Source organism: Rana temporaria, chromosome 4 (assembly GCF_905171775.1).
Source record: "Rana temporaria chromosome 4, aRanTem1.1, whole genome shotgun sequence".
In the NCBI taxonomy this organism is placed as follows: Eukaryota; Metazoa; Chordata; class Amphibia; order Anura; family Ranidae; genus Rana; species Rana temporaria.
In genome coordinates, this window is record NC_053492.1 from 39,034,442 (window position 1) to 39,099,238 (window position 64,797).

Here is a 64,797-nt window from a genome sequence, read left to right on the forward strand (position 1 = left end):
ACCTATGCAGACATCCTGTGTGCTGCCTCCTTCTCACATAATTTTCTATGTATTTTTTAGACAAGTAAGTCCTTCAACTAGCGGGATACTATTACAGTATATAATTAGGTGACTATTGTGATTAATTGTTTATTTGTCTTATTTCCCTACATATAGGGCTTTATTTGTGCATGCTATTCTACTGCCCCACACAACATAATTCATCTGCATTATATGATCCACCATCCTTGTGCAACATTCCTGTGACAATACATAAGTAGACACACGAGATACAGCAAGCTGTATGGATTTTCTGACATACCGGTATGTTAAGTATTGATTATTGTATATTTTTCTTTTGTATCGGCCAGTTTATTTGCTGCCAAGTTAATAAGGTCCTGAGGAAGCGATTATGTGAAATGCGTCAACCTCTTGGAACATTTAGCAAAGACACCTTGGCTTTCTAATACATGGAGTATATTGTTCTATGTAAAAGGAAAAAAATCTGCGCTAAACCCTATGAAACTAAATAAATAAATGAACAAGTGAACAAATGTGTTGCAAATTAATTATGATCAAGATGGTATCAAAAAAAAAAACATAAGTGAAGTGGTGCAGCAACTAAAAAACCTTAAATATTCAGTCCATAAAAGTGTAAAACAAAAATAGTGCGCTACCACATAAATGAGGTGAAAATGTGTTATTGAGTGAAAAACCTTAAATGAGAGAATATCTAGAAAAATAGATACAATGGGCCAGATTCTGGTACAATTGCGGCGGCGCAACGTAACCCGTTTACGTTACACCGCCGCAAGTTTTCAGTGTAAGTGCCTGATCCACAAAGCACTTACCTGTAAACTTGCGGTGGTATATCGTAAACACGTCCGGCGCAAGCCCGCCCAATTCAAATGGGGCGTGTACAATTTAAATTAGGCGCGCTCCCGTGCCGGACGTACTGCGCATGCTCAGTTTTGAAATTCCCGCTGTGCTTTGCGCGATGTGACGTCATTTTTTTGAACGGCGACGTGAGTTACGGTGTTTCGTATTCCCGGACGTCTTACGCAAAAACAAAATAAAAAATTTAAATTTCGAAGCGGGAACGACGGCCATACTTTAACATGGCTCGTGTAAAGTTAAGGCATATAAAATCATGACTAACTTTGCGACGGGAAAAATTGACTAGCGACGACGTAACGAACGCGAAAACCGTCGTGGATCGCCGTAAATGCTCATTAGCATACCCGACGCAGGAAAACGACGCAAACGCCACCCAGCGACGGCCGACGTATTGCATCCTAAGATCCGACGGTGTAAGTCAATTACACCTGTCGGATCTTAGGGCTATCTATGCGGAACTGATTCTATGAATCAGCCGCATAGATACGACAAGAGATACGACGGTGTATCAGGAGATACGCCGTCGTATCTATTCTGTGAAGCTAGCCCATAGTCCTAAACAAGCAATTAGAGATCCAAAAAATTATCGAAGTAGCGTCACAATTCCCGGTATCCACAATTACAGCAGAATGACAACTTGTCTGCAGGTAAGATTTTCTGTTCATCAAAGAAAATAAGGCAATCACTGAGGCTTACCAAATTTATTGGATCTCAGGTAATAGAGATCAAATGGGCATGTCAGAACACCATCAGCCAGATAGGGATCAGCCCTACCCCCTGATCTCTATTACCTGAGATCCAACAGATTTGGTAAGCAGCAGTGATTGCCTTATTTTCTTTGATGAACAGAAAATCTTACCTGCAGACAAGTTGTCATTCTGTTGTAATTGTGGATACCGGGAATTGTGAAGCTACTTCGATCATTTTTTTGCATCCCCAATTGCTTGTTTAGGACATTGTATCTATTTTTCTAGATATTCTCTCATTTAAGGTTTTTCACTTATTAACACATTTTCACCTAATTTTTGTGGTAGCGCACTATTTTACACGTTTTACACGTATATTGTTCTATATCACATGAATGCATGGTTTTAACAACCTTTTATCGTAATAATTTGCAATATAATTTGTTATTTTACTATACCGTATATACTCAAGTATAAGCCGACTTTTCAGCACATTTTTTTGAGCTGAAAAATCACCCCTCGGCTCATACTCAAGTCTCTCACTGCGCCATGCAGTCACTCGGCGGCCGTCTAGTATAACAAAGGCCCGCCTCCTCCTCGTCCTTATCCATGATAGACAGAACACTGACTCACTGCTGGGAAACTGAATCAGTGTTCCATCTATCACAGGGCTTTGTCACACTGGACGGCCACTGACTGCAGTTAAGACTGCACGACACAGTGGACACAGCGGGAGATCAGGTACATGAGGCATGCAGGTGGGCACAGTAAGGCATGCAGATGGGCACAGCGGGTCTGCAAATGGGCACAGTGAAGCTGAAAATGGGCACAGTAAGGCTGCAAATGGGCACCGTGAAGCTGCAGATGGGCACAGTGAGGCTGCAAATGGGCACATTGAGGCTGCAGATGGGCATTGTTGACCCTTTTTTCCATTTACAGTAGCTTCTGCATTTCCCACCCTAGGCTTATACTCAATTTAATACGTTTTCCCATTTTTTTGTGGTAAAATTAGGTGCCTTGGCTTATATTCGGGTCGGCTTAAACTCGAGGATATAACTTGTTGGCTCAGTGGTTATTAACTCCAAAAAAGTACATAAAAAGTCCCAAACCTTACTCAGATTTCTATAATTACTTCCTGTCCCAGGGTGACATTGCTTCTCTTCCATAGATACAGTACAGGGAGTGAGTTTTGTCACCCTAGGACAGAAAGTATGTTTCTGGCAGGATCACCAGGGAAAATAAAGGAAAAAAACTGAAAATAGAAAACAGCCACCACATCAAAGAATCAGTAAGTTGCCATAAATAATTTCTGTTCTTGTTCTTAGATATACTTTAATTTATAAATTTAGTAGTGTTGCTCACGAATATTCGCATTGCGAATATTCGACTCGAATATAGCATATTCGAGAAATCGCGCTATATTTCGAATTTCGCGGTGAATATTCGCAATTCCGAATATTCGCATTTTTTCAATTTGATTTTTAAAACAGATCACATCCTATCGACGTCTAAAAGCATTGCTGGTATGATTAGAGACCCTGGGCCGAGTAGCTAAGCTGAGGCGATCCTTTTATGTTGCCAAATTGAAAAAAAAAAAATTGCGATTTTTCGCTATTGCGAATGCGAAAATTATTGCGAATTTTCGATAACTGTGGTAGGAGAACTCTGATTGTCTCTGATGCAAAAGGGGGGGGCTTTGTGTATGTTTCTGTTATGAATATTTGTATGTTTGATATTATTTTTTTTTGTAAGAAGGAAAAAATTGCGCATACCTTAAAAAAAGGGGAGAATACAGCAGCAACTCAAAAATGTTATACAACATAATTTAATACAAGACGGAAAATGGAGTCGCTCTACAAGAATAAAAAATATGTCTAGTGACAAGACATGTGGGCAAATTATAAAATAAGCAAGCGCAAATAACTTGTGAAATACACAGTGAAACAAATATATAAAGAAATATAGTCCCAATAATAGAAAAATAATCTTTCATAAAAATGTCTTTGATATGTGAAGTGAAAAAAAGTCCAAAGCATGCAGCATGAACGTGTTCAATCTTCAAGGTGTTTGATTGACAAACGGCTGTGACAGATGGATAGAGTAAAGAATCACCACCAATGCAAAACACTTTTTATTTTCTATTGTAAAATATCAAGAATATTCTGAGCCAATCAGAGTGCTCCTTCTGCATTTGCCGAATATTCGCAATTATTTTGTATTGTAAAATATCAAGAATATTCTGAGCCAATCAGAGTGCTCCTTCCGCATTTGCCGAATATTCGCAATTATTTTGTATTGTAAAATATCAAGAATATTCTGAGCCAATCAGAGTGCTCCTTCCGCTTTTGCCGAATATTCGCAATTATTTTGTATTGTAAAATATCACGAATATTCTGAGCCAATCAGAGTGCTCCTACAGCATTTGTCGAAATTGCGCAGTAAATATCGCATTCGCATGTTGCGATATTTCGATAAAATATCACGAATATTCTGAGCCAATCAGAGCGCTCCTCCAGCATTTCTCGAAATTGCGCAATAAATATCGCATTCGCATGTTGCGATATTTCGATAAAATATCACGAATATTCTGAGCCAATCAGAGTGCTCCTACCGCAGTTATCAAAAAATCGCAATTATTTTCGCATTCGCAATAGCGAAAAATCGCAATCATTTAATTTCGATAAAATATCACGAATATTCGAATTTAGCGAATATATCTCGAATATTCGAATATATATTCGAGATATATCGCAAAATCGAATATGGCATATTCTGCTCAACACTAAAATTTAGTAATCATGTAAATATACTCTTAATTGTGCACAGACTGGGTTAACATGTTGGTTTATCTTCATATCATGAATAGTCTGGTGATTCCAGATACTGTAAATATAAAGTCATTTGTTTCTCATGTTCATGATCCATTATCACACGCGGGGCACAGCACAAATTTTATGATTCGTAGGAGACCGCGTGAACCCAACTCCTGATTTCAGGTCCAACTTTGTCCCAGGAGGAGCCTGGAAAGTGAAGTTTTGTAGAAGCTGCACAAAGAACATAAACAATTCCATTTTGGCCAATGTCTCACCAGCACAGCTTCTTTTACCTAGTAAATATAAGAGATAAATTATCAGGTTATTAGAATTGAGATTCTGTACCTGCTGTTGTAAAGGACACAAATATTGGGGTTTACGGAGGAGTTCAGAAGCCACATAAACCTCATCCAAGTTGAATTATAATATCCCTAATGGCTACAGGTGATACATTATTCCTTACAGTATAGAAAAACAAACACAATATGGATTGACTTTGAAGACTGTATAGACAGACAAAGAGACATCACTACAGAATTATCTGGTCATATTCCTGATATAGAGTAATCCCCGGCCATTCCTGTTTCAAGATACACCCAACTTGACTAATGTATAATCCCTATTCATTGGACATATCAATATATTATCTATAATTATTGGACATATCAATGTATGATCTATATTCATTGAACATATCAATGTATGATCTTTATTCATTGGTAGGGATGAGCTTTGTGTTCGAGTCAAACCCATGTTCGACTCGAACATCGTATGTTCGATCGTTCGTCGAAATACGAAAGTTACGGGCCGTTCGCCCGTAACTTTTCCTGACTCATATTCCTGATATAGAGTAATCCCCGGCCATTCCTGTTTCAAGATACACCCAACTTGACTAATGTATAATCCCTATTCATTGGACATATCAATATATTATCTATAATTATTGGACATATCAATGTATGATCTATATTCATTGAACATATCAATGTATGATCTTTATTCATTGGTAGGGATGAGCTTTGTGTTCGAGTCAAGCCCATGTTCGACTTGAACATCGTATGTTCGATCGTTCGTCGAAATACGAAAGTTACGGGCCGTTCGCGCCAAATTCGAGTGGCGCGTCACGGCCCATAATACACTGCGGCATTGCTGGCTGATGATTGGCCAAGCATGCACTATGACCCGCATGCTTGGCCAATCACAGCGCGCAAAAAACGGAGAACCATAATTGGCCAAAGCCAAGGTGACTTTGGCCAATTATGGTTCAGGGGGTTTAGTACACGCCCCACACTATAAAAGGCCTGCCTGCATGAGGTACTGCACACCCCATTATTCTGCTCGTTTTGCGAGACAACACTCGCAAACCGAGTCAGGATTTAAAAAAAAAAAGTTGCTCGTCTTTCAAAACGCTTGTTAACCCGCGTTACTCATAAACCAAGGTTCCACTGTATAGTGCCTGTGGGCTGTCCCTTAAATTCACTGGATTTTAGCTGTGTGAAGTACATAGTGTGGTCTGGATGCAAACTCCAATGTTGATGGGGGAGAGGGGAGCCAGGAAAATAAAAACGAAAATAAACATTAGCTTTTTCTTACCAGCTGAAAATGGCATGAAGGCTTCTTTCTTCAAAAAACTTCCACTAGCATCCAGAAAATGTTCAGGATAAAACTCTTTTGGTTTTTTAAAGTGGGCCTCGTCAAACAGCACGGATGTTAGCAATGGAAGTACATATGTCCCCTGAAAAATATTAGCATTTAATTAAATAGTATTATAATACTACACAAAGTAGTCCAACAAAGTCGATTTTCGTATGGATATGTCTTAAGCCTCGTACACACGATCAGATTTTCTGACGGGAATTGTGTGATGGCAGGATGTTGTCAGATAATCCGACCGTTTGTATGCTCCATCAGACAATTATTGTCGGAATCTCCGACAACAAATATGGCATAGCATGATTATCCGATCGTGTGTGGAAAAAAATCCAAAGTACAAACATGCATGCTCAGAAGCAATGCTAACCATAACACAACATGAACTTTCACCATAACACAACATTAGCAGAAGTTGCCCAAAGGGTGGCGCTAAAGAGCTGAAAAAACCACGTAATTTCCTGTTTGTTGGCCAACAATTCTTTGCCATTTGTATGCGATACAAATTCATGGCCAATGCCCTTCGGACAAAGGTCCTACGCTTTGTCCGATGGAAATCCGATTGTGTGTACAAGGCTTAAGTTGATTGCCTCAGTAGACTAATGTTGGCCATCTGTTTTTGATTTATTCTTTTATTTTATCCTTTGTTTTAGTCAAAAACTATTGTCTTGTGGAACAATATAATTGCCTACAACAATCTGACTCTTCATGTTGAAAAAAGTCAATCAGGATGTGTTGGCTATTCCTGTGAAAATGATTGATATTTTGGACACCATACAATTTCACCTATCTATTGCATACAATTCATTGAAAATTGTTAATCAACACTCCACCATTTGTGTAGTACAGTCCACTATCCTCCAGCTATCCTCACATCATACTCCTAGTTCCAACCTACATATCTGATGCGTGTCTACAGCCCCAGAGATCCTGGCTCAAAGCTAGAAGATGTATCTTCATTCCATTTCCTGTAAAGAATGAAATAACGAGGTGCAGAAACAATTTGCTGCTTACTTTTGGAAGAAAGTAACCCCTGAAGTTGACATCTTGAGTAGTAGCATGTGGGAGGTTGGTTGGAACAATATTTGCATATCTTTGAATTTCATGAATAACGGCATCTGTGTACGGCATGTTCTTACGGTGACCAATATGTGGCACAGATGATCCAATCACTTTTTCAATCTCATTTTGAACTTTCCCTAATTAAAAGAAAAAAAAATAATAATATTACCCTGTAAAAGGAAGAATCTTTTTTTATTACATATATCCATTTATTGCAGGGTGTTTTCATCTCTCGTCCCCCCTCTTTTCCTGTGGCCTGCCAGGTTGTGTGCTTGGATAAAGGGTCTGGAATGGATTTTTGAGGGGAACTCCACACCATTTTTTTTTAATTTGGGGTGGAGTTCCTCTTAAAATCCATACCAGACCTGAAGGGTCTGGTATGGATATTTGGGGGGAACCCCACCTTTTTTTTGGGGTGGAGCTCCCCTTAAAATCCATACCAGACCTGAAGGGTCTGGTATGGATATTTGGGGGGAACCACACATATTTTTTTTATTTGGGGTGGAGTTCTGTTTTTTTTTTGTTTTGTTTTGTTTGTTTGTTTGTTTGTTTGTTTGTTTGTTTGGGTTAGGGGAGGGGAAGGCAGGGGTATATAAGGACAAGGGATTCAGGGAACAGAGAGGCTTTTCGTGTATGAGAACAATAAATTTAAGTTAGAGTCTCGGATGAGAAGGTTTAAGAAGCTTTGTTCATTAGGATAATATTACGAAAGGAGAGTTATGGACATCTCTTTATTGGTTGTTTTTTTTTTTTGTTTCTTCGCTGGTTGGAACGACAACATGTATATGTACTCTTCTTTCTTTTTTTCTGTTATGATAATACCTCTTTGTGGTCTTGAATAGAAAATAAAAATAAATGATATTAAAAAAAAAAAAAAAAATCCATACCAGACCAGACGGGCCTGGTACTTGAATTTGGGGGGACCCCCACACATTTTTTATTTTTTTATCAATGACTTGTCTCTGTATTTGCGGGAGCCGACAATTCATTATAGCTGCGAGTGGTTTTAAATTACTTTGTTTCCTTCATAAATGACACTTTGTGCAGGGACAGTTATAAGCCCGGGAAACAAGCGCTACTTCAAAGGCATACTATACACCCCCCCCCCCCCCCCCAGGTACGAAATTTAAAGGAATATTTCACTTTTATTGTTTCACTTTAAACATTATTAAATTCACTGCTCCCGAAAAAAATGCAGTTTAAAAAAAAACGAAATTTGCATTGATACATGTCCATGGAGCAGGACCCAGGTCCCCACTTTTTATGACAACAACTTGCATATAAGCCTTTAAAATTAACACTTTAAATTTCTCCCGTATACTTTTACAGGGTGTTCCGCGGCTTTTCGAATAAGCCGCGCACACCCAAAATAGTTTGCTGTTCAGCGGACAGGCAATGTTCGAGTCAAACATGAGTTCGACTCGAACTCGAAGCTCATTCTACTCAGGAAGGGCCTGGTGACTCAATTGGAGGACGCATTCCCAACCACTCTACCTCACAGTACTGCCGTATGGCTTAACTGCTTGCCAACCAGCCGCCGCAGGTCGGCTCGGCTGCGCGAGATCACGTAGCTATACGTCATCTCGCGCTTCAGCCAATCGGGGCGCATGCGCGCCGCCGGAGGCGCGCGCCCCCGCTCGCTCCTGGTGCTGATGCGCGTGCCCGGCGGGTGCGATCACCGCCGGGCACCCGCGATCACTCGTTATGGAGCGAGAACCGGGAGCTGTGTGTTTAAACACACAGCTCCCGGTCCTGTCAGGGGGAGAAATGCCTGATCGTCTGTTCATACAATGTATGAACAGCGATCTGTCATTTCCCCTAGTCAGTCCCACCCCCCTTTCAGTTAGAACACACACAGGGAACATAATTAACCCCTTCCTCTCCCCCTAGTGTTAACCCCTTCCCTGCCAGTGGCATTTTTATAGTAAGCAATGCATTTTTATAGCACTGATCGCTATAAAAATGCCAATGGTCCCAAAAATGTGTCAAAAGTCCCCGCCATAAGGTCGCAGTACCGATAAAAATCGCTAATCGCCGCCATTACTAGTAAAAAAAATATATTAATAAAAATGCCATAAAACTATCCCCTATTTTGTAGACGCTATAACTTTTGCGCAAACCAATCAATAAACGCTTATTGCAATATTTTTTTATGAAAAATATGTAGAAGAATACGTATCGGCCTAAACTGAGGAAAAAAAATGTTTTTTATATATATTTTTGGGGATATTTATTATAGCAAAAAGTAAAAAATATTTTTTTTTTCAAAATTGTCATTCTATTTTTGCTTATAGCTCAAAAAATAAAAACTGCAGAGGTGATCAAATACCACCAAAAGAAAACTCTATTTGTGGGGAAAAAAAGGATGCCAATATTGTTTGGGAGCCACGTCGCACAACCGCGCAATTGTCAGTTAAAGCGACGCAGTGCCGACGCAGTGGCCCGGTCATTGACCAGCAATATGGTCCGGGGCTAAAGTGGTTGAATCTGGTAATGTGTAGCTGTTCTTGAACTTTACAAAACTGTTCGTTTACACAATCTGGTGGCAGAGGATTGTGCAACAACCCCATTGTATTTATTAAATCTGTAGCAGAGACTTTGTCCGTCCATCACACCGGCTGCTAGGTCGGTGAGAGAGGCCTATCTGGTGGTTGCGAGATCCAGTGCTGGAAAGCTGTTTGTCCTCTGAATCCTAGAAAGTGCCCGTGATCTGCAAACAAGGTATCTGAATCTCCCCTCCATTCCTCTACTGCTACCAAGTTGTTTAATAAAAGCATTGGAAAAAGAGACTAAGTGATTGGTGAATACATCTGTGGACATATTTTTTCCAATATAGACCCCTAGTTCTGGTACGGTGAATGGTGAGGTAACGGCAGACCCGAAATTCTAATCCAGCAGCTCCTACGGGGGTATCGCTACACAAGTAACCGACACCTTTGTACAGTTGAGTTCACTAAGGTACTTTGGGATATCAAGACACCAGTAGTGGTTACCAAGGTTAACGGAAGTTCACCAAGCAGAATGTCATTAAGTGTGTGCCGGAGACAGGTGGGATGGCTTCTTGCAGGAGGTAGTTGTTGTTGGCACTCTCAGTGAATTGTCCAGCCTGTGCACAGGTACAGAAGAATTAAATGAAGTTAAGTGCACGCATGGAATCTGTGCAAGGTGCACAGCGGAGCCCCATACTGTTACTGGGAATGAGGTAGCGGTGATACGCTGGATGGGTGGATGTGGACAAGGCTCAGCATGTCCCTCCTAAATGCAAGTTACAGAGAAAATATGCAATGTCACGGGGAACCAAAATGTTACTGGAGAACAGTTGTGGTGCAAGCATACGGAGTGTATGTTCATCTCTAAAAGAGGTGGCTGAGGTCCCCACGGTGGTTCATCAAGGCTGAGGTCCCCATGGTGGCCTCAGCCTTGTCCTGGGGCATTGATGAATATGGCACAAAAGTAAAGGTACCCCATGTGTAATAAAGTGATCCTGTCACAAGTGCCAGAACTCACCCCCGGGGTATGCCTTTGGCACCCAACGAGGAGGCGAACATGGAGGAGATACCATCCGCCTACCCTTATACATCTGTAGGACATACTACACTATGAACTTGCACACTAATATCATGTACTACAGCAAAAGTGATATTTAGGCTGAAAATTGATGAAATTCGAGTCATGGGTGGCTTCACTGTGTTTAGGCAACCACAGATGCCGTGGCTGCTGAACACAATAGCCGCCAGTGGAGATTCCCGAATCCATGTATGAATAATGTTAATTTTTGCTTGTCTTATTAAAAGTTGGGGTCCTAGCTTGTTGAAAGTCTATGGTCCTTCTAATTTCAATGAGATTCACTGATTCCACTTGGAAAATTATAACCTTTCCAAAATCATGCAGACCCTGATTAGTTCATTTTGTAATACATTTCTCAGGTTTAGTTTCACCAACTCCATTGTCTGACATACAGAGAGCTGCACCTGCTAGTGGTTATAACTTATAAGTCAATACATGAATTTATCATCATAAATATGGTCCAAGCATGGGAAATATAAAACAGTAAATCACCCATATATTCAGATAGATGTTACATAAAAAAAACAGCTGCATGGCAATTCATGATGGCTGTACAAGAACATGGCTTCACTCTTACTTTGGATGTCTGGGTGTTTTATCATCAACAGAATTCCCCAGCGAAGTGTGGTCGAGGTCGTCTCCATCCCAGCAGAAAAGAGATCAGTTACAAGCACTGTTAGGTTTTCATTGGTGAAAAATAACTCGTGACTGGGCTTCTCCTGTAAAATGTAGTTATATAAAACAAATAAAAAAATGTAGTTTTATAAACTTAGTGATAAAGGCTATGTGGCCATTGTTATTACAAAAAAACATACTTCATATTAACACAGAAATTGGATAATCCCAACTCCAGCTTCAGTCACATTAAATTCCAAAAGTGCTTGTGTAGTATTTATAGGGATTTTTTTGTTGTTGTTTTTTTCTGACAAATGTGAAGTTAACGCGTTTGTTACCCCAACACTTCATATTCCTGTCACATGCCTGCTGTACCATGTACAGTGGGGGAAATAATTATTTGATTCACTGCAGATTTTGTAAGTTTGCACACCTACAAACAAATTAAGGGTCTATATTTTTTATCATAGGTGTATTTTAAATGTTAGAGGCAGAATATCAACCAAAAATCTAGAAAAAAACACATCAAACAAATGCTATAAATGAAGTTGCAGTTCAGTGAGTATAATAAGTATTTGATTACGAAGCAAAACATGACTTAATACTTGGTGCAGAAACCCTTTTTGGGAAGCACAGAGGTAAAACGTTTCTTGTAGTTGGTGATCAGGTTTGCACACATCTCAGGAGGGATTTTGGCCCACTCTTCTTTACAGATCTTCTCTAAATCCTTAAGGTTTCTTGGCTGTCTCCTGGCAACTTGAAGTTTCAGCTCCCTCCATACATGTTTTATAGAATTAAGGTCTGGAGACTGACTAGGCCACTCCATGACCTTAATGTGCTTCTTCTTGAGACACTTTGTTGCCTTGGCTGTATGTTTTGGGTCATTGTTATGCTGGACCAAGACCCATCTTCAGTGTTCTGGCTGAGGAAAGAAGGTTCTCATTCAAGATTTTACAATACATGGCCCCATCAATTGGCCCCTTAATGTGGTAAAGTTGGCTTTGTACCTTCAGAAGAGCAACAGCTCTCCACATCCATGCTTGACTGTAGGGATGGTGTTCTTAGGGTCAAAATCAGCATTTTTCTTCCTCCAAACACAGTAAGTCGAGTTAATGCCAAAGAGCTACATTTTGATCTCATCTGACCACGGCACTTTCTCCCAATCCTTCTCTGAATCATTTAGTTGTTCATTGGCTGTACATGTGCCATCTTGAGGAGGGAGACTTGCCATGTTTGAAGGAAGAAAAATGCTGACTATGACCCTAAGAACACGATCTGTAAAGAAGAGTGGACCAAAATCCCCTCTGAGATATGCGCAAACCTAATAACCAACTATAAGAAACGTCTAAGGCCTCGTACACACGACCGGGTTTCTCGGCAAAAACCAGCAAGAAAACTGCTTCTTGCCGAGATTCCCATTCGTGTGTACAAGGCATTCAGGTTTCTCGTCTGGAAATCTGGCCAGAATCTCGACAAGAAAAAAAGGGGAACCTGCTCTCTTTTTTCTCGTTGAGATTCTTGTCGGCCTGTTTCCCGACAAGAAACTCAAGAGTGTGTACACTTACCTGTCGCCGTGGAAACCCGCGCATGCTCAAAATGACTTTGACGCATGCGCGGTAGCTTCCGCGGCATAGGTAGGGTGAAGCAAGCTGGCGGCGACGGCATCGAATGTGACGAGTGCATGCTCGTCATACGCGATGATGTCACCGTGTTCTTTCCTTTCAAGAGAACCATGGTTCTTTTGAAATAAAAGTCAGTACACTCAGGTGGCAAGAGTTTCTTGCCAAGAATCTCGTCAGGGAAAACGACAAGTTTTTCCTGACGAGATTCTCAGACGTGTGTACGAGGCCTTACTACTGTGCTTCCCAACAAGGGTTTCTCCACCAAGTACTAAGTCATGTTTTGCTTGGGAATCAAATATGTATTCTACTCACTGAACTGCAACTTAATTTATAGCATTTATTTTGTGTTTCTGGATTTTTGGTTGATATTCTGCCTCTAACATATAAAATACACATATGATAAAAAATAAAGACCCTTAATTTGTTTGTAAGTGGGCAAATTTACATAATCTGAAACTTCAAGTTGTCAAGCGACAGCAAAGAAACTTTAAGGCACCTTTCACATGGGGCTGTCTGTTTTTACTTATCCACTTGCTCAGCGGGGATCACTCCGTTGATCCCCGCTGAGCCGGCAGATGACCCTCTAGTTTCCTATTAAAAACTGACCAGACTAAGCAGGAAAGCACACTGTGGTCAGTTCTCTAGCAATGATGGGAACTCAGTGTACTCTCCTCCAATGATCAGACTTCTCCTAACATATCCCCCTTTCCCCCCTGCACAGCCAATTCACTGGGAAGCTCAGTGTGCTGCTGCTGCTGCTTCTCCTCTCCCCAGCTCATATGCCACTGAGAACAGAGGGAATGTAATTATTTATAAAAAAAAAGTGAAAAAAGGTATTTAGAATTTTTTGATTATATCTATACAAAAATCTTTTGCTTTTCATTTCTATTTTAAACTGAATGTTTTTTTTTTTACAAGATGATCAAGATGATAATTTACAACCACTTCAACATTTAAGTTGTATTAGGCTCCATGCACACTGGACACTAAAATAATGTTATAAAAACGCCAGTAGCTTTGCAGTGAGTCTTTTAACGTTTTTTAAAGTTGATTATTAGCGTTTTTCTTTTTTTATTTCTTTATCTCTTTTTTTCAATGCATCAAAAATGATAAAAAACGCTGGTGAGCCACGTTTTTGAGCGTTTATCAAAGTTTATCAGCGTTTATAAGCATTTGGTGTTTTTTGTGGTCAGAAAAACGACTCCTGAACGCGATTTTAGGGCGTTCAGAAAACAGCCCATAAACCCCACTGCTGATAAACGTTCAAAAACTTCCATGTGTGCATGCCACATAGGATAACATAGAGTGGAGTTTATTGGCTTTTTTAAAAAAAACACCCAAACTCCAAAAAACAGTCGTTTATGAGCATGGAGCCTTAAGCCCTGTACACACGCTCGGTTTTCTCGGCGATAAAAAGTCCGCCGAGAAAACCGAGGAGAAAGCCGAGAACCCGGTAGGAAAACTGCCATGGAGCTTTGGCCGGGAATCGCGGCCGTGTGTATCCTCTATCGGCACTGCCTCACAGTGTTTCCCATAGGAAAGTAGTAGATTTTTTGCCGAGGAAAAAAAAACGCAGAGAATCCTGATGGGAAAATAGAGAGCAGGTTCTCTATTTCCCGCCTGTATTCCCGGCTGTTTTCCTGATGGGAAAACTGCGAGGAAGCATACACACGACCGGTTCTTCCCGGCCAAAAGCTCTCTTGACAGTTTTCCTGGCAGGAAAACTGGTGGTGTGTATGGGGCTTTAGTGGCTTCTTCTCGTTTCTGGATGTGTTGCCTTACCTCTTGCTGTTTCACTAGAAATGCATCAACAAGGTTCCTCTGGTCATTGACATCCAGTTGTTTCCGTTGGGTGGTAAAGGTTTCCTTAACAAATCTATGCATTTCATCCACATTTTTCATGGCAGTTTTGTGTGTTCCAGGCAACCAGCGGATCATTGATGGAAATGCATTATAAAGCTGCCCCAAAAACATAAAAGAAACTTAGAAACAATAACATACTGTCTATTTAGACATTTAAGCATGAATGTGTATTTAGTTTTACATTTTAAACTTCCTGCACTAAACAAATGGTTATGTGACTTTTTTTTGTTATATATCTGTAGCGCCTGGTTACTTCAAAGTACTGGTGCTATTTAAATTTAGAGGGAGATCAGAGTGTTAGTTAAACTCTGATCTGGTTAATGTGTTCTAATTTGGGTCTCTGTCTCAGCTTGGCTGGGCTGTGGGCTCATTCTGTTATTGCTGGGGTGCTCTTCCCACCCAGGACAGTAGGTGGCAGCAGTGGAGTCAAGGTTTGGGTGCTCTTCCCCAGCAGCCAATCAGGAAGGTTGGGCCTCGCTGTGGGGAGGGTATTTATGGGGCAGACGCCATTAGTTCTGGGTCTTCTTCTTCGGGTGCAGCATCCACCTTTAGGGTGTCTGCGCCACGGCGCCCCGGTGTTATGACCTACAGGGCGGGGGCATGCGTGCCACCATGTCGGTCCGAAACAATTGAGCTGTGGCGGGGAGCCCAGTGGTCGACTGGGTTCCCAATCCTAAAGATCCCAAGCGGTATAGCTGTTTGGTGGGGAGTCCATCTGAGGAGAGTCAATGAGAGGCTGGCAATCCAATAGGGTCTCGACAAACCACTGGGGATCGAGGTATCTGGACACTGGGAGGCTGGTCACCTGTCAGTCGGTACCTGAAAACAACTTGAAGGAGATTCAGGCGTTATTCTACTAAGCAGGTTCATCTCCGTAACCACAATCAGGAGGTTTCTCTCTGAGTCCATTCCAGGAGGGTCTGTGGCAGAGACTTTTCCCTAAAAGTTTGAGCGAAACTCTGGCTGCCAGGTCAGTGAGAGAGGCCTGTCCAGGTACGCTATTCCCACTCAAGCAGGAGTGGCGCAAGAAGTGTTACACGTGGGAGCAGGACTGTTTCCCTATTGCTACGCCTGAATTTGCTATTCTCCTTCTCCTTTCAACACCTTCTTCACCACAAGTTGTATTGTTTTTACCCAGCTGGGTAATAAAGAGCACAGCAAAAGACACCTATCGTGGACATTCCGTTACTACTGCTATATGCACCATACACCCTTAAGACGGCGGAGGAGCCATGAGGTAACATGCCACCCAAAACAAACCAGCAGCTCCTTCGGGGGTAGTGATACATATCATTAACCACTTCCAGTCCAGGCCAATTCTGACATTCCTGACATGTAAAAAAAATCTGCATTTTGATATTCAATTCAATGACATTCAATTCTGACATGTAAAAAATCATCATTTAGAATCCACACATACTATGTATATATTTTTAAACAGAGGTCCCAGAAAGTAAAATGATGGGTTTTGCATATTTTTTATGGGACATGATATTTGTGCAGCGTTTTTTTAAATGCTAATTCCTGTGAAAAAAATACCCTTTAGTGAATTTTTAATGCACAAAAACACAATATATTACCCAAATGTTTGGTAAACTACAACAAATGATGTTGCACTGAATAAATATATATCAAACATGTCACACTTTAAAATTGTGTACACCTGTGGAACAGCGTCAAACTAGAGTACCTACAAATCTCCATAGGTGATGCCTTAAAAGCCTTTCCAGGCTACCAGTTTAGAATTACACAGGAGGTCTGCTGCTAGAATTATTGCTCTCACTCATATTTGCAGCGATACCTCACATGTGTGGCGGGATCGCCACTGACATATGCGTGCGGGACCAACGTGCATGTTCGCCTTTGCGCATGAGCATGGGGGAACGGGTTCTTTAAAATGTATTTATTTATTTATTTAATTTCATGCGCAGTTCCGAGCCAAGCGTCACAGCCATATTTTTTTACTGGCATTTACTGGCAGCAGAAAAGTGCCTATTTTTTACTGGCTGCCAGTAAAAATACTGACAGTTGGCAACACTGCGCTACCCCAACAGGGGATGTTGGTGACTGATTCCCCTATCCCTGCACAACCAGGCAACAAGCATTTATCACTTCCATCTGGACACAAGAAAACAGTCTATGAGCTTTGTTTTGTTGTTTTATTGGGGGTAATCATTTGAATGGGGTGTAGGGTTTATGAGATGCCCAACTTGACCAGAACTATTTATAGGGACAACGTCCTTCTGATGTACTAAATACTGAACTATCCTTTGTCCTGGACACCAAAAGTCTTTAGTGATCAAAAGCAAAAGTCCCTTGAGGACTAGGAGCTCTCAGTCCCCTTTAACAATAGCACAGTATATTGTAATCTGCATACAGGAGTATTGTCAGGTACGTACTCACCGAGACCGAGATGCTGAGGGCGGCTCACCTTTGCGACCTGGCGCACTCCGCCCCCTGGAGTTGAGACAGAGGGGGGAAGGTGCAAGGAGGCACCGGTACCAGAGGAGCAGCTGAAGCTTGATAGGAGGTGCCGGACAGGAAGCTAGCAGGTAGTAATTCACTGGAGACAGGCTGCGGATCAGGTAGTAAGACAGTTCAGGTACACAGAGCATGTTTCAAGGGCTAGGACTGAAGGTGGATCCGGGGTGCAAGCAGAAGGTCAAGGGCTGGAGAAGGTAGCAAGTCCAAGGTTCAGGCCAGAGGTCAGGGGTTGGAGACAGAGCAGAGTTGTGAGGAAATCCGGGTCAAACGAGGTTAGGTACAACAACAGGAAGTTCAAGGCAGGAGCTGACGACAAACCAGCAACCTTTCATGAGACAGAGGCTAGTTTAAATAGGCCGGTCAGGCCTCTGATTGGCTCAGGGGTGTGCGCATGTGTGCGCGCCCGCACGCGGGCTGTGCCGCCAGACCGGGCATGCGCCGAAAATCTGTTCCTCCGCGCATGTGCGCCATTTGGTGACTGGTCAGGCTGGCTCCCTGACAAGTATATCCTCTCCTCTATAGAAACTGCTCCCAGCTCTACTGCCTGCAGGAACTACTAGTCATCCTGGCTGCTTGTCCACCAGTCTACCTTGCTGCTCCAAAGATCTGCCAGGGCAAGGGATAAGAGGGTTGAGCACAATTCTGTCCTCCTGAAAGCTTGCCACATGTGGCAGTGTCTCCCCTTGCAAATCCCTGGGTGTTCTGATGTACTTACTTCGTCCTCTTTGCTCCTTGCTGCTCCTAAGGCATTCCCCCTCAAACTGAAACCCTGATAGGATCTTCCCAAGCTAGCCAGAACCCTCCTAGCCTGGAGGAAGAGCCCCTCCAGACCCAGGGGTCCCCACCTAGGCCACTGACAGCCTCCTCTGCACTCCATCTTCCACCCGAATCCCCTGCTGGCCAGGCTCCACCATATTTAAGGGCTGACTCAGCCAACCTGTCAGGCCCTCTGTCTGGGGATTGGACAAGTTCCCTCAAGTATGCAGATCAGCCCTCCTGGTCTCCACCCAAAAGTTTCTCCAAACTTCCACATCCAGGCGGAGGTACCAGGGACTTGCCTCTGTGGAGCCACCCAGCCTGACCTGCAGTAACCCTGACCCAGTTTCTGACTAACCATTAATCATAACTTAAATTTACCTGCACTAACACTAGTAGCACACTAGAAGGTGCTACGTATAAACACAGAATGATTACATTTGCTTGGGACACAATGGGCCGGATTCACAAAGAGTTACACCGGCGTATTAGTAGATACGCCGACGTAACTCGGAATCTAAGCCCGTCGTATGTTTAAGTGTATGCTCAAACTGAGATACACTTAAACCTGCCTAAGATACGATGGCCTGCGCCATCATATCTTAGGGTGCAATATTTACGCTGGCCGCTAGGTGGCGCTTCCATTGAGTTCGGCGTAGAATATGCAAATGAGTAGATACGCCGATTCACGAACGTACGCTTGCCCGTCGCAGTAAAGATACACCGTTTCCGTAAGAGATACGCCGCGTAAAGATAAACATGCCCCCTAGGTGGCGTATCCAATGTTGTATGGCCGTCGTTAACGCGTTGTAATTTGAAATTTTTACGTTGTTTGCGTAACTCGTCCGTGAATGGGGCTGGACGTCAATTACGTTCACGTCGAAACCAATGACGTCCTTGCGACGTAATTTGGAGCAATGCACACTGGGATATTTTACGGACGACGCATGCGCAGTTGTTTGGCACGGGGACGCGCTTAATTTAAATGATACACGCCCCCTACCCGCCCAATTTAAATTCCACTGCGTGATTTATGCTACGCCGCCACAACTTTACAGGCAAGTGCTTTGTGAATAAAGCACTTGCCTGAAAAACTTGCGGCGGCGTAACGTAAATCGGATACGTTACGCCACCGTAAAGATATTCCATTCTACGAGAATCTGGCCCAATGGAGTTAATTTATTAAAACTGGAGGGTGCAAAATATGGTGCAGCTCTGCATAGAAACCAATCTGTTTCAATTTTTTTTTTCAATGCTTAATTGAACAAGCTGAAGTTGGAAGCTGATTGAGCTGTACTAGAGTGGTGCAGCAAATTCTGATTCTGATGACCTAGTCAGATTACACATCATCAGAACTTGCCTCAGCCCAAGTTCACAGCCAAGCCAATGTATTGTAATAAATCAGTAGAAAAAAAAAGTGAACTTTAATATAGTAAATGCATAATACCGACATTTACTGTATTGGCTTATTAGCTTACCATTGCGGTTGGGCTACCAATGATGTGGGTATTTTCATTAACTATTTTCAAAAGCCTCAAAAGTGTCGGATCTTCATAATCAAATCGATGACTCAGCAATATGGAAACGATTATGTTGGCTACTGCAGCATTTATGACCATATGGTTATCAAAAGGTTCCCCTACAATAAAGAGGGAAAAAAATAATATTAACCACTTGACCTCCAGAAGGTTTTATCTCCTTCATGGCCAGGGCATTTTTGCTATTGAGCACTTCGCTACTTTAACTAGCAATTGAGCGGTCATGCAACACTGCACACAAATAGATCTTTCTTTTTTGTTTTTTATTATAAAAATTAAAAAAGTTATTTTCTACTTTCTGTTATAAAACATATCCAGTAAAATCAAATTGCTTCATACATTTAGGCCAAAATGTATTCTGCCACATGTCTTTGGTAAAGTGAAATCCCAATAAGTTTATATTAATTGGTGTGTGTGTGTGTGTGTGTGTGAAAGTTATACTGTCTACAAACTGTAGTATACAGTGGTGGTGATCAGCGACTTCTAGTGTGACTGTGATAGTGTGGCAGACAATCTGGAGGGGCATGAACTGAGACAGACATAGCATGTGACACATATACAGTGATCAGTAATAAATCTGTACTGTTGACCAAAGGTTCTAATTACAATATAACCTTAGTGAATACCAAAGTTGCCAATATATTAGTAGATTTCCGAACAAACCTTTGTATGAACATTCACATTAGTACATTTGATGACTTGACAAATGTTAAAGTACAACTAAAGGCAAAACGTTTTTTTTTAATTGATAGAGTGAAGATGGATTAGAACATCTGTCAGTTTGTATTACTGTCTGTGCCCCCATTAGGGAGATATCTATTTGTTTACCATTATTATTAGGAGTGAAAGTAAAAGAAAATCTCAAATTTGGGTTGCTTCCAGAAAAGTAACAGAGAGGAAATCTTCCAATGGGGACGCTAGTTATGGTGACCTGGGGGTCCCCAAGGGCTTCCCTTAATTTGCAGGTATTTCCTCTCACTTCCTGTATTGGCTATGGGACAAGAAGTGAAGGGAAACTTCCCTCTTGCTAACCAAACTGGAAGTGCTATGCACTGCAATTTAAATTTGTTTCTTATATCTGGCATTGAACTTTGAAAATCCTGAAGATTTGCTGCAAACCTATGGTTTCTGCTAGGGATGAGCCAAACACCCCCCAGTTTGGTTCGCACCAGAAGTTGCGAATAGGCAAAACATTTGGACAAATAAGAAGGCCAGTATGGTGGCCTGAGTTTATGGGAGGAGCCCGGATAGGGTTGCCACCTCATCCCTTTAAAACAGAACACATATTAATTACACAGGTTCTCTGGCTGATTAAGGTGCTGCTAATTAAACTCACTTGGTGCCGTATCGACAGTAAATTAGCCCCAGAACCTGTGTAATTACTATGTGTTCTGTTTTAAAGGGATGAGGTGGCAACTCTAAGCCCGGAGGGTATTTAAGCAGACCACACACACATGCTCTTTGTCGGTTCAGTGTGCGGTACTACACGTCACTGGGCCGACTCTTCCCAGCTCACCTCATGTCCGTGAGTCTGTGCATTCAATCGCATTTGACATTGCGGCTTCTCCGTTCATGGTCTTCGTCGGCGGTTCCCGCTTACTGTCGCAGGTAGTATTCAAACCTTTTCGTATCATGTGCAATCTTGCAATTCGTTATGCTTCCTATCCTGCATCCCTTTTGTTAAAAACCTATTGTTGCTCATGTTCCAACATCATTCGGCACAGGCTTGGTACATTTGTAACTTCCTCCTGCCAAACATACGATTCATTTGTAAATCAACGCCTCAGAGCCACTGTCAGTCGTTGTCTGATATCACTCGCCATAGGCTTCACTGGTTATAAAATTCACTGCCCATGGGGTTGCTGTCTTATCCATTTGGAGATTAGCATGTATTGTTTGTATGGGTTCTTTGGCAGATTGAGGTGGTAATTGGACTCACCTGGTGCCTTGTCTGCACTTGATTAGCCTGGGGGATGGGTGGTTGGTAGGTGTTTGGTTTCAAAGCAAAGGGTAGCATACACTCTACAACCAATTCATATCAGATTTGTTCAATACTCCTTACTACCAAATCGTATCGGATTTGTTTCGTGCATTTTACAATCGTTTTGTATCAGTCATTTCTCTTTATAACCGATTTGTATCAGATACATTGCATACTTTCTACCGTTGCCATTCGCTGTTTCCCCCATGCCGTGTGTTTTAGTTCCCGCAGCGGAACTTACGAATTGGTTGTACACGGTTCTTCTCTCTAATTTATTTACCAAAGTTATTGCCTGTGCGTCATGCATGGCGCCACACCACACTCTTCGGATGTGTTGCACACCCACTCCAGTCCAAAGCAAACCCAGTCGCACGTTCACTGTCCCAGGTAGGATTCGTTAGCTTGTCTGTCATGTCAAATTCGTGGCCACTCGTGGTGTCACCCATATTATATAGTCGGTTCACGCAGTGGAGCTTACAAACTATTCGGACGCACTTCTCGCGTTCTATTTTCTACACCAAACCTCATTGTTTTGCCCCATGCACGGCATCACGCTACACCTTCCCGATATGTTTCACTGCAGCCACAGTCTGCCACAAACTCACTCGCATGGCCCACTGTCCCAAGTAAGATTTCTTATTATATTCTTTATGTCCTATCAATTTGCTACTATTTGTTGTCTCCCATATCATTCGTTAGTGGCCCCTACGGAACCTACGAATCAAACGGACGTTGTCCTCCTACCTTATACTGCTCGCTTAAAGGTACAAACAAACCAGGTGTTTCTATCCTTTTTCAGTAACCCAATTCTTATTGATTGAGACCTTGCAACCATGCAAATAATCTCAGCAGCCTGACACCCATGTTAAGACCCTTGCAACACATGACCCTTACAAAACGCAAAAATAAAATAAAAAATATATAAAAACGCAAAAAAAAAACTTTGCCACCACGCAATCTCGGCACAGCAACCTGCCACCTGTTAAGACCATTGCAACCATGCAAAATCGTCTCAGCAGCCTGACACCCTTGTTGAGACCCTTGCAAACGCAATACCGTCTCAGCAGCCCCACACTCATCAAGACCCTTGCAACCACGCAATACCGTTGCGAGCAACCTCCCACTCGTCAAAGACCTTTGTGACCACGCAGTCTGGCCCCAGCAACCTGGTATTCATTGAGACCCTTGCAGCCAGACAAATCGTCTTAGGCCTCATGTACACTGCTGTTGGTAAACAGACGTTTAGGAACAGTTGGGTGTTTTTCAGCCGCCCCTGATCTCTCCTCTATGTTATCTTATCAGTACATCTACACAGGATCCCCAATCTCTCCTCTATGTTTTCTTATCAGTACATGTACACAGGATCATTTATAGTTGTTTCTAGGCAGTTGAGTTTAGAAACCTTCCTGAAAAAAAAAATGGGTTCAGATGGATGTTCAGAGGCATTTGAAACGCCCATGCCTGTAACAGCTTATAAACACTGCCAGACGTGGTAACTCATGTTTACCAGCGTTTCATTCACAGTCATTTTCATAAATAAAAGGTAATATTGTCTCAGCAACTTGACACTCATTTGAGACCCTTGCAAAATGTAATATCATCTCAGCTACCTCACACTCGTCTAGACCTTTGCAACCACACAATCTCATCTCAGCAACCTGACACCCGTTCAGACCTTTGCAGCCATACAAAGTCGTCTCAGCAGCCCGACACTCATTTGAGACCATTTCAAAACGCAATACCGTCTCAGCAACCTGACACCAGTTCAGACCCTTGCAGCCATACAAAGTCGTCTCAGCAGCCCGACACTCATTTGAGACCATTGCAAAACACAATATCGTCTCAGCAACCTGACACCCGTTCAGACCCTTGCAGCCATACAAAGTCGTCTCAGCGGCCTGATATTCATTTGAGACCATTGCAAACGCAACATCGTCTCAGCAACCCCTCACTTGTTGAGACCCGTGCAACCACACAATGCCATCTCAAACAAACCTCATAATCATCGAGACCTTTGCAACCACGCAATATCGTCTCAGCAAACCAGACTGAGACCCTTGCAACCACGCAATGCCATCTTAAAACAAACCTTCATACTCATCAAGGCCCCTGCAACCACACAATATCGTCCCAGCAACCTGACACTCACTGACACCCTTGCAACCACACAATATTGTCTACAGTAGTATTAAACACTTTGCAGCACGCACCTACGTGCAAACCTGAATACAAACTAAACTTGAAAACACACCTCACACAAACGCACAGTGGCACCCAGTTGGCCATTCATCTTCAGTGGCACGTGGGCCACTCATCTTTTCTCTGTCTTTTTCCCTGCGGTTAGTTCTGGCTTCCATCCAGCACCAGCGAGTGCACGTTGGTCTGCAAATGCACATTGGTCTGCGAGTGCACGTTGGTCTGTGGGCACACGTTGGTCTGTGGGCACACGTTGGTCTGCGAGCGCATTTTGGTCTTTAAGTGCACGTTGGTCAGCGAGTGCATGTATATCGTCTTGTTGACCACCTGTGTATTGTCTTGATTTTCTCACACCAATGCAAGATCCAGTCCAAGTTCTCAAACTAGACCAAGCATCAGTAGCAGACTTAGCTATGTGGGACAACTTCCCCACCTGATAGAACAGCATTTCAATCTTCAGCCCTGCAGTGCCAGCCGAGCCACCACTGGTTCTCCAAACCTGCCCAGGTCTGGGGCCACACTTGAACAGGACAGACAGTGTTCTTCACCACAGACAATAAGGACACAGCCGACATCATCAATTAAGGTAGATTTAAGTCACTCCCCATCACATCCTTCCTGCGCAGGCTCGAGCAGCTGTCACTCCGTCACCAGTTAATAACTTATGTAGACATATTCCAGGCAAATGCAAAATCGCAGCTGATGTGCTTTACCATTCCAACCTTGGAATGGTTGTTTTTTCCAGCAAGCGCCTGGAATCGACCCAACAACTATCCCTGTCCCTCCCTGGTCATTGCTGACGATGGACTGAAGTCGCATCTAACCAACGCAACCCAGCTTATTAACCACTCCTTGACACGGAATACACTGAAGGCCTATCGCACTGCTTGGAACACTAACCGCAAATTTTTGGCCCCTTGCCCCGGAGCAGCAATAGGCAATGTTGGACACGTCCTAGCCTTCATATCGTATTGCCACACACAGCTGACCCTTTCTCACAAAACTATCACGCCATATCTCGATGGCGTCCAGCATTTCCTGTCCCTGCAGGACCCCGGTAAACCGTCAGTATTCTCGAGCCCATGCGGTCAAGTCCCTCCTACAGGGCATACAGAAGCACCAACCTGTAGTCAGTGGCAAGCGCCTACCTTTCAAGAGTGCCCTCTTTAGGGACATTTTTTAAATCTTTACTTGTTCCCTGTTTAGGGCTTTGCCCAGCCTAGTCACCAAAACAGCCATCTACCAGGCCTTCTACGGTTCCCTACGACCTAGTAAATTTACAGTCAGCGGCTCCGGCAGTCAGACACTGCTCCGACGCCACCCGATTCGCTTTCGAACCGCTACACTCTCACAGTCTGCAAATGCAACAAACCAGCCCCGGGTGTTGACATCAACCTGTTTCAGACTAACAACTCCTGACGCCCAGTGACGGTGCTCGACCAACTACTGCTCCATCTCTCCAGCCAATCTGATGGTAGCTCGTTGCTACCCTTTCTAAACCAGCTCCCTGAGTGGCAGCCAGTGTGTCAGGCATGTCAGAATCCTCCCAAGTAACTTGGGTTTCAAACCGCAGTCAGTTCTCTGGACGTTCTTTCTGAATTAGAGCAGCCTCAGCTGCCTCCCAACAGGGAGTACCAGACCACATAATCACGATACCAGGCTGATGGAAGTCTCCTTGTTTTGTCACATGCATACCAAATCCTCAGGAAGGAATGGCACACGCCTTTACCAAGCTGGCTCAATAGATACACAAAATCAATAAAAGCTATTTCCCTATCTGAGTCTTTTGCCCCCTTTTCTTGGCATACTGACCAGACCACCAAGGCACACTTCAGGTCTATTTATGTTGTAAGTCTTGTCGCGTGTTTATGTGATCCACATCACTCTCGGTCAGAGGGTAATGAACATAAATAAGAAGGCCAGTATGGTGGGCTGACTTTATGGGAGGAGCCCGGAGGGTATTTAAGCAGCCCACTCACACATGCTCTTTGTCAGTTCAGTTTGTGGTACTACACGTCACTGGGCCGACTTTTCCCAGCTCACCTCATGTTCGTGAGTCTGCGCATTCAATCGCATTCGACACCCTCCCACCCTTCCCTTTTTCAGGGCACTTCTCAGCATATCCTTCTTCAATTAACTACCCATTACTTACCTTGGGTATGGCCCCTTTTCTTGGCATACTGACCAGACCACCAAGGCACACTTCAGGTCTATTTATGTTGTAAGTCTTGTCACGTGTTTATGTGATCCACATCACTCTCGGTCAGAGGGTAACGACCATAAACACGCTTTAAAGTCTATGGGACACGAACATGAAAAATCAAAAGTGCTAATTTTAAAGACTTATACGCAAGTTATTGCCATAAATTTTTTTTTTCGGGAGCAGTGATTTTAATAATGCTTAAAGTTAAACAATAAAAGTGAAATATTCCTTTAAGTATCATGCCAGGGGGTGTCCTTAGTATGCCTGTAAAGTAGCATATCATGTTTATAACAGTACCACAGCAAAATTACATTTATAGAGGGAAAGATTTCATTTAATAGTACTCGCGGCTGTAATGTATTGTCAGATCCTGGCAGTATAGATACAAATCATTGAAAAAAAAAATTATTGACGATGGAGTTACATCGCGGGACACTTTTATTTAAATTTTTTTTTTTAATAAAGAGCTTGTCCCAAACTGTCTCTTGTCATTTTTACTTTTTTCGGTGAATGAGTAGGGGTAAAATGTAACTGATACCCATTCACATAGGGGGGCTGGGATCAAGGTGCATTGGGAGGGACCCCAAAGCACCCTCCCCATGTTGAGGGCATGTAGCGTGGTACAGTTCAGGAAAGGGGGGCGCTCTCAGATAAGGGTCTGGTATGGATTTTGGGGGACCCCCACGCCATTTTTTTATTTTGACGCGGGGTTCCCATTAAAATCCATACCAGGCCTGGTATTGATTTCGGGGAGGAACCCCTGTGCATTTTTATTTTTTATTTTGGTGCAGGGTTTTTTCCAAGTTTTTCTATTGCCGGGACCCGACAATACCTTACATTAAATTACATTTTTTCCTTTAGAAATTTCATTTTGCTGTGGTACTGTTCTAAATACGGGAAAGATGTGCTACTTTACAGGCATAGTAAGGACACCCTCAGGCACGATATTTAAAGGAATATTTCATTTTTATTGTTTCACTTTAAGCATTATTAAAATCACTACTCTGTTTTTAAAACTTTTTTTTTGCATTGATACATGCCCCCTGGGGCAGGACCCGGGTCCCCAAACACTTTTTATGGCAATAACTTGCATATAAACCTTTAAAATTAGCACTTTTGTTTTTTCTTGTTAGTGTCCCATAGACTGTAATGTCGTTCCGCGGCTTTCGATTTTGCCGCAAACGCCACACAATGTTCGCTGTTCGGCGAATAGGCAAACACTCGATGCTCGAGTCGAGCTAATGTTTCACTCGAACATCGGGCTCGTCCCTAGTTTTCAGCAAGTGTCTAAGGTGTTGGACGAGAGGAAAATGTGCTAAAGAAAGCTCTGCCTAAGAAGCCCTATGAGGGTAGAGAGCTACACTGTGGGTCCATCCAAGACGCTTAATTATATTACGCCAAAACTGGATGGTGCCCAGACCTCATGGATGAGGTGTCGGCTGTAATGTCTCTCTCCGGAGGACTGGGCACTGGGGTCCAGCACTTTCGCTCTATACGCTAAAAGTCCTGGTAAGAGTGTTTTACAAGGCCCTGGGAAGAGGCCTCCTTTAAGTAGGAACTCATACCCCTGAAGGTTGGCACGCAGACCCCGCAGAGATGGGGGAAGATTGGGATCTGCCTGGCAGAGAACCTGTGGCGGGGACAAGGTGAGTTAGGAAAAAGTCCTAGGTTTTAAACTTAGTGGGGTAGATTCAGATAGATTAGCGGATCTTTAGATCCGCATTATCTATCTGATTTACGATCCGCCGGCGCAAGTTTTTGAGGCAAGTGCTGTATTCAGAAAGCACTTGCCTCTAAAGTTGCGCCGGCGGATCGTAAATCCCCTGGCGGAATTCAAATTCCGCGGCTAGGGGGAGTTTACTATTTAAATCAGGCACGACTACGTGCCGATCGAACTGCGCATGTGCCGCCGGCAAATTTTCCCAGCGTGCATTGCTCCAATGACGTCGCTAGGACGTCATTGGTTTCGGCGTGAGCGTAACTTGCATCCAGCTCTTTTCTGAATCGACGTACGCAAACGACGTAAAAATGTAAAACTCGGCGCGGGAACAACGGCCATACTTAACATAGGATACCCCTCACATAGCAGGGGTAACTATACACCGGAAAAAGCCGAACGCAAGTGACGTAAAAAAAAAACGATGGGCGTTCGTTTCTGAATCGGCGGAAATCCTCATTTGCATATTTGTCGCGTGTAAAAAATGAAACGCCACCTATCGGTCGGCCTGGAATTGCAGCCTAAGGTCACTTACACCTGTCGGATTTTAGGGAGATCTATGCGGAACCTGATTCTATCCATCGTATCTATATCTGAATCCGGGCCAGTGACTTTTTCTATTTTAGAGTGGGTGTAAATTTTTAAGATGTCACTGGAGGGAGTAAAGAGCTGAGTTTTCACTCACCAAAGCTCCAAAGCAGTGTCAGTCCAAACGACAAGCACACTCCTTTTGCTGCAAGTTCTGTATTGCCCTCCTCCCTCTTCCACAGAAAGCTGAAGGATCTCCAAACACAGGAGAACGCCATGAACTGCACAGGGGTGCAGAGGATTCCCGTAGGATGCACGCGCACGGGGGCATGCTTTATGATGATCTCAGTAGGAGGGGGAGGGACGGGCCTGAATGGCACGCTTTTAAAGGGGTGGTTCACCCTAAAAACTACTTTTTTTATTACACTGGCCCCCCACATTACAATACGATTAAGGCTATTATTATTTTTTTGATGCTGTACATACCTTTGTACAGCATATTCACCCGTGGCATCCGGGTTGCGAGTCCCGCGGGAGTGGGCATTCCTAACATGTCTGTGATTGACGTTTTGCCCAAAAACGAGCTCCCCCCGTCGCGTAAGCCGCGTCACAGTTGGCGAAAGGAGCCGAACGGCGAGTCGGCGCTATACTGCACATCGCCGTTCGGCTCCTTTCGCCAATCGTGACGCGGCTTACGCGACGGGGAGCTCGTTTTTGGGCAAAACGTCAATCACAGACATGTTAGGAATGCCCACTCCCGCGGGACTCGCAACCCGGATGCCACGGGTGAATATGCTGTACAAAGGTATGTACAGCATCAAAAAAATAATAATAGCCTTAATCGTATTGTAATGTGGGGGGCCAGTGTAATACGAAAAAGTAGTTTTTAGGGTGAACCACCCCTTTAATGACGGTCAGACAGGAAGGAACAAACCTCACATCTGGAGCTTCACTGCAAGGGACACAGCAGCGTTTAAAGGCACATAAGCTCTCCATGTGGTTGGCTGAGCACTCCCCTAGGATAAGACACCCACTCTGGCATGAAACTGTGTATTATTAGTTGCATACTTATATGTAGATTGCTAAACTAGCACAGTAGTATATGCATTTGTTGGTACCTTGGCTTTGCTTAGCATTATGTCTTCCCAAAGAAGAGGCTCTGGGAGAAGCAAAAAAGCATCTCCGCCAGAGACAGGAGGCTCTAATCGTGCCTGCTCGGTACCCTCATCTCCTGTAATACCTGAAGTATTTATACAGGATGAGCCATTACCTCTATCAGGAGTTGCAGCCTCTCCTGTTGTGCCTGTGCCTGCATATGTCACTGAAGACACTTTGGCAACAGCCCTAAGCAATTTAGAAGGGAGAATCGCTGTGTAAATCGCAAAGTCCTCTTAAAAGGACAAAAAGTGAAGCAGATCTCCTCCTGTTGTATTAGATCTCCTTACAAAAAGATCTGAGAAAGATGAGGCCCCATTAAGGGATGAGGACTCAGAGGGATCAGAGCTATCAGAGGAACCTTTTTCTGCATCTCAGATGCTAAAATTACAGGTGCAATATTATACTGAAGCAGTGCACTCCACATTCAGATTACCCTCTAAGGAGTTAACTGAATCACCTGTCTCCTCTCTGGGCTCATTAAAATCCCCACAGGCTGCTTGTGCCTTTCCGATTGAGGCTGGGTTCACACTACTACACTACTTTCATCCTACTTTGCTCTGCTACATTGGTCCTACATTTATCCTACATTTGTCCTACATCCATCCTACTTTCATGAACAGGATACTACTTTGGTCCGACTTCAATGATATTCAATGGGCCTGAAGTAGGATCAATGTAGGACCAAAAGTAGTACAGGGAGCATTTTCAAAGTCGGACCGACTTGTGTAGGACGCTACAAGACGCTCTCATAGGGAAACATTGAACACAGAGCAAAGTAGGATGAAAGTAGTGTAGTAGTGTGAACCCAGCCTTATTGGAGAATCTGATTTACGCAGGCTGAAAAAGCCCAGATAAGCGTTTTGCTCCTCCTAGGAAGTTTGAAGTTCTTTATCCTATGGAGGAGAAGTTTACCAAGAAGTGGAGTCTGCCTTCTGTGGATGCAGCGATTTCTTCTGTAAACAAAAGCCTAACTTGTCCAGTAGACAATGCCCAGGTATTTAAAGATCCTTCTGAAAAAAGGTTGGAATCTTTACTAAAATCATCCTTCCTCCTGACAGGCGCAGTAACCCAACCTGCTGTAGCAGCGGTGGGTATGTGTCAGGTCTTAAAGGGTCAGGTGAAACAGGCGATGAAAGATCTGACTGCTGAACAAATCAAATTTTGGGAGAATATGCCTAGGGGCTTATATTTTACAGTGGATGCCATTAGAGATTCTATCCAACAGGCATCCCGCCTCACGCTGCAGCTGGTGCTTATGCACAGAATTCTTTGGCTAAAGCATTGGTCAGCAGAAGCTCCATGCAAAAAGCTTTTGGCCAGCTTCCCCTTCCATGGTGAACACCTCTTTGGGGAAGATTTGGAGAAATATATCCAAAAGAGATTGACTACCCTTTTACCAGAGAAAAAGAAAAACTAGTGTCCTTGTTTTAAGCATTCTCTCTCCCCCCGACTCCTGGTAGATCTAGCTCCAGCCAGTGGCGACAGAATTTTCAGCCAGCCACAAAAGCTAAGGAAGACCAAGCTCAGAAAAACAAGAAGCAGTGGGGTTCAAAACCCCAAAACCTCTTCATGAAGGGGCGCCCCCGCTCTGCCGAGTGGGGGGGCGACTTTGGCAGTTTTCAGCGGTATGGCTGACAGAAATCCAGGACAAGTGGGTAATATCCACAGTATCCCTAGGATACAAACTGGATTTTTGAGAAATTCCAGCTTCTCAATTCCGAAGCTCAAGGCTCTCCAAAGATCCTCAAAGGATTGGATCACTTGCTGTCCCAAGGGGTGATCACAGAAGTACCCCTAAGGGAGCAAGGGTCAGATTTTTATTCAAACCTCTTTGTGATTCCAAAACCAAACCGAGACGTCAGACCCATCCTGGATCTAAGATCTCTAAATCAGTTTCTGAACATTCGCCATTTCCGAATGGAAACTATTCGATCAGGGGTCACCTCCCTACAAGGCGGAGAATTCATGGCGTGGATAGACTTCAAGGACAGATATTTACATGTGCCTATCCATCCCGCGCACCAAAGAATTTTAAGGTTCGCGGTAGAACATCGGCACTTCCAGTTTGTGGCTCTGCCATTTGGGGTGTATACCGCCCCCTGGGTATTTACAAAGGTATTAGCCCCTCTGTTGGTAAATCTGAGGGTACAGGGCATAGCAGTAATGGCCTATCTAGACGATCTACTTGTGATAGATCAGTCAGTGGCAGGATTACGCTGTGCTCACCACAATAAAATACCTGGAACAGTTTTGTAAACCTACAAAAATCCTCTCTACAAGCCCAAAGAAGGGTAGAATATGTGGGCATGATCATAGACACAGCTCAAGGCAGGGTATTCCTGCCAGAACCAAAGATCAAGTCGCTAAAGGACCTGATCCACAAGGTCAAGGCAAAGAAAAAGCCATCTATTCGCCTTTGCATAAGGCTACTAGGGAAGATTGTAGCCTCCTTTGAGGCTGTCCCTTACGCCCAGTTTCATTCGAGACTACTTCAAGGCAGCATCTTAGCTGCCTGGAACAGGAAGATCCAAGCTCTGGATCTACCCATGTGCCAGTCGCCACAAGTGCGCCAAAGCTTCAGTTGGTGGTTAAAAACCAAGAACTTGCAGAAAGGAAAATTCTTTTTCCCAGTCACCTGGAAGATGGTGTCTATGGATGCCAGCCTAAGGGGCTGGGGAGCGGTGTTAGAAGAGGCTTCAGCCCAGGGAACCTGGGCCAAGACCAAAAGGAACCTGCCCATCAATATACTGGAGATGCGGGCAGTATACTTAGCCCTCAGAACCTGGACACACAGGTTACAGGGCCACCTGGTGCGGATTCAACCCGACAATGCTACTGCAGTAGCTTACATCAATCACCAGGGAGGCACCCGCAGTCAGGGCGCCCAGAAAGAGGTGAATCGGATTTTGGCATGGGCAGAAGAACATGTTCCTTGTCTCTCTGCAATGTTTATTCCAGGGGTAGAAAACTGGCAAACGGACTATCTGAGTCGCCAGCAACTATTATCAGGAGAGTGGTCTCTCCACCCCGATATCTTTCAGGCTATATGCCAGAGATTGTGGACCCCGGATGTAGACCTGCTAGCTTCCAGGTTCAACAGGAAGTTGGACAACTTTGTATCCAGGATGAGAGATCCTCTGGCCTACGGTTCGGATGCTCTAATAATTCAGTGGAATCAGTTTTCACTGATCTATGCGTTTCCGCCGATCGCTCTCTTACAAAACTTACTTTGCAGGATCAAGAAGGAAAAAAAAATTCCTGTAATCTTAGTGTCCCCAAATTGGCCCAGAAGATCCTGGTATGCCAAAATCATAAAGATGGCGGTAGGAAAACCTTGGAAGCTTCGGCTTCGTCACAACCTGCTATCGCAGGGTCCAGTGTTCCATCCTTCCTTACAAGAGCAAAATTTGACAGCTTGGCTGCTGAGACCCACAATCTGAGGAAACGAGGGATCTCGGGTCCATTGTTTTCTACACTTATTAATGCCAGAAAGCCATCTTCCAGGCTTATCTACTATAGAGTTTGGAAAACATATGTTTCATGGTGTGAAACAAACAAATGGAATCCTCAAAGATATGATATAAGTAGGATTCTCGGCTTTTGCCAGCTAGAAGTGGATATGAAATTAGCCCTTAGTACCATTAAGGCCTCGTACACACGACCAAACATGTCTGCTGAAACTGGTCCGCTGACCAGTTTCAGCAGACATGTTCGGTCGTGTGTACGGCCGACCGGACAATAGTCCGGCGGATCGGACAGGTTTCCAGCGAACAAATGTTTCTTAGCATGCTAAGAAACATGTCCGCTGGAAGCCTGTCCGTCGGACATGTTCGGTCGTCTGTACGACTTACCGGACATGTCCGCTGGGCCGCCATCCCTCGCATGCGTCGAAGTGATTCGATGCATGTGTGGAAGCATTGACCTTCCAGGGGCGCGGCCACGTCACCGCGCTGTCTGTGCGGATTTCGGTTTGATGGTGTGTACAACCATCAGACCGAAATCTCAGAGCGGACATGTCCGCTGAAAACGGTCCGGCGGACCGTTTTCAGCGGACAGTCCGTCCGTGTGTACAAGGCCTAAGGGTCAAATATCGGCTCTATCAGGCCTCGTACACACGACAGAGATTCTCGGCAGAATTCGCCGAGAAACTCGGTCAAAACCCGGATTCTGCCGAGAATCTCTGTCGTCTGTACAGTTTTGGCTCGATGGAGCCGCCGAGGAGCTCGACGAGAAAATAGAGAACATGTTCTCTATTTTCTCGTTGGCCGCGTTGTTCTATAGGAGAAGGCGGCCCGCCGAGCTCTTCGGCGGCTTCATCCCAAAACGAGACGAGGAACTCGACGTGCCAAGCACGTCGAGTTTCTCTGTCGTGTGTACGAGGCCTCAGTCTTTTTTCAAAGACCGCTGGCATCTCATTCCCTAGTTCAGGCTTTCATTCAGGGGGTACTGCGGATCAATACGCCAGTCAAATCTCCCTTATACCCATGGGATCTGAATCTAGTATTGTCAGGCCTTGTACTCACGACCGGATCTGTGCGCTGGAAACTGTCTGCCCGACAGTTTCCGGCGTACAAGGCTGATTTGTGTTTTGTTCCGCTGGCGTGTACACACCAGCGGACCAAATTCCCGTCGTACCGGAACGCGTGCACGTAAACTACGTACGACGTCACTATAAAGGGGAAGACCAAAGTTAATGGCGCCGCCCTCTGTTCCTCTTTTGCTAGTTACGGGTTTGCTCGTGTTAGTGAAGGTTTGGTTAGAGCTGATTCGCGCTTCTCGGTCTCCAGGCTTTGACAGCGTGTATTCACGGGTTCAGTGCGTGTGCTTGCGGTAACGTAGTTGTCATTCGGCTATAGGCAAGCAGGTTGTTTCTGCTTTAGCAGTTGCATCCTGTGCGCTCGTATCTGTTTGTCACGCGTTTGTCGCAGGTAGTGCTGGATTTGCGAGTGCTTTCTGTTTCAGTGTGTTCTTGACTGACCAGCCGGCCGGTTTGAAGCCATGATGGAGCAGCAGCGTCAATTTTCGCGAGTTGGTGCTGTTTATGGGATGGCTGCTGGATATGTTCATTTGTCCAGTACTTTGGCCAGAAACAGGGGGCGGAGGCGTTTCTGGACCAAGAATTGGTTGCGCCAGCGTGACCAGTTCTCACATATGCCTCTGCTTAGGGAACTCCAGGAGAATAATCCTAATGACTTTAGGAATTTTCTCCGCATGACGGACCCCGTATTCAACCGTCTGCTGGATCTTCTGTCCCCCTATATCACGAGGCAGGACACTGTGATGCGCCAAGCCATCACGGCCGAGCAGAGGCTTATTGCCACGTTGCGGTACCTGGCGACTGGGAGGAGCCTGCAGGACCTCAAGTTCTCGACAGGCATCTCTCCGCAGGCGCTTGGGGTCATCATACCGGACACGTGTGCTGCCATCATCAAAGTTATGCATGAGGAGTATATTAAGGTAAGTTTCCTGGCTCTAATAATGTGGCCAACTAACTTTATTTTTATTTTCCCAGATATGCTGTGTGTTTAACTAACGTTACCTTTTCTCCCTATGCATGTTGATATCAGCTTTACATGTTTTATTCTTGGCCTACCTGCATATTTGTCCCTTACCCAATATTAACCTGTCCAGCATGCTATCCTAGGGACAAACCCACCTTGCCATTTTTTCAAACAGGACTTTTTGGTTTTTGTGTCCCCCCCCCCCCCCCCCCCCCCTTCAAACTTTTATTGTCCCCATCAGAGGGCTGTGGAGTCTCTTAATGAAGTGGCCCTATATATTTCATTTCCCAAATTCTCCATGCACATTTTTCTAATGCAATTTTAATACTGTGAACTGTCACAAGGATGCTTGTAGGATGTTTTTGTTACAAAGTACTAAATCTCTTTTTTTGTTTGTCCCCACAGCTACCCTCCACACCACAGGAATGGCAGTCTGTGGCTTCCCAATTTGCCCAGCGGTGTGATTTTCCAAACTGCGGTGGAGCAATAGATGGGAAACACGTCCGCATTGTGCCCCCACCCCGCTCGGGGTCCTACTATTATAATTACAAGGGTTATCATAGTATTGTGTTGATGGCGGTGGTGTCGGCACAGTATGAGTTTCTATATGTGGACGTGGGGAAGAACGGCCGGATGTCTGATGGGGGAGTGTTCGCACGGACTGATTTCTATGATCGTCTCCAAGCTGGTGGTCTGGCATTGCCACCAGATGAAGATAATGTGGAAGGACTTCCGTTTGTGTTCCTAGCGGACGAGGCTTTCGGGCTTGGTCCTCACCTCATGCGGCCTTTTCCCCAGAGGACCCTCACCTCAGAGAGGAGTGTGTTTAATTTTCGGTTGGCCAGGGCTCGGAGGGTAGTCGAGAATGCCTTTGGGATACTCACCAACCGGTTCCGCCTGTTCAGGACATCGATACATCTGGCGGAATATAAATTGGACACCGTTGTATTTGCCTGCTGCATTTTGCACAACTTTTTACGCAGGCACTCCCAGACGTACCTACCCGACATCGGTTCTGAGGCAAGACTACCCTCAGATCCCCTTCCCGGGCTGGACACTGGTCGCGCTGGCTTGGCCCCCCAATCAGCTCGTGAGGTACGCGACAAATATGTTGAGTACTTCATGGGTCGGGGGGCCATTGCTATGCCAGATCATATTTCTTTCTAATTCGGCCCCCAAAGAAAGGAATATTCTCTCAAATAATAAATAATTAGACCATTGGACTTTATACAGTTGTTTGTCATTAATGCTTTTTCTCTTTTTCTCTGTCTTCCTGGTTCTCTAACTAACTTCTTCAATTGTAATGCATAATTGATTTCTCCACTTTTAGTAACTAACCACATTTTGCACAGTATTCACTCATCTACAAACAGGGTATTGAGTCTAGAAATAATAAGCAACTCCATTTGTAAATTTTGAGGTCAAGTATTTTAATTTTTGCTTGTTCATGACCCCAAAAATTATTTTATATTTTTTTCATTACTCCCTGCTTTTGTACTTAGGAGTCAAAAAAATTTTTTTTTTTTTTTTTTTTTTTTTCAGGTAATTCAACCAAAAATATTATGCAGATTATACATTTATTAACAAGTTCACTTTTTTTTTTATCAAATATAGTTAGATTTATTGTTTACATATATATATATATATATATAGATTATATTTGGTGGGGTGTTTAGCGCCTTAATTTTTTTTTTGGGCATATTTTTTATGCACAAAAAACAATAATTTTTTTAACATTTTTTTTGTTTTTGGTGTGTTTTTCTAAAACTAAATTTTTAGGTGAGAATTTGGAGTCAAATCTCTACTTCACTAAATTCAGTGATTAGAGAGATTTATAATTCTATATATATATATTTTAAATTTTTTACCGTTGTTTATTCTTTATGGTCTAAACTTTATAGTATCCCAAAATGTTCAACATGGTCAAAAAGTAACAAAATCCTATTCCAAAAATATAAAAACTCACAACAGCAGTCAGTCATGGTGTGCTTTCACACTGGAACACGCCAAAATTGGAAGATACACACATTCAGTGCAAACTCGCCAAATGTCATTGGTTCAACAGACAAATGGCCACATGTGCTATCTGACATCATGGGTGATCAATGTCTGTGTTTTGTGGGAGCAAACCCTTCCTCTCAACTACTTGAGGATGGAGGAGGGGGTTGGACCCACAAAGCACAGACATTAGATATTCTGTGATGGCAGATAGCACATGTTGGCACACTGTGTGTGTATCTTCAAATTTTGGCGTATTCATTATTCAAACTGTAAAAATGTTTGTGGGGGCGGGGGATGGGCGGGGGGTGTTTCAGTCTTTGACACGGCCCATCATGTCAATAATGTTCTTAAAATTAGATTCGATGACCATCATTCTTTGCCGCATATTGTCCATTTCCGTGCTGCATTCCAAAAGCACATTTGTTACATTCTGTTCCATGAGAAACATCCTTTCACGCATATTGTGCATTTCAGTGCTGCACTCCATTACCTGCTGAATAATTATAGCAGCACTTGCACGTGAAAATATTGGCACACCATCCTCCTCCCCTAAAACCAACAAAAAAAAAGGCATTTACAACATTATTTTTCGATGAGGCCTATCTACATATGTTTTTTTGAATCAAGCTAGGGTGACACTGACCTGATGGGCTTCTCCTTTCCACCTCTTCGACATCTTCTATCACTCCTCCTTCTTCCACCACCTCCCCATCATCTTCAATCACTCCTCCTTCTTCCACCACTTCCCCATCATCTTGGACTCCTCCTTCATCCATCAATCCACCTTCTTTCAATTCGCCAAATTGTTCTTCCGCCACTTGCCCTTCATCTGCTATGACTTCTAAGTCCAAAATTACTTCTTCCTCCTCTCTTCCTTCCTCCTTTCTTCCTTCCTCCTCTCCTTCCACATCCTCTTCTCCTTCCACATCCTCCTCTCCTTCCACATCCTCTTCTCCTTCCACATCCTCTTCTCCTTCCACATCCTCTTCTCCTTCCACATCCTCTTCTCCTTCCACATCCTCTTCTCCTTCCACATCCTCTTCTCCTTCCACATCCTCCTCCTCCTCCACATGTTGAGATGGCAGATTTTGGCCTTGTCTGGCCCTCTCTGCCTCCTCCAAATGCTGGCGACTTCTTTCCCCTGAAATAAAACAAAAAAAATGTAGACTCATCAGCACACAGATATTGGAGAGCATAAATCGCACACATTGCTTAGAAGATGCTTTCATTTAGTTACTTTTATCTTTCACCAAACCTACATTTAGCAATTACTTCTATATGGCAAGCTCTGATCCTGCCCCTTTTTAGCAAAGTGACACACATGGATGTCCCCCCTAAACTGTATTTCTGGGAGACCCTACCAAAACCCATTTTTTATTTGTGGAGACACAGGTGCTCTGCATTGCAGATGTGAAAACATCTGCTTTAGTACCACTGTTTTTAGAATGTATCCTGTTTGCCTTTCCCATTCTCATACTTTTTTTTTCTAGAACTAGCTTTTACACAATGTTTACAAACAAAGTTTTTGGCCAGTGAGCCATGTCCAGGTGTGTTGTTCCTGGAATAACCGAGCCTTTCTGATAAACTATGTGATGTTACGTTGTTTACTAAGAACACTGTTTGTAAATATGTAGTTATTTATGTCCTAAAAAATAAATGACAACATGTCTTTAAAATTACAAGCAGGCCAAGGAGGCAGATGGTGAAATATACATGGCAACACATTATTGCAGACAATCACCCCCCCCCCCCCCCAACCCCAATATATATTTACTTACTTTTACGCAGAATTTTAAGTATTTTCTTCATCTGATGTGGCTCCCTCAATTTTAAGTCTGACCATCGTTTCCTCAGCTGTTCCTTGGACCTGGTGATCCCAAACATCCTCTGCATTCTCCTCGCCACCTTGTCCATAATATGTGCCTTTCGGCGGTTAGGGGTCTTGTATGGCCCTAATTCACCATCATAGTCCTTCTTTCGCATGATGTAAACTAACTCCACCATTTCCTGGAACCGCATATTAGTGGCTTTATATCTTCTTTTCCTTGATCGGGACGTCCCTGCCTCTGTCCCTTCACTTGTGGCATGAGAGCATCGTGCCCGCTCGTGTGACATCGCCATCTTTCCTTTCCCACAGAGATTATGGGCGTGGAAAAGATGAATTCTTACGCCATGGGCGGAGAAGAGGGCGGCGTTTAATACATACGCGGAGTGTAGAGAATGCAAACAACGTGTTTACGTCGGTTACGCGGAGAATCTTCGAGCGCATCCAGAACATACACAGTTAACGCCATATTTCCTAAACTCATTGATTAGGGGCCTCGCAAAGGTGACGAGGGCGGGGTTTCATAAATACGCGGAGTGTTTAAAAGGTTTACGCCGTGATTACGCATCTTACGCGGTAATTAGGCGAGCGTGAGAAACGAGGAGCGAGAGACAGGAAGGTAAGGAAATTAAAAATGTGATCAGCAGAGGCCTTGAAAATGTAGACACATGGGATGGGGGTTTGGGCTGTTGGTTGCACCCTTTTTAAGCTATTCTGTCTATGGGGTACCACAATGTTATTTTGGTATCCAAATGCTTTTGGACACCTCACAAAATAGAGATGTGAACAATGCTGTACCTCATTGACAAGTTTTTGAATGGTGTATTCAGATCAGGCAAAGTATTGTTCAAGTGTTGGTTGTACAGAGGTCATTAGGAAGTGTCTTTTATGTCATCCATTGTCAGGGGCATGAGATTTACACATGAAAGAGTGCCTAGATGAAAACTGTCATTTGTAAGCATTGTTTAATTTTATATATTTAAAATATTTACTGCAATGTGAACAATGGCTCTGCATCTAGCAAATCAATGTTTGGTACAAGCAATGCGGCCGAGCTGCCAATCATTGTTTAAACAAGAGAGACTGTGTTTGTAATTAGATATAGGTAATAAATTTGAAGACACATATTAGATCAAGGTCAACGCTGATCCTTTGGAATATTTATTTTTCTGTGGTTTATGTTTTTGTAATCTAGACTCAAAAAGAAATATAATTTGGGAAAAATTACAATGGACCTCCTACAAAGCAAGGAATCTATAGAGGCCTTACTTCAAAAATACCAGGACACGCCCATCCTGTGGAATTCAAAGCACTCTTTATATTGCAATAAAGAGGTACGAGCGGCAGCACTAGAAGAGCTAGCAAATTATATGCAAACTTGGGTGCCAGGATGCACTGCCAACATGGTGAAGGATAAACTTGCCAACCTCAGAAGCACATACAGGAGAGCATACAAAGCTAATAAAAGCCAAAAATCGGGAGCAGCAGCAAGACAAGCAAAGGAACCCAAACTGTGGTATTATAAACAGATGGCTTTTTTGCGGGACGAAATGGAAGGCAGGAAAACGATGTCCAGTCTTTCTTCCAACCTTTCCTCCATGCTACCTTCCAGCGGACATTCCCCAGATGACCACAGCCCTGCAGAGTCGGAGGAAGAGGGCCTGGCTGACAGAGATGCAGATCTGCCACCCTTCGATGAGGAGGTATAGTAGTTTCCTCTATATTTATGGCGTAAATAATTCTTGGTGGATTAATGATTAGATATTGTAAAAAAAAAACCAAGCTGGGAAAAAGCAAACAAAAAGGTGTACAGACAAATAGGTGTCAGGGATGACAACTGCAGGGGTCAGAAGTAGAGTGTATTCAAGTAATAATGAACAGAAAATACTAAACGAAAAACATGAAAATGAGTGTGGTTTTATTTAGCGAAATTGTAAAAAAATTCCTTTTTTTTCCACACAGGAAGAAGAGATCAGCCAGGAGGTGGCAGATCCTCAGGTGTCTGTCAGCCAGGAGGAGGCCGGGGTCAGTGGCAGCCAGGAGGAGGCCGGGGTCAGTGGCAGCCAGGAGGAGGCCGGGGTCAGTGGCAGCCAGGAGGAGGCTGGGCCCAGTGGCCTGCAGCAGGTCCACCCGGCCAGGAGAACCACCACCAGCCAGTCTTCTCCCCCCCAGGTGAGGCCATCAGGCCGAAGGAGGCAGTTGAGGCCTGTGGAGGAGGCAAGCCTCCGCATGATCCAGGAGGCAAGCGCCATCATGAGGGCCCCCCTCAACCCCACAGAGGCCTTCAGTGCCTCATTGGCCCATGATTTAAATGAAGGGGAGGAGGACCAGAGAAGACTGGCAAAGGCCCTGATGAACCAGGTCCTTTGGTGGATGCAGAGGGGCCTGCTGACCCCAGACACTGGGCTATGTGATCCAGCCCGGCTTGCGGAACACCATCCTCCTGCTGCCACATCAACCCCACCTGCAAGACCCCGTGTTCGATCCGCTGGAAGGCTGCCTGGAGGGAAGGCTGGAAAGAGGAGGAAACGTTGATTTTCTGCCTTCCATTTCCTTCCACATAAAGGACATCTTGTTTGTACTACCACAGTTTGGGTTCCTTTGTTTGTGTGCTGCTGCTTCATATTTTTGTGTTTGGCTCCTGAGGCTTGGAAGTTTATCCTTCACCATGTTGGAAATGCAAGTTTGCATATAGTTTGCTATCTATTCTAGTGCTGCCGTTCTTTTTATTTTTTGTGATGACATTTGCCTGAATAAAAGGCCTTTTGCTTTCATTTGAAAACATGCCTATTGTTTGATATACTGTGGGGATTATTAGGCAGCAAACCTTTAATAAATATACAATGGGTAATTTACAAAGGACACACTCCTGGGGGGGGGGGGGGGACATTTGGTGTGCCAACATGGTTTAATATTCTCTAATGAAACACCAAAAAAAAAAATTAATTTAAAAAAACATGTAAAAAAAAAATTGTTTAAATGGTGACATAACTAGAAACAAAAAAAAAAAAAAAAAAATGCACATTCCTTTACAAAAATGACTACTCTAAATTATGGAGGACCACCAACCAAAACACACGTCTGGCATAGAAAACATTATTAAAGGATTACATCACAAGCAAGAAATGTGACATTTCAGTATGGGACAACTCTATTGAAATTGCATCAGCAAGAGAACGGGGTTATTCTAGCAAGAGAAGAATTAAGAAAACGAGGCTTTAAAATGTGGTTTAGTGCGCCTTTTTAAGACATTGTTCTCTTGCTAGAATAAAAGGTTTCTAATGACGAATGTGCCATATCCCAAAGAAACGCGAGTTTTACCTGAACGAGCGCTCCCGTCTCCTCATTTGGACTGAGCATGCGCGGGGTTTTTGTACGCTGCTTTTGTGTACAGACGACCGAACATGTCTGACGGACACGATTCCAGCAGACTGTTTTAAAGCAAGACCAGGAAACAGTTGTTCGTTGGAAAACGGTCTGGCCGACGATTGTTTGCTGGAATTCTGTACGTTACTGCCTACACACGAACGAACATGTCCGCTGAAACTGGTCCGCGGACCAGTTTCAGCAGACATGTTTGGTCGTGAGTACGAGGCCTCAGTGTTGCAGAAGCAACCTTTTGAACCTATTCGCCATCCTTTTCTTGGAGTACACCATGGGACACAGAGGTCCCCCCCTTCTTATGGGAACCTTATTGCTTGCTACAAAACTAAGGTACTTCACTGATGGGAGGGGTTATATGGAGGGGAACTGTCTTTGATTGGTTGTGCCAGTGTCCAATCACCTCTGGTGACCATACAACCCATTATGTAATGATTTAAGGCTCTGTGTGCCGTGGTGTACTCCAAGAAAAGGATTTTACAGGTAAGCCTAATGCCGCGTACACACGATCATTTTTTGGCATGAAATAAACAACGTTTTTATAAAATGTCATTTAAAATGATCGTGTGTGGGCTTCACATCATTTTTCGGGTTCTAAAAAACTACAATTTTTTTTTCCGAACATGCTGCATTTTTTAACGACGTTTTAAACTATGTAGTTTTTCGGGTTGTAAAAAATGATCGTGTGTGGGCTAAAACAACGTTAAAAACCTCAGAAGCAAGTTATGAGATGAGAGCGCTCGTTCTGGTAAAACTATCGTTCATAATGGAGTAAGCACATTCATGACGCTGTAACAGACAGAAAAGCGCAAATTGTCTTTTACTAACACAAAATCAGCTAAAGCAGCCCCAAGGGTGGTGTCATCCGCATGGAACTCCCCCTTTATAGTGCTGTCGTACGTGTTGTACGTCACCGTGCTTTGCCAGAGCATTTTTTTTAAACGACCGTGTGTGGGCAATGTCGTTTTAATGATGAAGTTGGAAAAACTTCGTTTTTTCTACATGCCGAAAAACATAGTTTTTTTTTCATGCCGAAAAATTATCGTGTGTACGCGGCATTAGTCTTTGTTACTAACAACATTGATGTTAATATAATGTCATTTACAAAAGTGTCATCAATTCGCAAATGTCATTCAAGATTTGAGAAGCAAGACCTTTGAATAATCTGATTTCTTTCACCAAACAGTCACATTCTTCCAGAATTCTGTCTTCAATTGTCTTTCTCCCCATCCCGAAATCTCGTAATGTTGAAAGGGTAAATCTTCTCATCACTTTCCAGTTTTCATTTCGGGAAAAAATAACTCCTGAATGGAAGAAAAAAAAAACCTATAAGTCCATCCACAACTGCTAAAAGCTTCTGTACATCCCAAATAGCCCCAGGTGATATTTTCCTATACCACCTAACTTCCTGTCTGGCACTTTCATAAAAGAAGGGCCAGTAGTTTTCAACATTAAAATCTTAACAAATTTGTATATTCTGAAATCAATAGTTCAAAATATGGACTTTAAAATATATATTTGATCAGTGGCTTTGGTTTCTGCCAAACACCTCTATGTCCCAGGACAACTGCTCAGTGCTTAGCTTTCACCATACACGCTTAAATACGTGGGAGGTTATTACTCACAATGCCACAGGACAGCTACAGACCTTCCAACTTCATCATCAGGCACTCTTCAGTGAGCTCTCCAGATTAGATGCTTAGATGAAACTGCTTAGTTGGATCTAAAGTTGATAAAACTTGGATAAAACTTGGAACCTCGATGAACTGCAGCCACTCCAGCCAGCTGCCCCAAGAGTCCAATATCCCCTAGGCCTGGGAACGTCTTCAGCAGGACAAGAATCAGGCTAATCCAGGCCCCAGATTATTAAAGTGATACTATGGGTTCACGTTTAAAAATAAATAAAAAAAGAACACACATGTCATACTTACCTCCACTGTGCAGTTTGTTTTGCACAGAGTGGCCCTGATCGTCCTCTTCTGGGGTAACACGGCGGCTGTCTCTGCTCCTCCCCGCAATAAATAACCCTCTCTGGGAAGCTCTCTTCCGGGGGGTTACCTTGCGGTTGTGCTCCTGTGTCATACACTCGGCATACATAGCCGCCGAGTGTATGACTCGGCCCCACCCCCTGGCGGCTGCATCATTGGATTTGATTGACAGCAGCGGGAGCCAATGGCTGTGCTGCTATCAATCTATCCAATGAAGAGCCAAAAAGCCGCGGGGAGAACGATGCGGGATCATGCCCACGAAAGTTTGGGGCTCAGGTAAAATGAACAGTTGGAACCTCGATGAACTGCATCAACTCCAGCCAGCTGCTACAAAAGTGGAATATCACCTAGGCCTGGGAACTTTTTCAGCAGGACAAGAACCAAGCTAATCCAGACCCCAGATTATTAATGTTCTCACCAGAAACCTACTGGGCACACCTCCTCAGGGATTGGGATTGATCCAAGACTGGAGCATGCAAATTGTGGTGCAGCTCTGCATAGAAAGCAATCAGCTTCCAGGTTTTATTGTCAAAGCTTAACCACTTAATCACTGCCTCATAGCCGAATTACTGCTATGGACGTCCTCCCAGAATCGCGCTCCCCTGGGGCGCGCACACATGGTAAATTGCCGCTGATAGCGGCTGTTTACCACGTGATCGCTCTGTCCAATGACGGAGCGATCACATGTAAACAAACTGGCGTCATTTGATGACACTGGTTCCTCCTTCCTCTCTCTGTACCGATCGGTACAGTGTGAGAGGAGAGAGCAAGTGTCAGCAGCGCTGTGGGCTGGATCTGTGACTATTGCAGTCACAGATCCAGCCATCCCTGCTCAGCCATCCCTGCAATACCCTGTGCAATACTCTGCAATACCCCTGCGCAATACTCTGCAATACCTCCTGCGCAGTACTCTGCAATACCCCCTGCAGAATACTCTGCAATACCCCCTGCGGAATACTCTGCAATACCCCCTGCGCAATACTCTGCAATATCCCCTGCACAATACTCTGCAATACCCCCTGCACAATACTCTGCAATACCCCCGCAAAATACTCTGCAATACCCCTGCGCAATACTCTGCAATACCTCCTGCGCAGTACTCTGCAATACCCCCTGCAGAATACTCTGCAATACCCCGCACAATACTTTGCAATACCCCTGCACAATACTCTGCAATACCCCCGCACAATACTCTGCAATACCCCCAAACTATTTTCAGATATTGGCACCATAGCTTGTGGACCCTATAACTTTCACAAAGACCAAATAATATTCACCAATTTGTACTTATTTTTGCCAAAGATGTGTAGCAGTATACATTTTGGCCAAAATTTATGAAGAAAAATTACAAATTTACTAAATTTTATAACAGAAACAACAAAAAAAAAATTTTTTTACAGAATTTTCAGTCTTTTTTATTTTAATAGGGGAAAAATAAAAAAAACAACAGTGATTAAATGCACCAAAAGAAAGCTCCATTTGTGGGGGAAAAAAGGACAAAAATGTCATTTGGGTACAGTGTTGTATGACTGAGTAATTGTCATTCAAAATGTGAGAGCACCAAGAGCTGAAAATTGGTCTGGTTATTAAGGGGGTTTAACCACTTACCCCCCGGAACATATTGCTGCCTAAAGACCAGAGTACTTTTTGCGATTCGGGACTGCGTCGCTTTAACAGACAATTGCGCGGTCGTGCGACGTGGCTCCCAAACAAAATTGGCGTCCTTTTTTTCCCACAAATAGAGCTTTCTTTTGGTGGTATTTGATCACCTCTGCGTTTTTTATTTTTTGCGCTATAAACAAAAATAGAGCGACAATTTTGAAAAAAATGAATATTTTTTACTTTTTGCTGTAATAAATATCCCCCAAAAATATATAAAAAAACATTTTTTTTCCTCAGTTTAGGCCGATACGTATTCTTCTACATATTTTTCGTAAAAAAAATCGCAATAAGCGTTTATTGATTGGTTTGCGCAAAAGTTATAGCGTTTACAAAATAGGGGGTATTTTTATGGCATTTTTATTAATATTTTTTTTACTAGTAATGGCGGCGATCAGCGATTTTTTTTTCGGTATTGCGACATTATGGCGGACACTTCGGACATTTTTGACACATTTTTGGGACCATTGGCATTTTTATAGCGATCAGTGCTATAAAAATGCATTAGATTACTATAAAAATGCCACTGGCAGTGAAGGGGTTAACACTAGGGGGCGGGGAAGGGGTTAAGTATGCCTGGGTGTGTTCTTACTGTGGGGGGGGGGTGGCCTCACTAGGGGAAACACTGATTTTCTGTTCATACATTGTATGAACAGAAAATCAGCATTTCCCCTGCTGACAGGAACGAGAGCTGTGTGTTTACACACACAGCTCCCGTTCCCCGCTCTGTACCGAGCGATCGCGTGTGCCCGGCGGCGATCGCGCCCGCCGGGCACACGCACGGGAGTCGGGGGCGAGCGGGGAGCGCGCGCGCGCGCCTCCGGCGGCGCGCACGCGCCCCCTAGTGGCGGCTATACGATAGGACGTATAGCTACGGGCTCTCGCCCAGGAGAGCCGACCTGCCGCCGTATAATGACGGTGCGCGGTCGGCTACTAGTTAAGTGCCCAGTGGTCAAGTGGTTAATTGAACAAGCTGAAGTTAGAAGTTGATTGGCTACCATGAACAGATGCACCAGATTTTGCACTCTCCAGTATTAGTAAATCACCCTCACTGTCTCTACTAGGAGTCTACTAGGGTCTTTTCAGCCGAGTCATTCGTTTTATGAGCATGTACAACCTGACTTCCTGGAGGGCTGTATTCACATCACAGCAGTGAACCAACTAAAACAATTGCATACTGGGTTATATCTGGCAAATGGGTATAAATAAAATAAATACACAATATTTCGTATTTATCAGAATCAACAGAGAGCAAAAAAAGAGAGGAAAAAGTCAAGGAAATAACAGAAAATATCACAGCGTGCAAAAATTTATGTTACCGTGTCCTTTAGAAAATTCATCGAACAGTGGAATTATCGGTCGTCCGGAAAACTCATCAGCATGATTTACCAAAGCATCTCTTACTGTCTCATATCCACAGAGGATCACCATTTTTTCTTCTCCTATCTTGATACTGTACACCGGACCATACTTCTTAGAGAGCTGCAATTGGACCAGATGGCAGTAATATAAATATATAACCAAGCAGAATTTTCCAAAAAGGTAAATCTTAGAATAATGTATATAGAGATAGTTAAATCTTCTGGGGATCAATTTGCAGAGGGCCCTATTTTAAATTTGTCCAACATGAACTTATAAGCAAATCATCTTAAAGTTTAGGGGAGGTAAATTTTGTTTAATAGGAAAAACATTGTCAAAAAAGGCTTTGAAAGCTGGGCATTGTCATGGGGGACATCAGGTACCAATGTAGAAAAATAAATACCATAACCTTTCATGCTGTTTTGAAGGCAGCATTGAGAATATACAAATTCTTGAAATCCGTGTATGATGTTACAGAACAGTTTAATTTTCATGGCCAATCTTAGCAAAAGCATTTACTGGCAGAATATAATTGGCTGTGGAACTGATTTATTTTTCTTCTACAAATGGCTTGGCTTGCATACAACAACAGCACCTCAATCTTACTCATTGCAGTCAAAAATAGCTTTTTCATTAAGTTTTGGCAGTGACACATGCTTGGAAATTGGACAGTAGTGGGACAGTTTTAACCACTTAACCACTTCCCGACCTCCTCATGTACATTTACGTCGGCAGAATGGCACGGACAGGCACATCAACGTACCTGTACGTGCCTGCCTAGACATGGGTGGGGGGTCCGATCGGGACCCCCCCCGGTACATGCGGCGGTCCTTAAGCCTCGGGGAGCGACCTGGGACGACGGCGCGGCTATTTGTTTATAGCCGCTCCGTCGCGATCGCTGCCCGGAGCTGAAGAACGGGGAGAGCCGTGTGTAAACACGGCTTCCCCGTGCTTCACTGTGGCGGCGCATCGATCGAGTGATCCCTTTTATAGGGAAGACTCGATCGATGTTGTCAGTCCTACAGCCACACCCCCCTACACTAGTAAACACATACACAGTGATCCCTAAATGTTACAGTGCCCCCTGTGTTTAACTCCCAAACTGCAACTGTCATTTTCACAATAAAGAATGCAATTTAAATGCATTTTTTGCTGTGAAAATGACAATGGTCCCAAAAATGTGTCAAAATTGTCCGAAGTGTCCGCCATAATGTCGCAGTCACGAAAAAAATCGCTGATCGCCGCCATTACTAGTAAAAAAAATAAAAATGCAAAAAAACTATCCCCTATTTTGTAAACGCTATAAATTTTGCGCAAACCAACCGATAAACGATTATTGCGATTTTTTTACCAAAAATAGGTAGAAGAATACGTATCGGCCTAAACTGAGGGAAAAAAAATGTATATATGTTTTTGGAGGATATTTATTATAGCAAAAAGTAAAAATATTGCATTTTTTTTTAAATTGTCGCTCTATTTTTGTTTATAGCGCAAAAAATAAAAACCGCAGAGGTGATCAAATACCACCAAAAGAAAGCTCTATTTGTGGGGAGTCACGTCGCACGACCGCGCAATTGTCTGTTAAAGCGACGCAGTCCCGAACTGTAAAAACCCCTTGGGTCTTTAGCCAGCATATTGGTCCGGGGCTTAAGTGGTTAAGGACAGATCCTCTTTCTGAGATTTGGTGTTTACACAGTAAAAACTTTTTTTTTGCTATACAATTACATAGAACCCCCAAACATATTTATTTTTTCTAACACCCTAGAGAATAAAATGGCGATCGTTGCAATACTTTCTGTCAACCATATTTGCACAGCAGTCTTACAAGCACACTCATGGGGAGAGTTACTAAGTGGAGATGCACTTATGTTTTTTTTTACAACAAACCTAGCGGGACCTGGGAAAGGTAGGGGTTTAGGGTGGGGAGAATCACTAAGTGGAGATGCACTTAGGGTTAAAGTTCATAGGTCAAAGGTCAGCTGGGGTTAGGGTTAGGGTGTTAGGGGGTTAGGGTTAGGATTTCCCATTGAAGAATATGGCTAGGACTCAGGAATTAGAACAGGGACCTCCCCTAAAGGTCAAAAGGCGGGTTCCCAGAGGTCAAAGGTCACAGGGCATGGCTGACCCACCCCCACCAAAGTGTAACGCCTACCCGCAAACATAAAAAAGAAAAAAATTGCAGCCTCACTGTGCCCATCAAATGCAGCCACTGTGGCATCAATTGTCACCACTGTGCCATGCCATCAAACGCAGCCACTGTGCCATCAATTATCACCACTGTGCCATGCCATCAAATGCAGTCACTGTGCCATGCCATCAAACGCAGCCACTGTGCCATCAATTATCACCACTGTGCCATGCCATCAAATGGTCACTATGCCATCAATTCGCACCACTGTGCCATGCCATCAAACGCAGTCACTGTGCCATGCCATCAAACGCAGCCGCTGTGCCATGCCATCAAACGCAGTCACTGTGCCATGCCATCAAATGTAAGCCTAAAACCTACTATAATACATGACGTAATACATTATTTTTAAGTGCTCAGAAGAACAAAGGAGAACAATTCAAGCGAATATGATGAAAATAATTGCAGGAATTACATTTTTTCTTTCTTTGTTGTTGGACAGCAGGTTTTACTGGTACCATGAGAAAAGAGACATTTGCCAAAGTTTAACTGCATATAATGTTGATATATTGCAATTTATTTTACTCCCAGCGTGGACTAATAAAATACCTCCTTGGTATCATATTTAAACTTGAAAATATGTGTTTCCTATAACTTTCTAATACTTCATTTGAGATACTGTACTGGAGAGACGGCTCAGAGGTAAAATAAATTATGTACAGAAAATTCCATAGCTTGCCTTATCTACGTTCACTACTAAGACATAGAAACGCTAGGGGGATTTAATCTAGTACTGTGTACCGACTGGCAGTAGACAACCTTGTCTGTCCATAAACTATTTGATTTTTTTAAAGCAGAATTTCTTAACCTTCTTGCATGGATGGCTTACCTGTTCCACCAGGCGCACTGAGCTCGAGAGTCCCGACGTCACTTCCTGTTCTTCCTGTGACGTCGGGACTAGCAGCACAGAGACGGGCGGGTGCACACAGAAAGTGTGTCCCCGCCCAGCCATAATAACAATACAGTCCATCGCGCCGGAAGCAAGTGGCGCGATGGAGAACGCCACAAAGGCGTTTTTTTGTGCCAATGTAGCGCCTCGTCTGCAATCCCGTAATTGCACAGACGTGGCGCTATCCCCACTGCACCGTGCCCGGCGCTCGGACACAGTGCAGCCAAGGACCTTTTTTGGAAAAAAAAATTCCTTAAAGGGACATGTTTAAATAAAAAAAATATATATTTTTTTTTTTTAGATTTTTTTTTTTTTACTGACTGGGGGAGGGGGGCGGCGCCCGGGCGCCCTCTATGGACGGGCCGCCACTGGTTACAAGTAAATTAATATCCAACATGTCACGCTTCAAAATTGCATGGAATGGCGACAAACTTTTACCCTTAAAAATCTCCATAGGCGATGTTTAAAAATATGAGATCTGGGGTCAAAAAGATCTCATATTTACAAAAATGCAATAATAAAAAATATATATATATTTATGTCATTTAAAAAAAAAAATCCCTTTTTGACGTTGCTTCCGCCCTGCATTGGTATGGCGACGGGTGGGGGCCATCTTCCCCTCACAGAGGGACATTTTTCCAAATCTGGGGCAGTCCCTCGAAATTAGGAACAGTTGGGAGGTATGTTAAAATTATTATCCAGGATTTATATAGCTCCAACAGTTTGTGCAGCGTTTTACAACATGAGGGCAGGCAGTACAGTTCCAATACAATTCAATACAAGAGGAATAAGTTGGCTACCAGCCTTCATAGCAGGCATAGGGCTTAGAATAGTGTTTCTCAACTCCAGTCCTCGAGGTACCCCAACAGGTTATGTTTTCAGGATTTCCCTCAGATGAAACGGCTGTGGTAATTACTAAGGCAGTGAAACTGATCAAATCACCCATAAAAAATAATGGAGAGCCTGAAAGCATGACCTGTTGGTGCACCCTTGAGTACACCACTCAGGCGGCCAACATCTCTCCCGGGGATTACTTTTGGGTATCGCGGCTCTTGTGATGTGATTGGTTGAGACATGCAATGGTTGAGCCGCCAGTCACGGCACAGCCTCCTTTAGGAAGGGCCGATCGCTGTTTCTGAAGTGTGCCTGTGTGGTTGTCTACAGCGCATACGCCGTATACATCAGCGCCTGTCATTATTGTAAATATTTCCTAAACCGTGGAGGTTTAGGAGATATTTCAAGCACCTACAGGTAGGCCTTTACCTAGGCTTACCTGTAGGTAAAAGTGGTTGTAAAGGGTTTACAACCACTTTAGCAGAAGGACGTTTATGCATGTTATACATATTCTTCTGAGTTCTCAGTAAAAGTTGTTTCAACTGCTTTGAGCATGGTCTGAAGTTATTCAAGGGGTGTCGGTTTGGTCTCGGCATATTTCTAAAGGACCTGGGTCTGTTAAAGCACTATGAGGTATGTGTATCTAGTGTGCAATTAAGGTTAACTTAAAAGGCAAAGAAGAGGAGGTAGTTGCCATGGGTAACCGAAAAAAAGAAACAGCTACAGCAGCCATTCATTTAGAGTGGTACCTGGTTAGGTTGCAGGTCCACCGGTAGTGAGGAGTCGGTGCTCTGACTCCATCCCTAGCTGTCCAGTCACCAGGAGCAGACTAGCAATTCAGAGGTTTAAGACCTGATCACTGGGTATGGGGAGGAAAGAGTTAACGTAGGACATGTATGAGACCCACGCTATGTTTCGGGGAACTGCCTTAAAGTGATTGTAAATGTTTGATTTTTTTTAAACAACAAACATATCATACTTCGTTTTGCATAGAGTGGCTTCTGAACGCGATCTTCTGGGGTCCCCCGGTGGCTCTTGCGGCTCCTCCCTGTATCAGATAACCCCCTAAGAGCAGCTCTCTCCCGGGGGGTTTCCTTGTGGGTGCTCCATCATTCAGCGTCCATAGCCGTCGAATGCAGGATTTTGCCCCTCCCCCCTGGCGCCCGCATCATTGCATTTGATTGACAGCAGTGGGAGTCAATGTCTGTGCTGCTATCAATCTATCCAATCAAGAGCCAAAAGCCTGGGCAGAGAGACAGTACGTCCTCGCAGTGGGACATTCCAGGGCTCAGGTAAGTAAAACAGGGGGGTTGGGAGACCTGTGACTTTTAGAAGTTTTTCACCTGGTCCCAGACCCAGCCTGGCATTGATGAGTACACTCAGCGCAAAATATACCTCCATGTGCACTGGCACAGTAGACTTCACACACAAGGCTTTGCCAGCCAGGATTTCTTGAAATCCAAGGGATTGCAAGAGGGTTCCCCAAGCAGAGAACAGTAGCAGATCGACCTCCCACCTACAATCACCACCAATATCAGTGGGCAATTTCCCACTGACATCCAATGTAATGGGTCACTTCTACACTTATCAGTGTAAAGGGGGCTTTTTTCCATAGGACCACCAAAGTAATTTCAACTTTCACAGTTTGTGTTTCTTTTCTTATTTTATAATTTTGTTTTATTAATTTCTATTTGTGTTTATTTTCTTATATTATAATTTAGTTGTATTCATTTGTATTTGTTTCATGTAATTATTGTTGCTGCACAGAGCAGGGAAGTGTTGTAAACTAATCCGCTCTGGGTGTCAAATACCCTAGTTATGCCAATTTCTTTATTTCTATTTAAATTCATGCTAATGTACTGTGACCTGTTATATATTTTTTGGCCAAGGGTTCCCTGAGACCTTAAAATTATTTCAAGGGTTCCTCTGGAGTAAAAAAAAAGTAAAACAACAAAGTTGGGAAACACCGGCCTAGATGTTTGCACATAGAGTAACGCCGCGTACACGCGGTTTGAAATTCCGACAAGAAAAGTCTTGTGTGAGCTTTTGGTCAGAAATTCTGACCGTGTGTATGCTCCATCAGACATTTGCTGTTGGAATTTCTGCCAACAAAAGATTGAGAGCTGGTTCTCAAATTTTCCGGCAGAAAAAATTCCAATCGGAAATTCCAATCGTTTGTAGCAATTTCGACGCACAAAATTCCGACGCATGCTCGGAAACAATTTGACGCATGCTTGAAGTATTGAACTTAATTTTCTCGCCTCGTCGTAGTGTTGTACGTCACCGCGTTATTGACGGTTGAAAGTTCAGAGAACTTTTGTGTGACTGTGTGTATGCAAGCCAAGCTTGAGCGGAATTCCGTCGGAAAAAACATCCAAGCTTTTTCCGATGAAAAATCTGATCGTGTGTACGCGGCATCACTCTATACTTCTAGGTTTTTCTGTTCCATATCCTTCAGCATATTATGTACATGTCATTCTTACCTCGTGAAATGATTTATACGGCTTCTTCATGTTTAGGATATGCATATTTCCGATGATCGGTAAAGGAGTTGGTCCAGGAGGAAAGTTGGGTGTCCCGCTTTTCCATCCATAAAGGACAATGGCCAGAAATACGCAGAGAATAATGGATAGAACTATTGTAATTGGATCTGAGACATCCATTGTGTCAGCAAAATCTGATAAAGACAGAAAAGAAATGTTGATCAGGTTACAAACCTACAAACTCTTCAAACAAAGCACTGATTCTAAAACAGCTGAATGCACAAATGAAATAAATATATGTGATTTGCTTTATCTGCCAATGGATTTGTAATTATGTAATCTGGGAACCTCTGTAGGCTCCCAGAAACAGGCTAGGCAGCAGGCTATACAGCAGTTAAACCTGTTTCAAGCCCAGATAACTCAAATCAGGGCCGTCTTAATAGCATCATGGGCCTCTGGGCAAATAATGCTCTGGGGCCCCTACAATGATGACAGTGCATGTAAACGGACATCAAGAAGGTAGGAGGCAGACTGCCTCCCCTGTGTATCTATCATTCTCAGTACCATCATGGGGCCCCCAATTTCGGGGCAGCGTGGGCTCAAGGTCCAGCTGCTTTGGGGAAAGTGCAAGGGCCCCCCATACAGCTGGGGCCCCTGGGCAGTGCCCAGGTGTGCCCTCTCATTAAGACAGCCCTGACTCAAATAGAGTATATCATTAAGTAAACACAGAGGATACAAGATTTCTATAGATGTATCAGAGTAGCCTCATGTGCTGCTAACAGGGTGACCTATTAAGAAATGTGGAACTACTGCAACCACCAAACAAGTGTACTCACACGCTAAGTGATTTAAATAAATAATGTGTATTAGACTGGTGTGCTGTCCCTTTAAATGAAATGAATGAGTGCTGTGTGTGCTACATATACTCAGCTCCCTCCTACTCAAAAATGTGAGCAAAATTTATAAACAGTTAAAGCGGAGTTCCACCCTATTTTTCAACTTATCGGCATTAGTTTTAACACTGCCCCTTTAAATACATTTGGGATGTCTTTTTTTTTCTTTTAAAAACTCACGTTTTTATCCCTGAGTGTCTTATTCCCCCGCCGCGGCGGAATGCCCCCCCCCCCCCCCCCGCCGCATCCAGCGCTGCTATGCCTCCTGGGATATGTGTGTCATCAATCCCAGGAGGCTGGCCTCAACATCGCAGCCGTGGATGAACATCTCGGGGGGCGGGAGGGAGGGAGGGCAGTGCCGCCCATAGAGGTGGTGTCCTTTCTCTTCTCCCTCTCCAACTCCTCCCCCGTCCTAGCACCGCCCCCGTCCGTCCGTCACCTCCGCCCCCCGCCCCCCCCGCTGTCTGTCTCCGGTGCACAGAGATACAGATCATCAGACAGACAGAGCGGATCTCACTCTGTCTGATAGATCTGTATGTGAGTACACCGAGCGTAGTACAGCCCGGGCTCCCTGTACATAGAAACATCGCTCTGCACTGTGTGTTACAATTCTAGTGCAGGGAGGCAGGGCTGTACTACGATCAGTGTACTCACATACAGATCTACACAGACCGAGATCCGCTCTGTCACCCTGCACTAGAATTGTGACAGACAGTGCAGAGCGCTGTTTCTATGTACAGGGAGGCGGGGCTGTACTACGATCAGTGTACTCACATACAGACCTATCAGAGATCCGCTCTGTATGCCTGATCATCTGTACCTCTCCCCACTCTGCACTGGGCACTAATTGTCACCGCACTAATAATGTTGTCACCGCACTGATGGGCACTAATGTTGTCACCGCACTGATGGGCACTAATAATGTTGTCACCGCACTGATGGGCACTAATAATGTTGTCACCGCACTGATGGGCACTAATAATGTTGTAACCGCACTGATGGGCACTAATAATGTTGTCACCGCACTGATGGGCACTAATGTCACCGCACTGATGGGCACTAATAATGTTGTCACCGCACTGATATAATGAACTGGTGTCACCACACTAATGGGCACTGATAATGCACTGGTGGGCACTGACTTTTGGGTCTGGTTGTAGTTCTGGGGCCGATGCGGGGAGCTGTGCCGGGGATGATGCGGTGGGCAATGTTATGGTGGCAATGTGCTGTGCTGGGGGAAGAAGGAAGCAGGAGGAACTCAGCACAGGGATGGTGGGAACCCCTCATAATGGGCACAGCAGGTGTACAGACCCGGGAACTCAGTGCAGGGATGGTGGGAACCCCTCATAATGGGCACAGCAGGTGTACAGACCCGGGAACTCAGTGCAGGGATGGTGGGAACCTCTCATAATGGGCACAGCTGGTGTACAGACCCGGGAACTCAGCACAGGGATGGTGGGAACCTCATAATGGGCACAGCGGGGGGTACAGACCTGGGAACTCAGCACAGGGATGGTGGGAACCCCTCATAATGGGGCACAGCAGGTGTACAGACCGAGGAACTCAGCACAGGGATGGTGAGAACCCCTCATAATGGGCACAGCTGGTGTACAGACCCAGGAACTCAGTGCAGGGATGGTGGGAACCCCTCATAATGGGGCACAGCAGGTGTACTGACCCGGGAACTCAGCACAGGGATGGTGGGAACCCCTCATAATGGGGCACAGCGGGTGTACAGACCCGGGAACTCAGTGCAGGGATAGTGGGAACCCATCATAATGGGCACAGCGGGTGTACAGACCCGGGAACTCAGCACAGGGATGGTGGGAACCCCTCATAATGGGGCACATCGGGTGTACAGACCCGGGAACTCAGTGCAGGGATGGTGGGAACCCCTCATAATGGGGCACAGCGGGTGTACAGACCCGGGAACTCAGTGCAGGGATGGTGGGAACCTCTCATAATGGGCACAGCTGGTGTACAGACCCGGGAACTCAGTGCAGGGATGGTGGGAACCTCTCATAATGGGCACAGCTGGTGTACAGACCCAGGAACTCAGTGCAGGGATGGTGGGAACCCCTCATAATGGGGCACAGCGGGTGTACAGACCCAGGAACTCAGCACAGGGATGGTGGGAACCCCTCAAAATGGGCACAGCGGGTGTACAGACCCGGGAACTCAGTGCAAGGATGGTGGGAACCCCTCATAATGGGCACAGCGGGTGTACAGACCCAGGAACTCAGTACAGGGATGGTGGGAACCCCTCATAATGGGCACAGCGGGTGTACAGACCCGGGAACTCAGCACAGGGATGGTGGGAACCCCTCATAATGGGGCACAGCGGGTGTACAGACCCGGGAACTCAGCACAGGGATGGTGGGAACCCCTCATAATGGGCACAGCGGGTGTACAGACCCGGGAACTCAGTGCAGGGATGGTGGGAACCCCTCATGAAGGGTTCCCACCATCCCTGTTCTGTGCTGACTTCCTGTGGATGTACTCCTGCTGTGCCCATTATGAGCGTACGAATCCGAATTGAGTTTCGGGCACAAAATACGAAATAACGGCTAATAATGCGAAACGGAACTAAACAAAATGAATTTATTGACAGTGCACATGTCTGGTATATGTATGCACACCACATATATAACAAGATATATATATATCATCTTGTTATGTAGATATATCTGCACAGGAACAAATTATTTCGTATATTTACTGGTTCCTGGAAGGAGGAAGGGAGGAGAGGTTTGCATAGATAAGGGGCGGTAACTTCCTCTGACACTCCCGTTGCTATTGAAACCTGATCTGAAACCATTACACTGCTTGTACAGCACTGAGCATGTGCAAGGCTGAAATCCAGGAAGTCATACAGTCTGGCTTCATGATGCCCACACTTAAGATGGCCCCAGTCAATTTCTATTTTATAAAGTGTCTAAATGCTGTAACAACCTAACAAAACGGACCTTAGTTTACAGACTAACTTTACTAGAATACATTAAGCTTGTGTATTACAGGGGTATTCATATTTAAAAAGTTTTTTTTTTTAATTGTGGCCGGAACTCTGCTTTAAGCTAAATATTAAACAACAGGATATTCTTGTAGCAAAGTATTCCAAAGTGCTACCTAATCTACCACTAAGGGCCCTTTCACACCTGCGGACCGTATGTCCGCTTTTTCATCCATCCGTTTGCGGATGAAAAAAGGGACATACATTGGTCCCAGGGACAGGATTCAGGATTCAGGACACGCACCTCAGGCCAGGCGGGCCACGAGACGCGAACAAGGAACCCTGTCAATGGTGTCCGTCCCTTAAGTACCCCTCCCCAGCATGCACAGCGGGGTGATCACTCCCACTGATTCGCTGCTGAGGGGAACACCCAATACACCCTGACCTTGCTGCTGCCCCCCTTGGCCTGGGGTGGTAATGACACCCCCAGGCGAACAATGGTGGAACTCCCAGCACAGCCATGGCTGGAACAGAGGCAAAATTTGCCATTAATCATACTAGTCTGAGCCAAATAACAACTCAGACCCCCACTAAATTGAAAGCAGCACCTGTTCAAAAGGAGCAGGGCACTACACTTAAAGTGAAATATTCCTTTAAATATCGTACCTGCTGGGTGTCTATAGTATGCCTGTGAAGTGGCACATGTTTCCCGTGTTTAGAACTGTCCTTGCACAAAATTACATTTCAATAGGAAAAAGGTCATTTAAAACTGCTTGCGGCTTTAATGTAATGTCTGGTCCCGGCAATATGGATGGAAATCATTGAGAAAAATGGCATGGGTAGGAAAGGCGATTTCTTCTGAAAAAAAAAGGAAAGGCGTGGGGCCCCCAGGCCCTATATATTCTGAACAGCAGTATACAGGCGGTGCAAACAAACTGTAGGTTTGTTGTTAAGTAGAATGTATTTGTAATTTTGAACTGGTACATTTTTAAAGTTTAGCTCCAGCCAAGAAATCTATTTTTAAGATTTTTGGAAAACATAGAGAAGGGTTATCACCCCTGTAACATTTGTTTTGCTGTGCGCATTTGTTCAGAAGATTTCACCTCACTTTCTGTCCCAATGACAAATGTTTTTTTTGAAAATGTGTTTTTTTTAGTGAAACAAGGATTGGTGATAAAGCTTACAGAAGAGAATTTCCCTTCCTAGGGGTAGATTTCCTCTCACTTCCTGTTGTCTCCTTCCGTTTGCAAGTAGGAGTCATTTTTAAGTTGGATGTTTGAAAGTAGGGGCTCTGCAGAAATTTGGCCCTTAGGTGTTGGTGTTGCCACAACACTGTAAGCCCTCACAGTTAGTCTTGGTGGGCGCTGGAATGCCCTGCTGTGAACTATTATATCAAGAATTGTAATTACATGCCATTGTTGAACAGTGGTAGAAAAATTGGGCCTTTGGTGCTGGTGCCACAACACTGTAAATCCTCACAGTTACTCTTGGTGGGCGCAGGAATGGGCCCTGCTGTTAAATATTAGATCAAGAATTGTAATTACATGCCAGTATTACTTGCAGATCCCTACCTGTGATATTAGTGTGAGAACACCAGCAATTGTATTCAGGTAGCTTTAGGTGCACACTGTGCAGAGGACACAGTGCACCAAGTGAAAATACTTGCAGATCCCTGCCTGTGGTATTAGTATGAGAACACCAGCAATTGTAGTCACGTAGCTTTATGTGCACACTGTGCAAAGACACAGTACACCAACTGACAATACTTGTAGATCCCTGCCTGTGGTATTAGTATGAGAACATCAGTAATTGTAGTCAGGTATTTTTAGGTGCACTCTGCGCAAAGGACACTAAAACTGAATACTGGAGGTTCCTGCCTGTATTTGTATGAGAACACTGCCAATTGTATTCAGGTAAGCTTTAGGTGCACACTGTGCAAAGGACACTAAAACAAAATACTGCAGCTTCCTACCTGTATTTGTATTAGAACACCAGAAATTGTATTAAGGTAAGCTTTAGGTGCACACTGTGCAAAGTACACAGTACACTTATGCCGCGTACACGCGACCGTTTTTCGGGATGTAAAAAATGAATTTTAAATAAATAAATAAACATGTACATGTTGAACTACTATTAAGCATCCACATATACAAATAAAATTATTTTGCCTTCCTCATGAACATGGGGTGACCTATCTATCTATCTATCTATCTATCTATCTATCTATCTATCTATCTATCTATCTATCTATCTATCTATCTACTGTATATATATATATATATATATATATATATATATATATATATATATATATATATAATGTGTATATTAATAATCTTAAATCAGTATATTAAATTTAAGCGGAACCCTCACTTTCACTTCTAAAACCAAAACCCATGCATATATATTCCATAGCTATTGAATATTGAATTCAAGGCTAGGTAATAATGAATGACGGGGATAGTAGTGAACCAATGCACCGACATCCAAACAAAACCTCTTCTACTTTGGTATGCAGACAATGACACAAAAACCTCAAAAACACTGGACTGGAGGTATGGATGCATGCATCACATATCTTCATGCCATCATTATGTCCATGTGTACTATCTGAATGCCTAAAAAAGACCCCACTTATCGCCAAATTTTAACTTCAGGCGATGTCGACCATCATACACCACACGATTTTATGTAAGATGTAACCCTGACGGGATTCTCGTGTGTAAAGAGAATATCCAGAACACTTTGCACTTGCAAAGTGCTCTGGATCTATTTCCTCCTCTCTTGGGGGTCATGATTCTCTCAATACCCTGAATGGAGAGACTTGAGACATCTTTAAAATGAATGAGATTCCAATGTCTGGCCACATTGATAGACACAGATGGCGGGGGGGGAAAAAATGTCATGGCTATAACTTTACCCAACTCTATCCAAATTAAACAAAAATGTTTTGCCTATAGTTTTCCTTCAAAGTGGTTGTAAATCCATAAAAAAAACAAAAAAAAACAAAAAAAACAAAGGCATCTGTGTTGATGTGTATGGATCAGATTAATTAATCTCTATTTACAGCTATTAAATCTTAAATAATATAATGACATCCTACCTCCAAATTATAAGAGCACTGTAAAAGGCTTACCTAAATGCCACCTTTGAGTCAAACTTCAACCTTTAGGCACTCCTCATGTACTCTCAGCGCACAATGACTCCACTTCACAATATCTGAAATAAAAAGGTAATATCAGGTTTTATTTAACCTGCAATAGAACAAAGGGCACATTGCGTAAGACCTCTATTTTTTTTTCTTTTATTTGTGAAATATGTGTATCCTGGCCAAGGAATTCTAAGGTTACAACCAAAGACAAAGCACATTTTCCTCTCATTTCATATATCTATAGGAGAGAAAGTAAAGGAAAATCCCTTGAATTGGAGACATGGTAAAATAAAAAAAATAAAAAAATAAAATTGATAGGGGTTTTACAGCATAACTACAGGCATAATAACCTTGCAAACTTTTTTTTTTAGCCTAGTCTCAGAGCAAAAAGCCCGGAGAAAGATTGATGCGTGTTCTTACTATTTAAATGCTGTGCAGCTGTATAAAACAATTTTGCACCCAAATTCTACTTCTCTTGCACTGCACCTGCAGGGAGATCAATGTGCCGGTGGGGAGATTAGAGATCACATCGACCGGATTTGCCATACGTGAAGTGCCTCCACACTTCTCTTTCACTGTGCCAACAGGGAGATCAATGTGCCGGCGGGGAGATGGTAGATTCCACTGATCAGCTTTGCCATAAGAGAAGTGCTTCTACACCAGTGGCACCACCCCCCTAATCAATGCGTCCGGCCCCTAAGCTACATGCAGGGCACCAGACGCATGGATTTTAGCACGTGATTGGCTTTAAAAAGGGTGTGCTCCAAGCCCACCCAGTTGTGTGACAATAGTGGCCAAGCAGGAAGCGGGTCTTAAGATCCAATTGGCCGAGAGGAGAAGCGACCATATTGGCCAGGAGCAGAAGCAGGGGGAAGCCTCGGAGGAGATGCAGGAGGAGGCAGTCGAAGCTGTCTGCTACATGGATGGGGTAAGTGTGGGGCTGGTGGGCAGGATGGGGCAAGTGTGCTCACTACTCTGGTTAGAAATCATCATATAATGCATTATGTAGGGGCGGGAGTAGACATGAAATGCTTATACTTACACAAAGGCACCATCCCTGAAAGGTATACAATTTGGATTCGAGGTAGGATAGAGAGGGATTTTAAGTGTGCCCTAGTGGAGTATGAGCAATGATATATAACATCATTTTTAAAGAATATAGAAAAAAAAATATTTTCCATCCATGGATAAAATCTATTACAATCTAAGAAAAAATACAGTCTACTGTTTTTTGGGTCCAGGATGTGCAAGTTTTGGTATAGGATGTCAGAGGTATGGCCTACACATTTCGCAGGAACTCCCACTTCGTCAGGGCCTTAAAGGTAGCACAGAAAACATCATATACATATTAAGAGTATCTTTGAAAATGTAGAGTTAACAACATTTTAAATCAATAATGGATGAACGTTGATAATACATATACAGCATACAGATGAATTTTTACACGAGCACCAAGTCATTGTAAGGCATCTATAGTTGCTCATTGATGTTTAAATATAGAACTGATTATCCTCTCTTCTCCCTTCCCCTTTGGATCAACTCTTCTTCTGTGAGACACCCCTGTACATGAAACAGTATGACATGTAACTGCATTTCTGTGCTAAAATGTTATATTACTTTGGTTGGCAACTATAGATGCTTTACAATGACATCCAATACCAGAACCTGCACATCCTGGACCCAAGAAACAGTAGACTGTATTCTCTCTTAGGCCCCGTACACACGACCGGATCTATCCGCTGGGATTGATCTGCGGATCAGTTCCAGCAGATAGATCCGGTCGTGTGTAAGTCCGAGCGGACATTTCCCAGCGGATAAAAATCCAGCCGACGGATTCCCAGCGGATAAAAATTTCTTAGCATGCTAAGAAATCTATCCGCTGGAATCCAGTCCGCCGGACTTATCCGGTCGTCTGTACAGACTCACCGGATAAGTCCGTCCGATCCCATCCCTTGCATGCGTCGTATTGATTTGACGCATGCGTGGAAGTATTTACCTTCCAGGGTCGCGCACATTGCCGCGTCATCTTCGTGGCAACGGCGCGGCCACGTCACCGCGGATGTGTTCCGCGGGGATTTTGATCTGATGGTGTGTACGGCCATCAGATCAAAATCCGCCAGAGGATTTATCCACTGGAAACGGTCCGGTGGACCGTTTTCAGTGGATATCCTCTCGTCTGTACGAGGCCTAAGATTGTAATAGATTTTAAAGTTTTCATCCATGGATGGCAAATAACGTTTTTCTATATTCTTTTAAAATTGTGTTACACATCATTGCTCATACTCCACTAGGGCACACTTAAAGTCCCACTATACCCTACCTCAAATCCAAATTGTTTATCTTATAATGCATTCCACATAACGCAGGCCACAAGGGCAAGGGAGACAGTATACAACATAGTAGAAAGAGCAGGTGAGAAATGCCATAATATTGTAGCTCCTGTTCTTAGAATCATAGAAGGTTTACAAGAAGAATAAATTGGCATTCTATTTTCGGCAACAAAACATGCCATTAATGGAAAATAATTTTGGTGTATTTTCCGGTGCCCGAGCCTAGAACATGAGTTTGATACTCTCCGAAAAAACACTTTTGGGTTCTCAGGAAGCACTGGACTCACTTTGGGATCATTCCTCAGTATGGCCCGATGTTTATTAATAATTATTTTAAAGAGCCTGAATCCCTCATTGTGTGAGGAACAATGGACCTTCTTTGTTGGCATTATGTTCTGTAGTAGATGTAATACCTTCCCCAATGAGATAGTGGTGTTGATATTTTCCCACAAGCTACACAGATAGAATTAGAAGAATACTCCTTCTCTAGAAATTACCTGAAATTTTACTGCTTCGAGTATTGTAGTCCTCCGATGTGGAACAGTCTTGCTGCAGCATGCAAAACTGGCTAAATGGGATGTTAGCTTTCCAACCAGGCAGGCGACAACTAGATTGATGTAGGTATGAATTACCAGCGGTAGGTTTGAAATGTGTTCTGATTAGTATTATGCCTGAATCTCTTTGATAAAGTTCCAGATCAAAGAACACCAGATAGTCTTTGTTGATAGCAGAGGTAAATTGAATTCCAGAAGAGTTACCATTGCAACAGGAGAGGAACTTGTGGATGGAGCCTTGATCACCTTGCCAGAGGAATGGAATATCATCACTATATCGTCCAAATAGAACTAGATGTCTGATGAATGGGTTGTTTGACAAAATATATAACTCCACCCAGAAACCCATAAAAAGGTTGGCATAGCTGGAGGCAAAACATGCCCCATAGCTGTGCCTTTTGTCTGGAGGAAGAATGAGTCCTGGCATGAAATAATTATGATGTAAAATTAAATGAGCAGCTTGAACTATGAAATTGGTTTGGGTGCTGTTGAACACATTATCCTTGGAATAGAAGTGTTAAAGAGCATTTAAGCTGATTGAAGAGAGTGGAGACATCTAATGACGCCCACAAATAATCAGACTGTGATGTATAGTTTTTAAGCATGTGAAGAACATGGCCTTAATCTTTGATATAGGGCAGAAGAGAAGCCACTAATGGTTGACATAATCAGAAAGGCTGCAAATTAGGCCGTCTATAGAGGCCACAATTGCTCTGCCAGGCGGGGTTAAATTGATCTTTGTGCACCTTCGGCAGATGATAGAAATATGGCACATTGTGATAATTCCTTCACAAAAAATACTTTTTGTATGTTTGGTAATAACACATTTTGTGAATGCTTCGTTCACCAAATCAGAAAGTTCTCGCTTGAAGGATGGAGAAAATCTTTTATTATTTTCTGATATGTCGATACATCAGCTAGAAGTCTGTAGGATTTGTGGACATACAAAGATTCACAAAGAAGATACGACGGCGTATCTCCAGATACGCCGTCATATCTCTGAGTCTGGCCGGTTGTATCTATGCGCCTGATTCATAGAATCAGTTACGTATAGATTTCTATTAGATCCGACCGGCGTAAGTCTCTTACGCCATCGGATCTTAACTGCATATTTACGCTGGCCGCTAGGGGCGTGTACACTGATTTACGCCTAGAATATGTAAATCGGCTAGATACGAGAATTCACGAACGTACGCCCGGCCGACGCAGTATAGTTACGCCATTTACGTTAGGCTTTTCCCGGCGTAAAATTACCCCTACTATATGAGGCATATATGTGGCGTACCAATGTTAAGTATGGCCGTCGTTTCCGCAACGAAATTTGAAAAATTTACGTTGTTTGTGTAAGTCGTCCGTGAATGGGGCTGGACGTCATTTACGTTCACGTCGAAACCAATGACGTCCTTGTGGCATACTTTGGAGCAATGCACACTGGGAAATTCCACGGACGGCGCATCACGTCGGGTCAGGGTTCATTTACATAACACACGCCCACC

General features: G+C 43.8%; 1 protein-coding gene across 1 annotated transcript; it reads right to left on the reverse strand.

Moving 5' to 3' along the window:
* Nucleotides 1-4,389: 4,389 nt before the first annotated feature.
* Nucleotides 4,390-60,507, reverse strand: LOC120936140 (cytochrome P450 2C5-like). Its single transcript, XM_040348276.1, has 10 exons — nucleotides 60,403-60,507; nucleotides 53,424-53,617; nucleotides 46,990-47,152; nucleotides 43,178-43,327; nucleotides 19,473-19,633; nucleotides 14,674-14,850; nucleotides 11,232-11,370; nucleotides 7,040-7,224; nucleotides 5,969-6,110; nucleotides 4,390-4,668 (listed from the first exon to the last, which is right to left on the reverse strand). Exons 2-10 carry the CDS (start codon nucleotides 53,601-53,603, stop codon nucleotides 4,490-4,492), a joined length of 1,476 nt encoding a protein of 491 aa, XP_040204210.1. The 5' UTR covers nucleotides 53,604-53,617; nucleotides 60,403-60,507; the 3' UTR covers nucleotides 4,390-4,489.
* Nucleotides 60,508-64,797: the final 4,290 nt, after the last annotated feature.

Excerpts from the sequence above, each read along its gene's own strand:
- LOC120936140 (XM_040348276.1), bottom strand. The coding sequence starts at position 53,603 with ATGGATGTCTCAGATCCAATTACAATAGTTCTATCCATTATTCTCTGC. Across the intron at positions 43,328-46,989 it reads TGAATTTTCTAAAGGACACG|GAGTTATTTTTTCCCGAAAT; the intron begins GTAACATAAATT and ends TCTTCCATTCAG. Across the intron at positions 11,371-14,673 it reads TTCTAGTGAAACAGCAAGAG|AAGCCCAGTCACGAGTTATT; the intron begins GTAAGGCAACAC and ends ATTTTACAGGAG.